The sequence below is a fragment of the Homarus americanus genome, unplaced genomic scaffold (assembly GCF_018991925.1).
Source record: "Homarus americanus isolate GMGI-L3 unplaced genomic scaffold, GMGI_Hamer_2.0 scaffold48220, whole genome shotgun sequence".
Lineage (NCBI taxonomy): Eukaryota > Metazoa > Arthropoda > Malacostraca > Decapoda > Nephropidae > Homarus > Homarus americanus.
The window spans coordinates 3,276,468-3,348,556 of record NW_024755060.1 but is presented as its reverse complement, the minus strand read 5'-3'; the positions used below and the strand labels follow the sequence as shown (position 1 = coordinate 3,348,556).

Here is a 72,089-nt window from a genome sequence, read left to right as displayed (position 1 = left end):
GTCTTGTTGGTGTTAGTGTGTCTTAGTGTTAGTGTGTCTTGTTGGTGCGGTGTTCTAGTGTTAGTGTGTCTTGTTGGTGTTAGTGTGTCTTGTTAGTGTGTCTTAGTGTTAGTGTGTCTTGTTGGTGTTAGTGTGTCTTAGTGTTAGTGTGTCTTGTTGGTGTTAGTGTGTCTTAGTGTTAGTGTGTCTTGTTGGTGTTAGTGTGTCTTGTTAGTGTGTCTTATGTTAGTGTGTCTTGTTGTTAGTGTGTCTTAGTGTTAGTGTGTCTTGTTGGTGTTAGTGTTCTTAGTGTTAGTGTGTCTTTGTTGGTGTTAGGTGTCGTAGTGTTAGTGTTTCTTAGTGTTAGTGTGTTTTGTTGCGTTAGTGTGTCTTAGTGTTGCGTCTTGTTGGTGTTAGTGTGTCTTGTTGGTGTTAGTGTGTCTTAGTGTTAGTGTCTTGTTGGTGTTAGTGTGTCTTAGTGTTAGGTGTGTCTTGTTGGTGTTAGTGTGTCTTGTTGGTGTTAGTGTGTCTTAGCGTTAGTGTGTCTTGTTGGTGTTAGTGTCCTAGTGTTAGTGTGTCTTGTTAGTGTTAGTGTGTCGGTTGGTGTTAGTGTGTCTTGTTGGTGTTAGTGTGTCTTAGTGTTAGTGTGTCTTGTTGGTGTTAGTGTGTCTTGTTGGTGTTAGTGTGTCTTAGTGTTAGTGTGTCTTGTTGGTGTTAGTGTGTCTTAGTGTTAGTGCGTCTGTGTTAGTGTGTCTTAGTGTTAGTGTCTTGTTGGTGTTAGTGCGTCTAGGAGTGTGTCTTGTTGGTGTTAGTGTCTTGTTGGTGTTAGTGTGTGTCTTAGTGTTAGTGTGTCTTGTTGGTGTTAGTGTGTCTTAGTGTTAGTGTGTCTTGTTAGTGTGTCTAGTGTTAGTGTGTCTTGTTGGGTTAGTGTGTCTTAGTGTTGGTGTGTCTTGTTGGTATTAGTGTGTCTTAGTGTTAGTGTGTCTTGTTAGTGTGTCTTAGTGTTAGTGTGTGTCTTGTTGGTATTAGTGTGTCTTGTTAGTGTGTCTTAGTGTTAGTGTGTCTTAGTGTTAGTGTGTCTTGTTGGTGTTAGTGTGTCTTGTTAGTGTGGCTTAGTGTTAGTGTGTCTTAGTGTTAGTGTGTCTTGTTGGTTTAGTGTTTGGTTAGGTGTCTTAGTGTTAGTGTGTCTTGTTGGTGTTAGTGTGTCTTGTTGGTGTTAGTGTGTCTTAGTGTTAGTGTGTCTTGGTTGGTGTTAGTGTGTCTTAGTGTTAGTGTGTCTTGTTGGTATTAGTGTGTCTTGTTAGTGTGTCTTAGTGTTAGTGTCTTAGTGTTAGTGTGTCTTGTTGGTATTAGTGTGTCTTGTTAGTGTGTCTTAGTGTTAGTGTGTCTTGTTGGTGTTAGTGTGTCTTAGTGTTAGTGTGTCTTAGTGTTAGTGTGTCTTGTTGGTATTGGTGTGTCTTAGTGTTGGGTGTCTTGTTAGTGTGTCTTGTTGGTGTTAGTGTCTTAGTGTTAGTGTGTCTTGTTGGTGTTAGTGTCTTAGTGTTAGTGTGTCTTGTTGGTGTTAGTGTGTCTTGTTAGTGTGTCTTAGTGTTAGTGTGTCTTGTTGGTGTTAGTGTGTCTTAGTGTTAGTGTGTCTTAGTGTTAGTGTGTCTTGTTGGTATTAGTGTGTCTTAGTGTTAGTGTGTCTTGTTAGTGTGTCTTGTTGGTGTTAGTGTGTCTTAGTGTTAGTGTGTCTTGTTAGTGTGTCTTGTTGGTGTTAGTGTCTTGTTAGTGTGTCTTAGTGTTAGTGTGTCTTGTTGGTATTAGTGTGTCTTGTTGGTGTTAGTGTGTCTTGTTGGTGTTAGTGTGTCTGTTAGTGTTAGTGTGTCTTAGTGTTAGTGTGTCTTGTTGGTGTTAGTGTGTCTTATTAGTGTGTCTTGTTGGTGTTAGTGTGTCTTAGTGTTAGTGTGTCTTGTAGTGTTAGTGTGTCTTGTTGGTGTTAGTGTGTCTAGTGTTAGTGTCTTGTTGGGTTAGTGTGTCTGTTAGTGTGTCTTAGTGTTAGTGTGTCTTGTTGGTATTAGTGTGTCTTGTTGGTATTAGTGTGTCTTGTTAGTGTGTCTTGTTGGTATTAGTGTGTCTTAGTGTTAGTGTGTCTTGTTGGTATTAGTGTGTCTTAGTGTTAGTGTGTCTTGTTGGTATTAGTGTGTCTTAGTGTTAGTGTGTCTTGTTAGTGTTAGTGTGTCTTGTTAGTGTGTCTTAGTGTTAGTGTCTTGTTAGTGTTAGTGTGTCTTGTTAGTGTGTCTTGTTAGTGTGTCTTGTTAGTGTGTCTTAGTGTTAGTGTGTCTTGTTGGTATTAGTGTGTCTTAGTGTTAGTGTGTCTTGTTAGTGTGTGCTTGTTGGTATTAGTGTGTCTTAGTGTTAGTGTGTCTTGTTGTGTAGTGTGTGTCTTGTTAGTGTGTCTTAGTGTTAGTGTGTCTTGTTGGTATTAGTGTGTCTTAGTGTTAGTGTGTCTTGTTAGTGTGTCTGTTGGTGTTAGTGTGTCTTAGTGTTAGTGTGTCTTGTTGGTATTAGTGTGTATTAGTGTTAGTGTGTCTTGTTAGTGTGTCTTGTTGGTATTAGTGTGTCTTAGTGTTAGTGTGTCTTGTTGGTGTTAGTGTGTCTTAGTGTTAGGTGTGTCTTGTAGTGTCTTGTTGGTGTTAGTGTGTCTTAGTGTTAGTGTGTCTTGTTGGTGTTAGTGTGTCTTAGTGTTAGTGTCTTGTTGGTGTTAGTGTGTCTTAGTGTTAGTGTGTCTTAGTGTTATGTCTTGTTAGTGTTAGTGTGTGTCTTGTTGGTGTTATGTGTCTTGTTGGTGTTAGTGTGTCTTGTTGGTATTAGTGTGTCTTAGTGTTAGTGTGTTTTGTTAGTGTTAGTGTGTCTTGTTAGTGTTAGTGTGTCTTGTTAGTGTTAGTGTGTCTTGTTAGTGTTAGTGTGTCTTGTTAGTGTTAGTGTGTCTTGTTAGTGTTAGTGTGTCTTGTTGGTGTTAGTGTGTCTTAGTGTTAGTGTGTCTTAGTGTTAGTGTGTCTTGTTAGTGTTAGTGTGTCTTGTTGGTGTTAGTGTGTCTTGTTGGTGTTAGTGTGTCTTGTTGGTATTAGTGTGTCTTAGTGTTAGTGTGTTTTGTTAGTGTTAGTGTGTCTTGTTATGTTAGTGTGTCTTGTTAGTGTGTCTTGTTAGTGTGTCTTGTTAGTGTGTCTTGTTAGTGTGTCCAGTGTTAGTGTGTCTTGTTGGTGTTAGTGTGTCTTAGTGTTAGTGTGTTTGTTAGTGTTAGTGTGTTCTGTTGGTGTTAGTGTGTCTTAGTGTTAGTGTGTTTGTTAGGTGTTAGTGTGTCTTGTTAGTGTTAGTGTGTCTGTTAGTGTGTCTTGTTGGTATTAGTGTGTCTTAGTGTTAGTGTGTTTGTTAGTGTTAGTGTGTCTTGTTAGTGTTAGTGTGTCTTAGTGTTAGTGTGTTTTGTTAGTGTTAGTGTGTCTTGTTAGTGTTAGTGTGTTCTGTTAGTGTGTCTTGTTAGTGTGTCTTGTTAGTGTGTCTTGTTAGTGTGTCTTGTTAGTGTTAGTGTGTCTTGTTAGTGTGTCTTGTTGGTATTAGTGTGTCTTAGTGTTAGTGTTTTGTTAGTGTCAGTGTGTCTTGTTAGTGTTAGTGTGTCTTAGTGTTAGTGTGTTTTGTTAGTGTTAGTGTGTCTTGTTAGTGTGTTAGTGTGTCTTGTTAGTGTGTCTTGTTAGTGTGTCTTGTTAGTGTTAGTGTGTCTTGTTGGTATTAGTGTGTCTTGTTAGTGTTAGTGTGTCTAGTGTTAGTGTGTCTTGTTAGTGTTAGTGTGTCTTAGTGTTAGTGTGTTTTGTTAGTGTTAGTGTGTCTTGTTAGTGTTAGTGTGTCTTGTTAGTGTGTCTTAGTGTTAGTGTGTCTTGTTGGTATTAGTGTGTCTTAGTGTTAGTGTGTTTTGTTAGTGTTAGTGTGTTTGTTAGTGTGTCTTGTTAGTGTGTGTCTTAGTGTTAGTGTGTCTTGTTGGTAATAGTTTGTCTTAGTGTTAGTGTGTTTTGTTAGTGTTAGTGTGTCTTAGTGTTAGTGTGTTTTGTTAGTGTTAGTGTGTCTGTTAGTGTTAGTGTGTCTTGTTAGTGTGTCTTAGTGTTAGTGTGTCTTAGTGTTAGTGTGTCTTGTTATGTTAGTGTGTCTTGTTAGTGTTAGTGTGTCTTGTTAGTGTGTCTTAGTGTTAGTGTGTCTTAGTGTTAGTGTGTCTTGTTGGTGTTAGTGTGTCTTGTTAGTGTTAGTGTGTCTTAGTGTTAGTGTGTCTTGTTAGTGTTAGTGTGTCTTAGTGTTAGTGTGTTTTGTTAGTGTTAGTGTGTCTTAGTGTTAGTGTCTTGTTATGTTAGTGTGTCTTGTTAGTGTTAGTGTGTCTTGTTGGTGTTAGTGTGTCTTGTTGGTGTTAGTGTGTCTTGTTAGTGTTAGTGTGTTCTTAGTGTTAGTGTGTGTCTTGTTAGTGTTAGTGTCTTAGTGTTAGTGTTTTGTTAGTTAGTGTCTTAGTGTTAGTGTGTCTTGTTAGTGTTAGTGTGTCTTGTTAGTGTTAGTGTGTCTGTTATGTTATGTCTTGTTAGCGTTATGTGTCTTAGTGTTAGTGTGTCTTGTTATGTTAGTGTGTCTTGTTAGTGTTAATGTGTGTCTTGTTAGTGTGTCTTGGTGTGTTAGTGTGTCTTGTTGGTATTAGTGTGTCTTAGTGTTAGTGTGTCTTGTTAGTGTGTCTTTAGTGTTAGTGTGTCTTGTTGGTAAGTTTGTCTTAGTGTTAGTGTGTGTTTTGTTAGTGTTAGTGTGTCTTAGTGTTAGTGTGTTTGTTAGTGTTAGTGTGTTCTTGTTAGTGTTGGTGTGTCTTGTTAGTGTGTCTTAGTGTTAGTGTGTCTTAGTGTGTTAGTGTGTCTTGTTAGTGTGTCTTAGTGTTAGTGTGTCTTGTTAGTGTTAGTGTGTCTTGTTGGTATTAGTGTGTCTTAGTGTTAGTGTGTTTTGTTAGTGTTAGTGTGTCTTAGTGTTAGTGTGTTTTGTGTTAGTGTTAGTGTGTCTTGTTAGTGTTATGTGTCTTGTTAGTGTGTCTTAGTGTTGCGTGTTTAGTGTTAGTGTGTCTTGTTAGTGTGTCTTAGTGTTAGTGTGTCTTAGTGTTAGTGTGTCTTGTTAGTGTTAGTGTGTCTTGTTGGTATTAGTGTGTCTTGTTAGTGTTAGTGTGTCTTTAGTGTTAGTGTGTCTTGTTAGTGTTAGTATGTCTTGAGTGTTAGTGCGTTTTGTTAGTGTTAGTGTGTCTTGTTAGTGTTAGTGTGTCTTGTTAGTGTAGTGTCTTGTTGGTAGTGTGTCTTGTTATGTTAGTGTGTCTTAGTGTTAGTGTGTTTTGTTAGTGTTAGTGCGTCTTGTTAGTGTTAGTGTGTCTTGTTAGTGTTAGTGTGTCTTGTTGGTATTAGTGTGTCTTGTTAGTGTTAGTGTGTCTTAGTGTTAGTGTCTTGTTGTGTTAGTGTGTCTTAGTGTTAGTGTGTTTTGTTAGTGTTAGTGTGTCTTGTTAGTGTTAGTGTGTCTTGTTAGTGTGTCTTAGTGTTAGTGTGTCTTTAGTGTTAGTGTCTTATTGTTAGTGTGTTTTGTTAGTGTTAGTGTGTCTTGTTTGTGTTAGTGTTCTTGTTAGGTGTGTCTTAGTGTTAGTGTTAGTGTGTTTAGTGTTATGTCTTGTTGGTAATAGTTTGTCTTAGTGTTAGTGTGTTTTGTTATGTTAGTGTGTCTAGTGTTAGTGTGTTTGTTGTGTTAGTGTCTTGTTAGTGTTAGTGTGTCTTGTTGTGTGTCTTAGTGTTAGTGTGTGTCTTAGTATTAGTGTGTCTTGTTAGTGTTAGTGTGTCTTAGTGTTAGTGTGTCTTGTTAGTGTTAGTGTGTCTTGTTGGTATTAGTGTGTCTTAGTGTGTCTTGTTAGTGTTAGTGTGTCTTAGTGTTAGTGTGTCTTGTTAGTGTTAGTGTGTCTTAGTGTTAGTGTGTTTTGTTAGTGTTAGTGTGTCTTGTTAGTGTTAGTGTGTCTTGTTAGTGTTAGTGTGTCTTGTTGGTATTAGTGTGTCTTAGTGTAAGTGTGTCTTAGTGTTAGTGTGTCTTGTTAGTGTTAGTGTGTTGTTAGTGTTAGTGTGTCTTGTTAGTGTTAGTGTCTTGTTAGTGTTAGTGTGTCTTGTTAGTGTGTCTTGTTAGTGTTAGTGTATCTTGTTAGTGTTAGTGTGTTTTGTTAGTGTTAGTGTGTCTTGTTAGTGTTAGTGTGTCTTAGTGTTAGTGTGTCTTGTTGGTGTTAGTGTGTCTTGTTAGTGTTAGTGTGTCTTAGTGTTAGTGTGTCTTGTTAGTGTTAGTGTGTCTTGTTAGTGTTAGTGTGTCTTGTTAGTGTTAGTGTGTCTTAGTATTAGTGTGTCTTGTTAGTGTTAGTGTGTCTTGTTGGTGTTAGTGTGTCTTGTTAGTGTTAGTGTGTCTTGTTAGTGTTAGTGTGTCTTAGTGTTAATGTGTCAAGCTAATTGTTAAAATAATCCAGTGCCAAAATGCATGTCTGGCACAAACACTTATCTACGCATGCGCTAGTCTTGTGACCTCACGAATATATACCCGTGACGTCACTTGTAAACAAAGTATGACGTCACGATTATATACCCGTGACGTCACTTGTAAACAAAGTATGACGTCACACATTTGATTCTCGTACAAAAATGAAGATTGTATCGTATACGAGTCAGGTGATTCGTGCGTGTCTTGATGTAGTTACGATGTAGTACAGTGTAGTAGATCTGAAGGTACCGTAACCTGCATGAATGAATGTTATTAATAGCACGTCAGTCACGGCATCTCGCGGATGTGAAGTATACCGTGTTTGTTTACGTTTTAGACTGGACCATTGACATCACGTGAAGATTAGGCACCCCAGTTTGTTTTACCTGATTATTATCCATCCTAATGTTACCTAGGGGTTAAAGTAGGTGATTTTAGGGTAGGTTAGGTTAGATTAGGTATGGTTTGATAAGGTTAAGTTTGGTTAGGTTAGGTTAGGATAGGATAGGATAGGATAGGATAGAGGCGCGGTTTGGTGTGAGACGGTGCAGGGAAAGCCTTCATCATCCCCTTATGCTGCCTATAATAATAATAATAATGATGATGATGATGTAAGTTTTCATATAGATGGGTATTTTCACCAGACTACCACGGCTGTTTATTTTCACCAATGATGAACGATTTTGTATATTGAAATATGATTGTATTTTCTCCGTCAGTGAGTGAGTGAGTCAATCAGTCAGTCACTTGTTTATCGAGTCGTGTAAATATATAATGCTGAGTAACTATAATGTATGTGTGTGTGTGTGTGTGTGTGTGTGTGTGTGTGTGTGTGTGTGTGTGTGTGGAGTGAGTGATATACCTGTTAAGAAGGTAAGGTACATTCAACATCGTCTCTCATGACCTTCCCAGAAATTGAATTTAGACCAAAGTGAAGCCTGACTGGATGGATATTATTAATGATGGTCTATCAACCTGCCATCTTACCCTCTCCCTCTCCTCCCCTTCCCTCACCTAACCCTTCTCCTTCCCGTCCGCCATCTTGCTCCACTTTTCAGACTATTGATATACGTTTTCTTTGTTCGTATGACAGATGAGTCCATTGGTATTTGAAAGGCTATACTCCCTGCCGCCCCCCATCCCCTCTCTCTCCCCGCCATCTTGCCGCCTCCTCCTCTTCCTACTCCCCCTCTTACTCAAACACGTCGTCATTTTCCTTGCCTGACAGAGGAAATAGATTGATATTGGAAGCTATATACCTCACCGCCATATTGGAACACTTTTAAGCTATTGATACTAAGGTTTGTTACTTATGAAATGACAAAGAAATCTATGTTTTCATTTGCTATGTTTACCTAGCCGCCGTCTTGGAACACTTTTAATATATTGGTATGTTGGTTCTTATTTGTTTTTACTTGATACGATTTATAATGCTGTATATTACGCCATATTTTTCAACTTTAGAAATTAAGTTTTCCTCTAAATTGCAACTTTGTGTATCGCTTGACATGTGAATTAACTAATGGTTGGTAAGAAATAGTGTTTAAAAGTCTGGGAATGGTAACTGCATTGTGTTGGGGGGGAGGGTCCATGTTTGGCCTCTTTTGAACATGAGTGAAAAAAATGACGGGAAATGACTTGTGATTTACGTGTCTGAGTTTGAACGCACTCGACTATAATTTTCGAGACAAGATAAATGACTAATTAAACTCAGTACATTAAACCTTTTCCCTGTGGATAATTACTCTCGATATTAAAACAAAATCCACAAATCCACTTTTTCTTACCCAATAATAAACTTAGTACATTAAAGCCGGTTCTCCCGCACGAAGAAAATATTGAATCAAGGGCATTAAAGTTTCCCCGCTGTTCCAATACTTGAGTCACCCCCGTCTTCCATCTTTCGCGATCTCTAATATCCACAGTATTCTCCAAGCAACGCAAAAATTTAAACTTAACTTTTTTTAACTGCAGTTCGGAAATTGAAGTTGCCAAGTTTGCATAATTCGTTTCGATGAAGTGTAATTGTGGAAGGCTGGTGTAGCTGACAGTGGCGGATGCTTTATATTGGCTGGCAGTGAGGGATTGAGCACTACTGAAATAGAGTTTGTATGAACGTCGCTTCATCCATCAACTGTTATTTACCTCTGACATTACCGAGCTAAAATATTTTCGTGAATATTGATAATATGAAGGAGTAACAGAGATGTTTAAGTATTTATTATTTATTTTTATTGCTTAGTTGATTTGTTAATATATAGAAAGCGAAGACTGAATTTCACTTTGTTATTGTAAACAGAGGAAGCCATAGAAAATACGATTTGGTTTTATCTTATTTCTCAGTGAACGCCAGAAAAGCTCTCTCTCTCTCTCTCTCTCTCTCTCTCTCTCCTCACCCACCTGCGTACACTTCACTGAAATTAAGTCTAGCCTGAACACTTGTGGAGAGTGAGTCACACATACACACACACACACACACACACATACACGGTTCACAGCTGCGTCAATTTACCACTTCATCATCTCACTCCTTCCCCCTTTTTTCCTCCTTCCTCCCCACAAACCCCTTCCCCCCTTTCCTCCCCCCAACTAACCAAAGTTTAGACTCACACGCTGGTGCTAAATGAACGTATCTAAAGTCTTGGGGGAACCTTGACGCCATATTGAATGTTTTTTCGTGTGTGTGTGTGTAAAGACGTCATTTATGGAGTGTTTATGAGGCAAAAATACACATGTAATTTTGTATGAGGTGAAGTGCTAAGGAGTTTTAGACCCATAGAGATACACACACACACACACACCCACCCCAATATCGTGCTAACTTTAATCCTCCCCAATTTACCTCCGTACACCTGACCTGGATCCACACCTGTGACCATCCATCTATCAATATCAATCTATCTGTCTGTCTATCTATCTACCCATCCAGCCATCCATTTACCTATATCTCTATACTATCTACAGTATATATTCATCCAGCCATCTATTCATCCGTCCATCCATCCATCCATCCACCCATCCATATATCTATGTATATCCGTCTAGCTGTCCATCTGCATCTATCTATCTATCTATCTTCTATCTATCTATCCATTCATTTATCTATACATCCAACTATCAATCCATCCATATATCTATCTATCTATGACAGCCTTTTCAAGCACTACAACCTCCTGATAAACACTCATTCAATTTTTGTGTATAAATGTCTACACCACTTACTAATTACATTACTCCCTCATATATTATAAACTTTATATTCAATCTTTAGATAATTTCATATTAAAATCATTACTAGGCTTTTAAGTTTTCCATGTTTTTGTAATTTTTTTTTTATCTCCCAGTCAGTGTTTCATGTCAGTTCCATCATTATTGACTATTTGGTGGGATAAACACTTTAGGTGAACTTTTAAAGGGTTTCCATATTTTAGGGAAATTTTAAGTGTTCCATCTTTATTGACTATTTGGTGGGATAAACACTTTAGGTGAACTTTTAAAGGGTTTCCATATTTTAGGGAAATTTGATATGTTCCAATAACATTGACGGTTTAGCAGAATAAACACTCATTACGTATTAAAAGCCGCTGAGTTGACAGTCTCCCTCACATGCCAAACACTCACACAAGTTATTAGTTGCATTAACACTTTTATCAGCGCTCCTTGTCGGCAAGATTATAATTAATAATGGGTGTTTTATCATTAATGTTTTGTATATTATTAATTACGTTGATTACAATTGTGTTCAGATTCCTTGGACACTTGGCAATATCTGGCAATTGTGGGTCATAAATGTAATTACTGTATATATATATAAATCATAACAAAACTAGAAATGGTAAATTATCAAATACAAATATTTCCTCTACAAAATAATTCTTTCTTTAAGTGCTTCAAGATTCTCGAATGGATGACATGAATAAAAAAAATAAATGTAGATAGTTCATTATTGTATTTAAATCAAGTAATAAGTGATGTAAATAATACATTTCATGAAATTTTGTCCACCAATCATCCCTTAGGCGGACATTACCGTTGTAAATGAACTTAATGGCGCACATTTGTAAATTTTTCAATATACAGAGGTTGAGTGAGAGAATAAAGGCATAACGAAGATTTGTGAGTGAGAACTGAGAATGAGGGAACAAAGAGAGTGATAACGGGGGATAAGAAAACACAGGGATGAAGAACCGTCAGGTAGAAAGTAAAATTAATGGCAAGAGGAAGAAAAAAAAAAGCGGGAAAGTGTAATTAAACATGGAATTACCAACACGGGATAGCACTCGCCCCCTTCTGCAGTTTGAGATAGATGCCTGAAGAGACTAACACTAAAGCTGAAATAAAGATAAAAGCAGAAGACAAGAGAAGGGTGGATAATGGAAATATTTATTGTCGGCCATGAAGCGCTCGGGAAGGGCGGTAGACAAAGGAATGGATGACGGCGCGCGCCACCCTGAGTGCTGATATTAAATGGTGTCAATCCCTCCCTCCCTCCCTTTCCTTCCCTCCATGAAACCCGGCCTGAAGGTGGGGGAAATTATGAGCGTTATAGGGAAATAAATGGGTGAAAAAAATTATATAAATCTTGAAGGGCAGAGGTTAGCAGGACGAATTATGTGAAACGGGATTTTTTTTAATGAAAATTTTTTGGCACGATGCTTTTATTTTTCTATTTTTTTAATATTGATTCTTGTGGAAATTATATCTTTAATGAAGTGTTTAATTATCCTGGCAGTTGAAGTCCAAATTTAAATGAGTGTCAGTTACAACATCCCAATAAAACCAAAGAAATAATAAATATCAACAACCTGAATTTTTTTAATGGAATAAAATAAATAGAAAGATAAGAAAATTTTAAAGGAGATAAGGGAGGAGAGAAATTAACTCACACTATGAATGTATACGTTATAATAGGGTATCTGAATTTCTATCTTGCCGTAACTTAATTTTTACCTCAAACTATCCTGTGTTGTACTTCTTGTGTGGTATTTTCCTAACAACATCTAGAGTTGCACATTTTTTTACATTTAATTAAATTTATTCATTAAATATCATAGCTGTCAGAAATCAATCAAGGAATATTGTATAACGCTCAGCTAACAAACCAATACGTAATATACATTCATTAACATTCTGTAGCGTTTTTTGTGTATAATTCTCTACTTCCATTTGACGGATTGAGGAAGAAGAGGTGGAGGAAGAAGGGGGGGGGGTATTCACAGCGTCCCCTCAGTCGGGGTTTGAAAGCGATTTTTTTGTGACAGTTCCATTAATTATAAAATCTGAAATATCAAAATCCGTCTTGCCTGGTGCTCAAACGTCCTCTGAAACGCTCATTAAAGTCATTGTTTCCGAGTCTGGGCCATTAACAAGCTCAATACTAAGTGCAATGTGAGTGCATCATACGCTGAACGTTTTTAAAGGTAAAATTATATTGTATAATGTGTTTTAAAAAATCAAACTCGATCTTCTCTCAGTATAATTTTTACCAATACCATATAAGCTTTCGGATCACCTAAAGATTAACCACCCTACCTTATTTTTACCTAAGTTTATACACCCTTTTTCTACCGGGGGGTTAGATTAGATTAGATTGGTGAAGGTTAGGTTGGGTTTAGTTACGGTTAGGTTAAATTAAGTTAGGTTAGCTATAGAATGGGGTGTCTAATCTTCAGGTGAGGCAAACTTTACGGTGGAGTTTTAACCAAGATAGGCTACACCGCACGTGGTTTTGCCTCCCGAGGTCATTAATCAGCTGTGGAGAGTCAGGGGGGTGTAGTGTCAGTGACTAGTGGTGACTGTAGATTAGACTGAAGCTACAGACTGTGATACTGTCATAAAATAGTCCTGCATGACTCATAAAATAGCCCTGCATGACTCATAAAATAGTCCTGCATGACTCATAAAATAGCCCTGCATGACTCATAAAATAGTCCTGCATTACCTGTAACATAGCCCTGTACGATTCTTAAAATAGCCCTGCATTACATATAAGTACCCCTGCATGACTCATAAAATAGCCCTGCATGACTGTCATAAAATTGCCATGCATGACAGACTGAACATGTTGCAATGGTAAATCACAATACATATAGAGCATTAGAGCTGTATCTGTATATCCTGGGTGTATTTGTACAGTATAAACCAATTTTACCATATGGGAAAACTCATCAGAATACACAATACAATGGTAACTGCAAGGAATTAATTTTGTTCTTAATCCAATAAGAATTATACCTATCTTGTCTTATCAGGTCAGAAGTCGGAATTATGTGTAAAGTTGTATCGTTTATGCGTATCCTCAAGAATTCGGTATTTTCAACCATTTTTTGTCAATTTCTACTGCGCCAATTTAGGATTTTATAGTTTTGTTGTAATTTTGACTTTTCTTTCTCTATCAGCCTCTCGAATAATTTTCCTTTGCATACTAGAAATTGTGATATACTGTTATGTGTGTGTGTGTGTGTGTGTGTGTGTGTGTGTGGAAGTATTTCATAGTTATTATTTGAACAGTTTTCCCTCACTTTCTACACTTCTCTTGCACCCTTCCTCCCCGGAGCACCCTTCACAAAACTGGGAGAAAAGTAAAAATATTAAATTGGTTTAGAAATCAGATGTACAAAGCTGACAACATATTACTAGTGCAGTGGTGGCACGGGGGCAATTTCCTCCACTCCCAGAAAACTTGGATTTTTAGATACAGTTAATGCATTTTCGTAGCATTTAGGAGAGCATTTACCATTATGTCAAGATGTAAATGCACGTTAATGGCAGCATTTTTGAGACCACCACATTTTGTTTTTATGTTATGAAGGAATGTGAACTTGTCTACTGAAAGCCATGCAGTTTAGTGTTTTTTTTTTAATCTAAAATTGAAATTCATATGGAAGGATCATTAATGTGTTAGTGTGAGATATGTGTTACATTACAAGTGGGAATTATGTGCTCCTAGTCGCAGGTCTCATTAGAAAATCACAAGCAGACATTTGTTACCCCAAAATGTATGCTAGACCAGGCACGTTGTTGTCGGTTTCATCATTATTTCCTCATTTTGTAATTCACTGATATAATTTACATGAACTCAATTTTGTCTTCCTTCATTGTTTTTTCAAGATGTCACCATGTACTGTCACTGAATAACCTTTCTCTTTACAATATTACTATAACATATTAGTCATGTTTACCGTTTATATATTGTCACTGAGACTAATTACTTGGCGTTTTACAAATATCAACATTTCTTCTGTCAATTCTTATCATATTGAATTTATAGTCAAAATATTGTTTCAGCCATGATATTGGGTATAATCTTTCCTCTCTGTTAGTATGTAAGATTAGACCAAAGATGATGTGCCCACAACATTCTGCTATGCATGAACCAACATTGAAAGTGTCATTTTCTTCCACAGGGCCAGACTGGGCTAGGCATCATGATCATTGAGGGTAAACATGCAGAGTATGGCAATGGTATTTTCATCTCCGACCTACAGGAAGGATCTGTTGCTGCAGAGGTAAGGTCCATCTCAAGTTTTCTTGGCTTTTCTGACCTAGGAAATCAATAATTTTTAAGCAACTACTTGGTAAAGATGTAAAAAAGGGGTACCGTTCTCTCATAAATATTTTTACTTGATTTCTCTTCAGATTTTCATTTATTGATAGAATGTAAATGTAGCAAGTGGGGAGCAAGGAAAAAAAATATTTAATTTTCCACGAAGGGATGTGATAGTGTTTCAATAGAACCCTCTCAGGGAGACAAGGAGCTACGGTATATTAGTTCTGACAGAAGACATTACAAACCAGTACAGTACAGTACAGTACAGTAATCTATGATCAATAGGTTACGTTTGGTTGGTTCATGTCAAATGCTTTCAGTGGTGAGTGAGCTTTGTAGGCAAGAGTTTTTTCTCTCACAAATTTGCATCTTTTTTTTGGCCTTTGCTCCCCATCAGAAATGTGTTCATTGCAGTAAGAGAAACAAATTGGTAAAGGTCCCATAAAACATCCCCCAGTAATGCAATGATGTGCCTTTGTACACCATTCTCCTGAACAACAGTGGTAAGTTAAGCAGACTCTTAAATTTCAGCCAATATGTACAGTACCGTATTAGTTGTTCCTTGTGGCAGTTTTAATTTTTGTCTCATTATGAAATGACATAAAGGCCTCACATATCACCCAGTTGTCTTACAAAAGTGTAGATGTAAATCTTGCAGAAACACTATACTGTTTGAAATTGCTTTCAGTGAAATTTGTTAGGATTTTCATAAGGGAGGAAAGGTCTCACTTGAGTATTTGTATGAACAGTGAGTTGTTTTATGTGATCATACTAACAACATGACTTCATCTATGACAAGTTATGGTTGTACTGTAGTAAGTTAACATTGACTTCTACTGCATCTGATACAGGTATCTGTACAATTGGAATGTTATAGGGATGAGCTGCAATTTTATTTTTATTTTTATTTTATTTATTGTACGGGGATTAACCCACTCGGGCACAGGTCACTGACCCACATCAGGGACTGGGGGCGAAAATATAATAATAATAATAACAATAATATTAATAATTCATAATAAATCAAATGTATAATAAAATAAAAATAGTGAAATAATAATGATAATAATAACAATAATAATAATAATAATAATAATAATAATAATAATAATAATAATAATAATAATAATAAAGACATACTGTACAACAATGAAAAAAAAAAGATCAGGAGTGAGAAACAATATACACGTACCTGTATGTATGTTGTGTTGTAAAAGTAAGAGAAACAATTGAAACCCTGCAATTGTGTGTAAATGAGGCAGAAAGTCAGATCAGCAACCTGAGACTTGGTCACAATTTTTGTGATGCCATATGGCAGCAGGGTCTACCATTGCACAACACATTATACTTCCAATATGTCAGAGATAATGCTGAATGAGCCTCTTTGGTGATATACAGGTACAGTACTAATATTATACTGTACATGTACGTTTACTATAGTTACAGTACTGTGATAAACAATTGATGGACAGAATATATGGGATACCCGGGAGGTGGTGCCAGCTCAGCCTACCGGACAGGAGGAAGCGAGCGCCGTGTAAACAATGACATTGTAGGGGTATCGAGATATTAAAGTTGTCTAGCACTCAGGATGGAAGGAAACTCTAATGTGGTTTTCTTGTATAATATATAAGTTATATGATAGACAGTCTGGTGCTGGAGATGCCCTGTGGTGGGGAGCTGCTCCGTAGAAGACGTTCGGTGAGTATCGTGTTGAAGGAGGTAGATGTGCAGGAGCTTCGTTAGAGAAGGTGTTGCCTGTTGCTGGCCTCCTGGTTGAATGAAATGTTAACAGCGTGGAGCTTGCTGGAGATGTTGCTAGTTCAGGAAAATGGGCAGAATGAGAGTTGGTTGGTGAGGAAGCTCAGAGAAGGACATGCTCGCTGGCGGGAGCGAGGACCGCCAGGCAGGCGGAGGAGAGGCGAGGGTCGCCAGGCAGCGGCAGAGGAGGAGGTGTTGCTTGTTCAAGAAGATTGGTCAGACTGAATCTCAAGGGAGAGACAGAGCTTATATACCCCGCAGCAGCCGCTATGAGTCATGGTGGGAAAACCCGAGAAGTAGCCGGTGAATAGTTTCGTTGCTAAGATACGGTAACATCTGGTTGGTTGCTAGGGAAGGCGGCACATTGGAATGCGATAGCAGGTGGTGAGCTGCTACGCAGTTGTAGGCAGTTGTAGGGGAGAAGTCCACTACAACATATAACACCCTGCAAAATACAGTGTACTTAGCAAATGCTGCAGCTTCTGAGAATGTGGGGGGAGCGGGTTTATCACTAAGAGCAGAGACGTTACCGAGAACAAATTCTGGCTTGAATGTCGTGTACACTAATACTGACACGTTCCTTGATAAGAGAGAGGAGTTTGAAACACTTCTAAGAGTACACCAACCAGATATTGTAGGTGTTGTAGAACTGTTGTACAAGAACAGGAGAATCGACCCAGAGGAATGTGAGTTCAGTATTGCTGGATATGACTCATTTACGAACCTTTCTCAAGAAACTTGCAAGAGGGGTGTGGTTATCTATGCTAGGCAAGACCTTAGAGCCAGCCAGGCGAGGGTACAGGGAGAGGATGTTTTTGAAGAGTCCAAGTGGTGTAAAATTAAATTAAAGGGAGGGGACTTACTTATCGTCGGGCGTATCTACAGATCCCCAAACTGTGGCCCACTAAATCAAAGGAACTTAAGAACCTTAATAAACAACGCGGCGATGCTCAACCCTAGCCACCTCCTTATCATGGGGGATTTTAACTATGGCGACATCGACTGGAGAAACGAGTCCACCCCGAATGACTTGAATAACCCTGCTACTCTTTTTGTAGAAACTCTGAGAGATAATTTTCTGTTCCAACATGTTAGAGACCCGACACATTACAGAGGGGAGCAAACACCCAAGCCACTTGACCTCATCATAACAAACGAGGAGGGTATGGTGGCCAAACTGGAACACCTTGCCGCAGTTGGCACCAGTCACCATACAGTGTTGTCATTCAGATTTAACTGTTACCTAGTTCAGGATAAGGCCAGGCCAAGGTGCAATTATTACAAGGGAAATTACAATGGGATGAGGGAAGAGATGAGGGGTTCAACTGGCCTGACTTATTAAAGTACAAGAACGCAGACACTACTCTGAATATCATAACTAGTAAAATGACCCATTTGATCGATAAATATATACCCAAGACCAAACCCAGTGCTTCTATGAATACGAGGGGATCCCAACACATGAACCATGCGGCTGTCGACAAAATTAAGAAGAAAACCCAGAAATTCAAGACGTGGGTTAGGTCAAACGATGAGCAAGACAGGAGGATGTATGCAAGAGCCAGAAACCAAGCAAAGATAGAGTGTAGGAGGGCTGAAAAGGAGTTCCAGAGGCTGGTTGCAAGCGAGGTCAAGTCAAACCCTAAAGCGTTTTACCGCCATGCAAAGTCGAAATTGAAAACACGAGTAGGAGTATCGGACCTGAGGTTGGTGGATGGTAGTTACGCAGATATAAAGCTGAGGCATTGAACAACTTCTTTTCCTCGGTGTTAACAAGAGAGGATGCAACTAACCTTCCTGCGTTTGAGGACAGACGGTTCGACACAGCACTGACCCACATTGTGTTCACAGAAGAAGGTATTAGAAATAAACTGTCCAGGCTAAAGGTCCATAAGAGTCCCGGCCCTGACATGGTGCATCCTCGAGTGCTAAGAGAGTTGTGCAACGAGCTTGCAGAGCCCCTGAAGATCCTGTTTTGTAAATGCCTGGATGAACAAATGGTCCCCAGTGAATGGAAAGTGGCTTATGTGAGTCCTATCTTCAAGAAGGGCGATCGTCACTCCATGAACAACTATAGACCGGTGAGCCTGACCAGCATAATATGTAAAGTACTTGAGAGTATTATCAGAGATGCCGTAATGGAACATCTAATACGAAACAACCTTGTAAATGATTGCCAACATGGTTTTATGCCGGGGCACTCCTGCTTAAGACAATTGCTCAAGGTGTTGGGTATTTGGACCCATATTCTGGAACGGGGTGGTAATATTGACAATATTTACCTAGATTTTGCCAAGGCTTTCGACAATGTACCCCACGAAAGGCTGAAAATCAAACTGGAAAGGTACGGAATTCGGGGAAATGTCCTAGCGTGGATAGAAGACTTTCTACATGACTGCAAGCAGTGTGTGGTGATTAATGGCACGAAATCATCATCTGTACCTGTCACAAGTGGGGTACCACAGGGCAGTGTATTGGGCCCGCTGTTGTTTGTTTGTTTCATAAATGACATGCCTGACGTTGTACACTCCTCCATACAAATGTTTGCCGATGACGCCAAGTTATTTCGGGAAATTAAGAACCAAGCGGACTGTGAAGAGCTGCAGAAGGACCTCTGTGGGCTCCAGGAATGGTCGAAGAAATGGCTGCTGAGATTCAATGTCACGAAGTGTAAGAGGATGCACCTGGGGCATACCAACGGTAAAGAGGCGTATCATATGTCCCAATGGGATGAAGAAACTGCACTAGTTGAGACTGTGTGTGAGAAGGACCTAGGTGTGTATGTTGACAATGAGCTGAAGTTCTCGGGCCATTGTGAGAAGAAGGTGTTACGAGTTGGGGATTTAGAATATAGTTATACGTCTACCCAGATCCCAACAGGTAACAACAATAAAAAAAAAACAAAGACAATCGGACTATAAAAGGGTAGACAAAGGATGCGAGTTTTCGTTGTATATAATAGAGTACCATAAATCCCTTAACAAAATATTCAGCTTATAAATTACCCTTAACCAAACTTAACCTAAACATTAACAGTATATACATATTAATACAACATAAACAATCTTGAAGCAAGTGGACGTGGGGGAGTTAATACAAAATACAAGTACTTAAGTGAGGAGCTGAGATGGCTGACGAGTAAGGCTGAGTATTGTAGAAGACGGTAGGTAGTCACTGTCCGTAGGTTTAGAGGATAGATGATCCTGTGGTCACTTCCCAGAGCCAAGTCCTCTCTCCTCGAATTGGAGCTCACAAAGAAGACTTGGAGGAAGTGACGCAACAACCAGGATATGGAGAAGGGAAACCCCGGAGTGGTAACTAAGACGAGTCATACTCGTGTCTCGTCCCTAGATGGCGTTGCTCGTGGTGCTGGGTAGGTAGATCAAGACAATAGATGGCGTGGTTCGTAGTGCTGGGTGGAGGGGTTCGTAACAAAGGTAAATCAGGCAAATAAATTATTGGGTCTTATAAGAAGGTCGTTCAGATATCTAGACAGTCCGTCCCTCGTAACGATCTTCAGGAGTGAAGTGCTTCCCCATCTGGAGTACTGTCACCCCATCTGGTCCCCGAGATATGCTAGGGACTGTCAGTTGGTTGAAAGTGTTCAAAGGAGGGCCACCAGACTGGTGTCTGCACTTCGGCACCTCAGCTACCCAGAGAGATTGGAGCGCCTAAACTTGCCTAGCTTATACTACAGATGGGCAAGGGGGGACCTAGTTGAGGTGTATAAGCATCTCAGGGGGCACTACTCAGTTAAGTGTCCTTACTTGGAGCTGGCGGACGCTCGCCCCACAAGGGGTCACAGCTCAAGATTGAAGAAGCCGCAAGTCCAGAAAACCATGAGGGCAAACTTTTTTGGAGTGAGGGTTGTAAACTCTTGGAACAATCTACCAGAGAGTGTTGTGACGGCACCGAGTGTGAGCTCTTTCAAGACAAGACTTGACCAACACTGGAGCGGGTTCAGGTACATTCAGGAGCCGGTGCATGCCCAGTATTTGCCAACAGTGCGTGACAGAGACGTGACCGATCGCCCAGGCGGCTAGCGAGCCGATCAGTGGCGAAGAGGATAAAAGAAAAAAAGAAAAAATAACATAAATATTTTGTAATAAGTAAAAGATATTGTAAATTACAATACTAAACAGTATACAGCTGCTCCTTGACTTACGACGGGGTTAGGGACCCAAGTCCAGGTCGTAAGTCGAATTGGTCGTAAGTCGAAAATGCTTAAATAATGCATAGAAAATCTAAAATGGGTGTCTCTTTTTCTTCTCAGCACCACAAAACTCTCAATTTTAAGCTTGCCAGCCATTTTAACGTGAATTACAAACGAAAATTTTGTCAGTACACAGTGCAATCACTAACGTTCGGACTCGAAAATACGTAATTTGACAAAATTTTGGTACGACTGAGGCGGTCGTATGTCCGGGTGGTCGAAGGTCGAGTATGAGGTAAGTCAAGGAGTAGCTGTATATATGCAGGTATGTTTCACCACTTGAAGCTTAGAATATGTTTTAAAATAGAGGTACAGTGCTGTACAGTGATATAAGGCAGTGGGGATTTGCATTTATTTATTTTTTATCTTGGCAGAAAACATCAAATCAGTTTTTTTTATTTGATATTACTATCAAATTTTCATCTTTCAATTTGGTACTCAACTGCTAAAGGCATGAGACATCACAACTGACAATAAATTAGCCACAGTCAGACATAAGAGTACAGGAATGACCTTACACAGTATTGATTCTTTTTGACATTTATAGGCTGGACTTCTTGTGGGAGACATGATCCTGTGCGTCAACAAGGAGGAGATGGTTGGTGTGGACTATGACCAAGCTACCAATATCCTCAAGAAAACTGAGGGAGTCATCAACATGTGGGTGGCCAATGCCTCCAGAGGAAAGGATGGCAAGGTACCAGCAGCAGCAGCTGCAACAGAGAAAAAGAAGCCAGGTACGTACTGCACTGTGTTTACTAACTTCTGCCGTACAGTCGTTTCTTGTATTTTGTTTACAAAAGGAAGATATACAAGTTTGTCTTTCTCTATCATATGGAGTGATGGACAGTTGGGGAGAAAATTGCCTCGATGTCTTTGGCAATTCTGTATTTATCATGAGAGAGTCAAGTTGATATCAAGAAGTGGGATTTTAATGTACGGTCAACCCTCGTTAATTCGGACCCCTTTAATCCGGATTTTGGATAAATCGGATGAAATCTGAGCTAAGCGAGGGACTGTCCGTATCAAATTTCTGGTTCTGGAATTATCCGATAGATGGCGCGCGTGCGCCAGACCGCCAGTCATTGTTGACTTAGCGCCATATTCGAGTATCAGTGTTGTGTTGCCCTGCAATTTTCGTTGATATTTCAGTGATTAGGCATCTTTCAGCCTTATATTTTACATCATGTCTTCAAGGGGGAGTAATACACCGAAGAGGAAGTATGTGACCCTTTCTGTGAACCAGAAACTGGAACTTATAAGGAAGTTAGAGGCTGGTGCTTCGGTGGCTAGAGTTTGTGACGAGTATGGTGTTAGAAAGCAAACGGTTTCGGACATACTCAAGGCTAAGGACAAACTCACTGCATTTTCTTTGAAATATAATGCAATATTATGCAATATTAACCCCTAAATCCGTTAATTTGGACAATCGGCTAAAACGGACACCCTTCCCCCCCCTATTAGTCCGTTTTAACAAGGGTCGGCTGTATATTTACTCACATACTATTCTTTGTATCATAAAGTGTTTTTCATGATAGTTGCATATACTTCATGAAGGCAAAGCAGCATTTAATAGCTGTAAACTATTCACATATATGACCCAAGCTAGATGGTCGATATTGCTAAGTGATGGAGGAACTTTTTCTACAACTGTAATTTATTTTATTTTTTATTTATTTATTTTTTTGACCTGAAAGAAATTAATATTAGGTTATTATGTAGTATGAACAAGGATGTGTGAATGGTATCTGAGGTTAATTTTAGAACTACAGAGACCATCGTTGGCCTCTGCTGGTACTACTGATGTGTATGACTGATCAGAATTCGTATCATATGGTTGATCAATAGTAATGTTCTTATCATAATATATTTCTTTCTAGCCCCCAATCACAGAGAATGAGTTGTGTTATTTCATTTGAGCTCTAAAGACACTAATTATCAAGTACAATGATAATTACATATGATAATAGATTTAGCAGAGTTATAACTATATTTTATTGAGGTATGTTAGAAATTCTTGTTTATCATGGGTAAAATATCAAGCTTTGGAAATATTCTTATATTGCCATAATAGCCAAGAGGGTAAGACAAAAACTCAGCTAATCTAACCTTGTCAAACCTGACCAAACTAAACCTAACACTAACCTAAGTTAATCTAATACTAACCAAACCTAATCTAAACTGTTTTAACTTAACCTACCCTAAGTTAATCTCATACTAACCAAACCTAACCCAAACTGTTTTAACTTAACCTAATATAAGTAAACAAAACCTAAGCCAACTTGATCTAAGCTAAGTTGATCTAACACTAAGCTAATCTAATCCAACCCAACGTCAACCAGTGAGTTTTTGTCCATACACCAATATTCAATGGGGCAAATAGTAGTTCACCTTAAAAGCTTAAGGGGCTGAATTAGATTATTTATTAAATGCTACATTGACAGGTATGTTATGTGTGTGTATTTCTGTGTTGCTGATGTATCTTGTATACCTGTTAGTGTATTAAGAGGTGTATTGTATAGATCTTTTAGTTGTGTTGTAAACTAATGAAACTAGATGGTAAAATTTTCTGGTCTTCATCTCACTTAATGGTTTCTGTCTGCAGGTAGAAATGGATAAATGAATGAAAGAGTCAGTCAGGCCTTGTTAATTCTAGCTGTGATGTTTGAGGTTATTTAGATTTGTTAATTAAGTAGAATGATAATTGTTTATGTCCAGAGTGTAATTATAGTTTATTTAATTGTTCTTTCGGTTCTGTTGATTAGTTTTTGTCTGGGTGCATGTTGTAAATTCACAGATCAGTTATAGATTCCAGGAATGTAATGTGATGAATTTAGTTAAAGATTTAATTACTTGTCATGGTACACTTGCCCCTGAGTATATAATGGAGTTTTAATCCTTATAAAGTCAACTGGCTAGAGTTAATGGGGTCTGGCTGTCGATGTGTTTGTGTGTATACGTGCCATTGTGTGACGGTGGCTGGGATACTAACATGGTGTTGTGCCTCACTCTCTGTGCTTTTGGCCGTCTGGTGCCGCTGCGTCGTGAACCTGGTGATCATTGTGGGCTGGTGCATGGCCCTGTGAGTATGATATGTCAATATGTAATCCCCCTCCTCCATCCCCGACCCCTTCCCCACTATTCCCAACCCCCTCCCTACCATTCCCTACCCCTCCCTACCATTCCCAACCCTCCCTACCATTCCCAACCCCTTCCCCACAATTCCCAACCCCTCCCTACCATTCCCAACCCTCCCTACCATTCCCACCCTCCCACCATTCCCTACCCTCCCCTGACCATTCCCAATCCCTGACCCCAACCCCTCCTGACCATTCCCAACCCCCTCCTGACCATTCCCAACCCTCCCTATCATTCCCAACCCTCCCTATCATTCCCAACCCCTCCCTATCATTCCCAACCCCCACCATCCCAACCCTTCCCCCAAACCCCAACCCCTCCCCACCATCTTCGACCCCCTACCCTATGCATACCTACGTGCCCCCTGTGATGACCCAGTATAATGGTAGTGTACATGCCAGATTCTGCCCTGTGTTGCTCCGTAAAAATTATCGTTTTGTGTTTTAACCAACCTACCAGTTCAGTTTCCCATTTACATTCTCATTAGTTATCAAGTATTTCATGCTAGTCGATGCCTTATGGATTTTTGCTTTATATTATTATTATATAGTACAGTACCATATATATTTTTCCATTCATTTGTATGCAGACAACATACCAATTATGTATCACCTGGTTTTCCTCATACTGTCCTCTTGAAATGTCTGTTCCTAGGCATCTTGTAGTGTATTATTTAGTGATATATTGGGGGGTATTTTTTCCCCAATATTGCTCGATAGATATAAAGGTGTAATTCTCAGGACATTATACCAACACATCAACTGATTATCTCTCAACACATGTCTTAGTTGTACCAGTTCTCTGTATATCTTGAATTTAGTCACACATATCCAGTGTTTACAGTTGTCTTATGTTCAAAGGTATTTAACATAAAATTCGTCAAAAAATCTAATAATTTTCATATTTGTTGGACACTATTAACACTTAATTTGTCTTTATTTTTAATTTTGCTCAAACCCACCATTAACCTATGACCTCACAAGAAGGTCATTTTTTTTTTTTTTTTATTATTATTGCATGAACTGTATTATTTAACACTAAGCTAGCTAATATTTTCTAAACATTAGGTTGAAAATTATCCTTATAAGTATGTGATTTTGGTTGACACATGAAGCTTCCTCACCAAACACCATCACACCATCACCTGACTTACACCATCACACCATCACCTGACTTACACCATCACCCCATCACCTGACTTCCATTATAAACTGTACTGTACCTTGTGTTTTGGAGAGAAGATGGAGGTACTGTACTTCTCAAGAATGTTTAAAAGTTTGAAGTGGAAAATTTTTAATATTTGACTCAGGTGGTGTAATTCAGCTATGATGTTAATTATATTGAGAGGTACAGTCACCTGGTACAGTGTCTGGGGCATTTTGTAAGATGTGGCAACTCTGTGGAATGCTTATCTAGTCTCCTTAGTCAGGCTACTTTCCCAATGTTCCTTTGGGCCATTCTGGGAGTTTCAGTGCAATGTCAATAAACACAGAGCTGCCACATCTCACAGGACACGCCAGCTGCTTTGCCAGGTATTAAGATTGGTTAGAGATTTGTGGGTTGAGATATTCACATTTCACCCAACACCTCTCACAAGACTGGTCAGGTAAAAGTTTTGATAATCCATCTCAGGTGAATAAATCAATACACTTTTACTCAGAACATACGTTAAACATATACACTTTACTGATTTATACACATTACTAATTTATTTTCCACATTAATGAATTGGTCGCCATCTGACTCATTTGTACACATTACTCTCCGAGATGTTAGGTTTTATTCTTATCAGTTGAACAGTTGTGTAGGATTGGGTATGCACTTGGCAATACCTTCACAATCACCAAGAAGAACTATTTGATATCAGTTAAATTATATTCTTTAGATACAAATAATATAAGGAAATTTTGTTTTTTGATCTGTCTCTGTTCATATTTTTCAAGTTTTCTTTAATGAATATGAATTACAGTAATAAGAAAGGTGTTAGTAATTGTAGAGAAAATATATAAAGTAATGACAAGTTCAGTAGTTTTGTGCGGTGAACACAGACAGTCACTCCAACATAATCACTCCCACACTCAACCAACTCCAACACACAATCGCTCGCACACACAATCACTCCAACACACATCCAACTCCAACACACAACCAACTCCAACACACAATCGCTCGCACACACAATCACTCCAACACACATCCAACTCCAACACACAATCAACTCCAACACACAACCAACTCCAACACACATAATTTTGTTGGATTCACTGCTATGTGTTCAGACAGGTCACAGAAGAATCACGTGAACTACTGTATGTAGAAGGTGATAACTGGAGTGAAAAAAAAAAAAACAGAATATAATTGTCCTTAGTTACATCTCCGAGGGATTGGAGGCAAAAAAGTGCTTGTCTCTGTTTCCCGGAAGATGCCATTACTCAAAAATTCTTTAGATGTACAATTACCTCCATTTAAACCTGGTACAGTATCTGGTTCATTTTGTAAGATGTGGCAACTCTGTGGAATGTCCAGTTAGTATCTTTCGAGTGGTTGCTATTGCAAGGTTCCTTAGGCCCATTCCCCTAGTTTTAATTCGATGTAACCAAACACAGTTGCCACATCTCACAAAACACACCAGCCACTGTACGAGGAATAAGTGTAAGGTGACTATACATGTTTCTTTATTCTCTGTTTTAACCTGCAAACTTATTTTACTGTGTGTGTAAATTGTTAGTTTCATTTAGTCATTATGAGCCTTTGATTTTTATTAAGCATGTAGTTCAATTAGGTACTGTAATTATTGAGAGATTTATAATGTAATTTTTGTATTTACGATTGTAATTGTAGAGTTGAATCGAGTGAAATGCATTATAGAATTTTGTTATTGTATTTTTTTTGTGTAAATCAAACTATAGTAGTATTGTATAGTCTGTTGGGAATAAGTTGGCATTATTCTCTCTCTTTTATTGGCTGTGTAGAACTGATATGGCTTAACTGCAGAGATTGTCATGTGATGTAGTAGACCATATCATCGTTATACAGGAGTACATATAACTCCTAATAATTGTATTATATTTCTGTAGTTCATGTTTTCTTGTAGTTGTTGTATATATTTTGTATCAGTACAGTAATATATATATAATTTTCCTAAAATATTTCTCTTTAGACTGTTAGTGAAATAAATCTTTCTTTTTTTATTATTAGTTTATAGATTGTAATGATTGTCTGTGTGATTTCAATGGCTGTATATTTTCACAGACGTGCCACCAAAACCGACGCTGGCCCCCAAACCCGTCCTGCCTGCCAAACCTCCCTCGCTCTCCTCCATGTTGCCACCACCGGCACCTGTGTCATCGTCATCATTGGACGAACCCACCATACCTTCCTCTCCCCCATTACTTCCTGCTCGTCCGGCGCCCATGGAACGGTTACCATCACATGGCCTTTCCTCCATAACATCGACCGCGTCATCAACCTCAACGACGTCGTCTCCATCCTCACTCCCACCAACAGACGAGAAGCCTCAGGTTAGTTTAATGTTTTCACATTTTATTTACTCTTTTATTGACAGTGCTCATTTAATCTGCCTGCTGGCCAAAGTGACTCATTTAACAGATGTCTGAATCTTTTTTCATTATTCCTGGAACAGAAAGTTTAATTTATCTATTAATGATTTTTTTCTCTCTACTTTATTTAATCTCAAAACATATCTGTGTGCCTTTCATCACTCAGACTATGTAACTGTAATTTGGTACCATAATCCTATACAGTATTGAGCTTCCTATTTAAATATTCATCAAGAACTCAGTATTTTCTACACAGTGTTGACTGGAGACAAGATGGGTGTAATCAGAGTTGCGTTGATATCCTGGGGGTGTTTGCCTCACTTGGGTGAATAACTAGAATTAAAAACTCTAACATTTTCATTAACATTCGGAAGTTTATAACTCATCAAGGCAGGGCAGGTGTAGTGGTGGTGACATAAACAAGAGGAGATAGTCAGGAGAAGATTTATTTTTTCTACATTAGTCCAAGAGATGATAAGCATTATTTCCAATTTTGATTAACAAATGTTTGAGAATTGTAATAGTAGTAAAATAGTGTGTAGAATAAAAACATGTCTTACAGAGCTCTTGAATGACAAAAGAGCAGCTGTGGCCTATTTTGAGTCCAGAAATTGAGATTCGGCTGGTGTGTGTGTGTGTGTGTGTGTGTGTGTGTGTGTGTGTGTGTGTGTGTGTGTGTGTGTGTGTGTGTCACTAAGTTTAGATTATATTCTTTGTGTTATGTATTATTTAATAAAAATATGATAAAAATGGATAAATTGCAAAGAAAATGCTATACAGTGGTCCCTCCAAACGAGCGGTTCAATTTACGAGATTTTGGTTAACGAATCAGCTCCCATAAGGATTTTCAGTTCCATTAACGAGTACAACTTCTATTAACGACAGCCTTACGAGAAACACACACTTTGGTGCATGCATCAGCTGACCGGCTAGCCTAGTCCGCCAATACTGTAATGTAATGCAGGTGATTAATTTTTATCTCTTGTGCAAAATATTCTGTCTTTCAAGGATTCCTGCAATGCAAATTATATTCTCTTAACTTTAGTCTGTGATATTATATAAGATAAAAACTTTAAGCCTAAAACCCTGGCTGGGAAGATAGGGGAAAGGGAGGGAGGGAGGGAGCTGATCGAATCACCCGCCAATGCTTCTCAGTTTAACTTTGTTTACGGTGGAGTACACATTGAATTTGTTGGTCTCTTGAATATTTTTGCATTTTGTACATTAAATTTATTGGTCATTCAGAAATTTAATTAACATATTGACAATATAATGCAGAAATTATTAAGAAATACAAAGTACAGTACTGTACTTAGTTTATATTTAAAATTTGTATGTACTTTTTCTGTGAGTTGAAACCAATTACCCAATATCCCATTGAAATACAAGTAATAGATTCAGTTAACGACTGACTCTGTGGAAGCAATTGTGCTCGTTAATAGAGGGACCACTGTACTTGCATTAAAAGTAAACTTGGACTGAGATAACTGCTGTTACTTAATACAAGAATAATGGTACAAGATATAATACAATACAGTGCTATAAATATTGTTAACATCCTTTATTGTAGAAGAATTACTGTGAGGTTTGGCTACAGGTCACCATGTTCTCTTAAGTCACTGCCCCTGTCTGGTCGTTCTTGGCCAGTACACTCATGGTCATTGTCTTCTATGCCAGCACTTGATATACTCTGACATAAGTCAATAGGCATCTGCTCACATTCATACTATACTGGGTAATAGTTGCCATAGTTTTTTGGTGAATCTACTTGATGGTCTTTTTTTGTGGCTGTCTTTCACATTTTTTGTGACATTATTTGCTCTTTTAAATTTTTTGTACAAAGTGCTTTCATGCTGGCATCAGTTCCTTTTATTCTGTCAAGTGGAAAGTCAGTGTGTACTTAGCCAAAGATATTTTCAGCCTGGCTTTGTCAGCTAAATCTAAACTTTGACTGTACAGGGCATAAAAAATTTTTTCCATGCAGGCATTCGAGTCTTCATAGTTGAATGACTCACCTAGACGATTCCAGCCTTCAAGAAAGGCTGGAGTTTTGTTGGCAATTTCATATGGTGTGACTTCCCCTACTTCACAAAACGATGTATAATTATATAATTAATCAATTATAATTATCATAATCAGAACCTATCAAACAACTATATATAGACACAACGATCAACTTCATATGACACTTACTTTAGGAGATTGATCATTTTGACAAAATGTCCTAAATGTGGCTATGTACGGGTAGAGTTTTTGCTACAATGGGCCCTATGGGTATCGTACACAGCTCCGAGGTATCAATATGAAAACTAGATTGCTCAGAGCACTTATTGAGGAAACTTTCACAGTGAAAGTGATTTTGGGCTAATGGTAAGTAAAATATGGCCATTTTGTACTGCAAATCAAGGAATAGGGATGAATCATGCTAAAAAGTTGTTATTAGTACTCAAACAATCAGAATACAGTAAATGAAAATGAATAATTTATGTGTGCCTAATCACAGCCTATTATTGATTTGTTTGGTGAAACTCCAAAACCATCATTTTAGCCGCTTGGCACCCAACCGAAAAACCCAGATCAGCTCCGCAGAGAAAACGTACTTGACCTGCAGGAGTTACCTAAACTTTTTCTGAAGGTCTCAGCATATAGAAAAAGAAAATTTAAACTCCCACTCTAAAAGAGTCGTATACACAAACTACCCCCTTGAGCCAATATTAGTTTTGATATTTAGAAATGTTAAACCTCAGTTATTGTTGATGTTTTGTGTGTGTTTATGTGGTGGTGGGGTGATGTAGAGGCTCCTTGATCATAGCCTCCCCCAACACCACCACTTAAGAGAGTAAGGTGTCGTAGATAAGTATATACCGAGCAGTTTTTTACCCTCAGGATCCAGCAACAGCAGAGATCCTGCCCGGCAAAGAAACCACCATTGAAATTGTCAAAGAAAAGATGGGACTTGGCCTCTCCATTGTAGGCGGCTCAGATACACTCCTGGTGAGTTGATGGTCTTGTACTGAGACCTGACTGTAGAGACCATGCAAATAAATCACTGTAGGTGCACGTGATAACCACATTCTTCCTCTTCCTCCCCCTCCTCCACCTCCACCTCCTCTTTTTCCTCCTCCCTCGCCTTCCTCCCTCCTCTCCTCCTCACTAATAAGTCAAATTTAACCTGAATGGAAGCAATATTATCCCTTTCTTTATATGATTTAGCCAGTTTTCAGAATATAATGAAATAATTCAAATGGGTCAGTGGATTTTATGATCTTTTGAATGTGACCTGACCTGTGATTCTTCTATTGAGATTTGTACCCTGAATTTCCCCCTCTGGCTGATTATTGTTAAAATTGATCCTTGTTGGTGACTTAAAATCTCTCGGTCTGGCTCTAGCTTAAGGGGGTCATGTTTGGGGAATAAAAGTTAATACGGTATACTTTTTGGAGCTTGTGTATGTTTGTGTGTGTGGGTGACCTGTGATGTAATGGTCAGTATGTTCGCCTCACAAGCGAGTGGACTCGGGTTCGATCCCTGGGCAAGTTTCTTTACACCATTTGCCTCTGTCTACCCATCAGTAATTGGGAACCTGGATGTGTTTAATCAATTTGGGGATCATGTTCCGGGGTAATGGTTAGCCAGTGCAGTTGGCGAGTTGTCCGGACTTCTCGGACTATTCCTTGACACTGGGTCGTGCCACTCGTTAACTTAGGGTGTGGTTGTTGTGATGGCGACAGTTTCTACACCATAAACAAATTCATGCCTGGGTGGCTGTAGGGCCGACCATCCTCGAACACGAGGGGCAGCCATTATTATTATTAGTGTGTGTGTGTGTGTGTGTGTGTGTTTCAAATAACTTCATTATCAATTAGTTTAGAAAAATACCACAATGTCTATTTCTTTGAGTCATTTCCTGATTTCAATTACCCAGTGAAATGATTTATTCTTGTCTAGCATTTGTCTTCCCATCAAAAATATGTTCATCTGCCAGGAAAAGAGAGGATCCCATGAAGTAATCCCCCTGCTTACTTCACCTGATGCTTAAACACCCTTATACCCTCTGGTGGGTTAAGCTAGGTTAGGTTAAATTAAATTAAGTTTGGTTAGGTTAGGATAGATTAAGTTAGTTTTGGTTAGGTTGGGTTAGTCTCAAGTTAGCTTAGGTTAGGATAGATTAACCCTTTCATGGTCTTGCATTGCTAAGCGCTCCCGTGCTGGTGCGACCCCTCCCCCTCAGCTGTATCTCACACTGAGAGCAGCACCCTTCCCATACATCTCCTGAAGACTGGCGGATACATCCAAGTGCACAATTTGGGCCTAGATCACTACCCAATATTTACTAAAATGGAAAAACCATTCCTGTTATCGACAAAACCTGTGTCAAAAGACTGCAAGGGAGTGAGATTTCCGACCGTGACCAAGAGTAACAGGGTTAAGTTAGTTTAGGTTATGTTAGCATTAGTGTGGTAATATTCCACTATTTATGGACAGTTGTGGTTAGTATAAGAACAGGAATTATTAAGTGATATATGGAACAGGTGAAGAAAACTTTTACAGTACAGGTGTGATATTTTAATGTCTTCTGTCACAAGTCTTTGTGTAGATGGTAATATATAGTCACATGGTTAGGGGCACTATTATGTTTGGATGATGAGATGCAGAATATTGATCAGGAATCATGCATAAGTACATGTACTGCAAAGGGAAATGAAAAATAAAAGGTTAAAAATTGGTGGTCAGAAAATGGTTTTATTTTATTATTATTTTTTGGGGAGGGGAGTTCAAGCATTGGTGTCTGAGAAGATTGGCATGTAAGTGATTAGAAAGGTGAGTCAGAGGTCAGTATTTATAATGACTAGAAACAAGGTCAAGAACGGAAATTATGATACAAATATTGAAAGGGCAACAGGAGTATGACTTTTAGCCAATGTTGAAAAGTTAGTTTGAAAAGATTAAAAAAAAAAAATATTATTAAAAGTTTGGGTTTGTGTATAGTAGCAAAATACTAAAGACTAAATCATAGGTAAAGTCATAACAGTTTTAGAATGGAACTTAACTTTACATGATCTATTATACTTTGGATTCTGGGAAGCAGTTTTACCTTAGATAATGCCAAGAACAGGAGGAATATATTCTATACTTCATATCAATAGACTTTTAATATAGCTCCCCCATGATATATATTATTTACTGAATATTGTTATACTTTACTGTAGTCACCCGATGATTATGTGAGTTGATATGTTAAGTACTTTTAAGTGTAATTTACTGTACTTATCGCTGTTTTCTCTTCTCTTTACCCCTGCGAACGTCAACAAACTAGAGAGTAAGTACAGTATGTGTGTGTTTAATGCCAATGGTTGTCTGTTGCTTCGGAAATTGTTTTGTGAATGGTAAGAGGTGATTGCCGGAGCTTCTTGTTATTTGTGGTTTTGTTAATGTCTAAATTGCATTAATGGTGCTTGTATGAAGGGACTGATGCTTATTTGCTTCTTTTTTTCTTCTGAAGATTGGATATTAATGCTACAAGTTGCCTTCTGCTGTGTTAAAGGTTCTGTAGTGTGGGTTGGCTGCCTTGTTTATGTTATGGGTGGGTTGGCTGCCTTGTTTAAGTTACATTGTTTATGTTATGGGTGGGTTGGCTGCCTTGTTTAAGTTACATTGTTTATGTTATGGGTGGGTTGGCTGCCTTGTTTAAGTTACATTGTTTATGTTATGGGTGGGTTGGCTGCCTTGTTTAAGTGCCACAGTGTTTATTCTCAGCAGGTCAATTGAGTGTGTAGTGTTCATGATTGTATTTTAAACAGAGGGTATTTTTTTGTATGTGTTTTGTTATTTCCAGTAAAGTTCTAGACTTGGGGTATCTTGCAGGTATTGAAGCTAATATTTACTAGAATTCACAGGTGTATACTTAGAGTAAAAACTTCCATTTAACGGACATCATTCTAATGGGTATAGTCCATTATATGTGAAACCTCTATAGTCCATTACATAGAGGTTTCACATATAATGGACTACACTTTCCCCTATGGTACATTAAATAAAGGTCTCACTGTAATGCATTAATTAAAATATAACAGTATTGTGAATAAGAGAGATAGTTTCCTTTTTTCCAAATAAACTAAATGAAATATGTTATTGTACGCTCCTCTACTTGTTCCTATAGACTGAGGTGTTATTAGTGTTGAGGACTTTCCCCCTTGGCAATTTCTTATGGACAGGAATATCTCTTATTAATGGGAAAGGAGTCAATGTTAATGGGATAATGTTAGATATTTATACAGTATAGTACAGTACATTTAACAGTAGCATACACCATTTTACAGAGTTTTATAAATGGGGATGAGTTGTTGTCAAGGTTTTGGCTGGTATACAGTATTAGTTTAACATGAGCTGGTTGAAGTCTTCCCTGTAGATATGAGGACAGGCAGGGAGGCATCAGGTTAGTATGTTTAGTTGTTAGTTACAGGAATAAATGAGATTCTGGTGGTATAATCTGAAGCTGTGTTTGGGGAAATTATATTTTAGCAAGTGGTTAGGTAAATAAAGTTGATATTGAAGCTTCAGTAGTGTTCAGTCACTGTTGTACTTGTTGTGACCTGATGAAGAGTAGATCTGTTTTACTGTGTTGTTACTTTACTTTAATGTACTGAATCTTCCTGGTCACTGATCAACCTGTTAGCTACTAGACTTTTTGTGGGAAAATGTCAAAATGGGTTTGTCTGTCAGTTCTTTTGCACGTGTAATTTACTTTTAAATGCAATTAGTTTCACAACAAATGTGTCCATAAAACAACAAATACATGTATGTTGAGATCCAAACACTGGGTAGTCTTGGGGTGACTCCTTGAAATACCTTATAGAAAAGATGATAGCTTGGTGGTTATTTATTATTGAAATCTTTAAAGCATGCAACAAAAAATGACATGGCTATTTTTAGTATGAATATCAGGATTTGTTGATGATTACATTTACCAAACGGGACACACCATAAAACAGCATCATTGGTCCCCTGGTGGAATTTTGTGAATGTGGTAACTTAAACAAATAGGAATTGATATACTGTATACATTAAGTTTGTATATATTTATCACAACAGGAAATGAGATGAGTTAAAATATTCTTATCATAATTGTTTGTATATTTGGCCTGTTGGACTTTTCTGCATTAGTGGCCTTGATTACCTATAAAGGCAAACAAGTACAGTATTTAAATTCATTTAGTTATGTAGTGTTGTACTGTTAACTAGACTCTCTTATCATTCCTGTTTGGAATCCACGAGTTCATGAAGTTTATTTGTCATGTGATTTGGTGTTGCTGTGTGTAAAATGTTTGGCATATTTGCTTTATTATAAGGAAAAGATGTCAGTTTATATTGAGTATAAGAAAATTTTTTATTACTAATCATTATTACTAGTATCAGTATATTAAAGGCTTGTATTTTGATTGGTGTTAATTAATACATATTGTAAATGTTTTGTTAAAGACTAAATTTTGGGGTTATTATAGTAACTTGTGTGTGATCTTGATAAGGTAACCATGAGATATAAAATTTGGCCAAAAGTTTAAATAAAGTTGTGTTTTTTGTGAGATACTGTACAGGTCTATATTAAACTTCCAAATGTTCACACTCTCGTTATTTACAGGGTGCTATAATCATCCATGAAGTGTATCCTGACGGTGCCGCTGCCAAGGACGGTCGACTCAAACCCGGCGACCAGATTCTTAACGTAAACAATGAGAACTTTAGAGAAATTACCCACCAGAAGGCTCTCAGTGTTCTAAGGCAGACTCCCTCAAAGGTGAGTAAGTTATGGGCATGGATGATGGAAATGTTAATTATACTCAGTACTGTATAGAGAACTTACTGTCAATATTTTATACAAGTTTAGTTTAATTTAAGTTAGTGATTTAGGTTTTATTGGTGTGTGAAGGACTAGAACAAGACATGCAAGTATTTATGGTGAGTTAAAGTCAATGTAAATAAGTTATGACATGTTACTCTTACAAACTGTCACCAAGACAGTTCTTTTAGAGACAGGCAGGCAAGGCAGTGCATAGTGTGGTGTAAGCTCCTTGTAATGTTGATAAAATATATTTCTCTCAACATAAAACTCCCGTTGTAAGAATCGATTTAACTGGTTCATCTTATCCTGCCTCTGTCATCATGATAATAAGTTGAGGCCTTTTGTTCTCAACAGACCAATTTCATCTTCATTCCTGGTAAAGATAGAATTCTGTCCTGACAGTGATATGTGTGCATACTGTAGTTGATGTGTGTGTGTGTAGCTTCCTCTAAGTCACTTACCAGTGGGAGTATAAGTTGCATATTCAAATAGGAAATTTCAAATACTTATTGGCCTCCACAGATGTTTTTATTCTGGGTTTAATATACAGTTTTATATACAGTTTAAATTCAAAACTACCAGTTTACATTAAGATCTGTGGCCAGCTTCACCTCAGCTATGATGCCTCTCCAGATACACTGACTCATAGAAGTACTGTATATCCTAAATCATGCAGCTGTATAGAAGAACACATCATTACAGTGGCAAGAAGGAATGAATGACTGCCACTGGGAAATTCTGTATTACTCTTGATGGCAGCCACTTTGTGTTTATTCATTAGTGCAATATATCAAACAATTAATAGCACATGAGTATAGTGTGGGTGGAGGGATGCCCACACTCTCTTTACATTGTGTCACACACTCTATGAAAAAGATCTTGTGGCAATTTTGAGTTCATACAGGACCATTTGTTCTTGTAAGTTCCAATGAAAATATGAAATCTGGACAAGGTTTCTACTCTTGTTTTTCATTCCTCTTCCCAGTTCAATGCAGGATGTTTGGAGTGAAGAGCAAACACAGACTCTCTATTTATTTAGTCATCCTCACACTCATAATGCTTAGTTATAATGTACAGTCACTCAAAAATATATCTCTACTTGGGGCGGATGGGGGTCGGTGAATTCCATAATGAACACTATGACTCCTGTTGTCTCGGTTGGGTTGTCAAAATCCTTCGTCTGTTGTGTCATATTTTGTATAGATAATTTGTTGAGTGACTGTACATATTCTGGTAAATGTGTTCTGTTGTGATACATTATAGAAACAAAACATGATGAAAAATCTTAGAAAATGTGTTTAAATGATTGAGTAGATGTGTATAGAAATTTCATATTTTGTGAACATGGTAAGTAAGTTATCAGTGTCGGTGATGGCTCCCTCAACTTAGCTCGGTGATTTTTGTTTCAATTATTTTATGTTTACTTGTTTACTATATAATTAGGTTATTCACATTTTGTATATTACATTAATCCTCTATTTAGTTTATATTGTTTTTGGTCTTTATAAATTTTGGATTATTTTTATCTGTTGATTTATTTATTTTTTTTCTATTTTCTCTTTTTCTTTTGTGGTTAAGGATAAAAACAAGGTAAGAGATGCAATGTAACCAGGTACAGTGACCCCTCGGTTAACGAACTCAATCCGTTCCAGAAGGTCGTTCGTTAACCGAAAAGTTCGTTAACCGAAACCATTGTTTCAATGGGTTTTTGGGTAATTGGTTCCAGCTCACCGAAAATTTCCTAAATTCAACAAAAATGGTAGAAAAGTTCACTTACTTTGAGGTGTGTATGTAGAAGGCTCCTGATGATGATGATGATGGGATTTAGAATGGGGGTGGAGGAGAAGGAAGAAGAGAAGGCATTGGGGTGGAAGAGAAGTCACCCCATGGCGCCATTTCACCCATAAAATTTTAGCTCTCTGGTGTAATTCAAGATTATTTTCTTTAAATCAACACTGCACTGCATTATATATTGTCAATATGTAAAATATATTTCAAAATGACCAATAATTTGCTTGGAAACACAGAAAAAAAGCGTTTAGTTGAAGAGAGTCTCAAGCAAGATGTTACCTCCAGTGAAAACAGAGAGAGAGACTAACGCCTGTTTGCTGTGTTAAGAGGCTGGATGCTGCGCATTAAACTAGTCACTTTACCTTCAATTATGTTCAATAATTATTAAAATGACTAAAAAATTAAATATTAAACTTTTAAAATTTTTGAATAGTATAAATTTCTTGATATTTACTAAAATAGTAGGAATTTAAGCCCTAGAACCGATTAATGTATTGGCGGACTGATACTAAAGCTGGTGCCCAGTCAGTGCAAGCGAAAACATGTTGAGGTCGGTTCGTAAGAAATTCGTTAACCGAATTTTTGTTCGTTAACCGAATTGAAGATCCTTATGGAAGGCAGTTCGTTAACCGAAATTTCGTTAACCGAGGCGTTCGTTAAACGAGGGGTCACTGTATATAATTAACATGTAAAGTGTAATATATCTGGAAATACAAGTTAACTTATGATCATGATTCTGAATTCTTGTTGCATGATGGAAAGTGATCTGAGAATGGCTGCCCTTACATGCTACCAAAGACTCAGGGTAGGAATGGTAGTGTTTAGGATTTTAAGCTGCCTATGTGATATATTCCTCCATTGGAAGATGAATTACAATTGTTTTTTTTTTATGCATTGAGTATTGTATGTGTTGTTATATTTAAGGGAACAGGCAGTTGTATTGTGAGTAAAGATTTAATAGTCAAGGGAGTTTAAGTTATCTCACAAGGGGTCAAGTTATCTCACAAAGGGTCAAGTTATCTCACACAAGGGGTCAAGTTATTTCTCACAAGGGGTCAAGTTATATCTCACAAGGGGTCAAGTTATCTCACAAAGGGTCAAGTTATCTCACACAAGGGGTCAAGTTATTTCTCACAAGGGGTCAAGTTATATCTCACAAGGGGTCAAGTTATCTCACACAAGGGGTCAAGGTACCTCATACACTGTACATAGGGGTTTGATTTAATAAGCAAGAGATTATGTACGAGAGCTGCATAACCTAAAATTACTCTCCATTTGCAAAGAAGTATTATGTAGTCGCTAGTATGTGTGTGTGTGTGTGTGTGTGTGTGTGTGTGTGCGTGCGTGCGTGCGTGCCTAAATTGCTAAAAATAAATTGAAACTTATGGAAAGTTTATGCTAGACAGTTAGTTGAGTTTCCAGTAAAGTTGGGTGTAGTAAGCACTCACAATTATAATTTGTGAAGATATTTATGCTTATTTAGGGAGCTTTAATTGTCATGTAAGTTGTTTGTTGTGTACTAATAAGTGAAATAATAAGTCACGTGTAAGTATTCCTTGTGAGTTGTACTGTACTTGCTGGGTCTGTAGTGTGCATCATCCACAATAGTACGGTACATGCAGGGTTTACATGTAGTGGGCCACCAGCTATGTTGACTGCCTCAGTTAATCTCTTAATATACTGTGGTTGTGTCTGTGTTGTTGGATTAATGATTTGCTCTAGGTGAGCCACTGCCATCTTCTCCTCCATTCCTCAGCCTCTTCATATCTGTTTGGGTCTAATACTAAAACATTTCTTTTATAAATAAGGTAATAAATTATTTTTGGCACGGTAGGTGAAGATGGTGGTGTACCGTGAGGAGGGGACGCAGAAGGAGGAGGACCTCTACGACACCATCACCGTTCAGCTCACCAAGAAGTCTGGCAAGGGTCTTGGACTTTCAATAGTTGGGCGCAAGAATGGCCCGGGAGTTTTTATATCTGATGTGGTAAGAAAAACACCTTTAACCCTTAAATGGTGGCCATCACCAGTAGAGTTACCTGTAGGGACAGTGGCCATCACCAGTAGAGTTACCTGTAGGGACAGTGGCCATCACCAGTAGAGTTACCTGTAAGGACAGTGGCCATCACCAGTAGAGTTACCTGCAGGGACAGTGGCCGTCACCAGTAGAGTTACCTGTAGGGACAGTGGCCGTCACCAGTAGAGTTACCTGTAGGGATAGTGGCCATCACCAGTAGAGTTACCTGTAGGGACAGTGGCCGTCACCAGGAGTTACAGTGGCCGTCACCAGTAGAGTTACCTGTAGGGACAGTGGCCATCACCAGTAGAGTTACCTGTAGGGACAGTGGCCGTCACCAGTAGAGTTACCTGTAGGGACAGTGGCTGCCACCAGTAGAGATACCTGTAGGACAGTCACCAGTAGAGTTACCTGTAGGGACAGTGGCCGTCACCAGTAGTAGAGTTACCTTAGGACAGTGGCCATCACCAGTAGTTACCTGTAGGCAGTGGCCATCACCAGTAGAGTTAACTGTAGGACAGTGGCCATCACCAGTAGAGTTACCTGCAAGGACAGTGGCCATCACCACAGCAGGAGTACCTGCAGGGACAGTGGCCATCACCAGTAGAGTTACCTGTAGGGACAGTGGCCGTCACCAGTAGGTTACCTGTAGGGACAGTGGCCATCACCAGTAGAGTTACCTGTAGGGACAGTGGCCATCACCAGTAGAGTTACCTGTAGGACAGTGGCCATCACCAGTAGAGTTACCTGTAGGGACAGTGGCCATCACCAGTAGAGTTACCTGTAGGGACAGTGGCCGTCACCAGTAGAGTTACCTGTAGGGACAGTGGCTGTCACCAGTAGAGTTACCTGCAGGGATGGTGGCCATCACCAGTAGAGTTACCTGTAGGGACAGTGGCCGTCACCAGTAGAGTTACCTGCAGGGATGGTGGCCATCACCAGTAGAGTTACCTGTAGGGACAGTGGCCATCACCAGTAGAGTTACCTGCAGGGACAGACCTGCAGGGATGGTGGCCATCACCAGTAGAGTTACCTGTAGGGACAGTGGCCATCACCAGTAGAGTTACCTGCAGGGACAGTGGCCATCACCGGTGGGGTTACCTGTAGGGACGAGGCCATCCAACAGTGGAATTTACCTGTAAGGGACAGTGTGGCCATCCTCACCAGTAGAGTTACCTGCTTGGGGACAGAGGCCATCAACAGTGGAGTTACACCTGTGTAGGGACAGTGGCCATCACCAGTAAAGATTTTTGTAAGGACATCACCGGTGGGTTTCTCAGCAGGATATCCTCGTGGGGTACTACTGAGACAGTGGCCATGCCAGTAGGATTACCTGTGGGGCAGAGGCCATCAACAGTGGAGTTACTGGCAGGGACGTGTGTCACCAGTGGGATTACCTGTGGGGACAGTGGCCATCACCAGTGGAGTTCCTGTAGGGACAGTGGCCATCACCAGTGGAGTTTCCTGTAGGGACAGTGGCCATCACCAGTGGGTTACCTGTGAGACCAGTGGCCATCACCAGTGGAATTTCACTGTGGGGACAGTGGCCATCTCAGTGGAGTTACCTGTAGGGACAGTGAGCCATGATCAGTGGGTTACCTGTAGGGACAGTGGCCGCGATCAGTGGATTACCTGTAGGGACAGTGTGCATGATCAGTGGGTTACCTGTAGGGACAGTGGCCATCACCAGTAGAGTTTCCTGTAGGGACAGTGGCCTTCACCAGTGGAGTTACCTGTGAGGGACAGTGGCCATGATCAGTGGAGTTGCCTGTAGGGACAGTGGCCATCACCAGTGGAGTTTCCTGTGGGGACAGTGGCCATCACCAGTGGAGTTTCCTGTGGGGATGGTGGCCATCACCAGTGGAGTTACCTGTAGGGACAGTGGCCACCAGTAGAGAGTTACCTGTAGGGACTGTGGCCATCACCAGTGGAGTTACCTGTAGGGACAGTGGCCTTCACCAGTGGAGTTACCTATAGGGACAGTGGCCATCATCAGTGGAGTTTCCTGTAGGGACAGTGGCCATTATCAGTGGAGTTTCCTGTAGGGACAGTGGCCATCACCAGTGGAGTTACCTATAGGGACAGTGGCCATTATCAGTGGAGTTTCCTGTAGGGACAGTGGCTATCACCAGTGGAGTTTCCTTTAGGGACAGTGGCCGTCATCAGTGGAGTTACCTGTAGGGACAGTGGCCATCATTAGTGGAATTTACCTGTAGAGATGGTGGCCATCGTCAATGGACGCTAACAGTAGGTACAGTGGCCATCGTCAGTGGAGTTACCTGTAAGAATGGTGGCCATCATCAGTGGGCGTTTCATGTTCCTTGTGTTCCATTTTTGAGTGTACAGCATATTGAAGCCGAGCATGGAATCCTTAGCGGCTGGTTAAGTCGGTTGATTTTTTTTAGAAAGGATCATTTATACTCAGGATATGTGTGTTCTTTTAACACTATTGGAAATGTCTATGCAACCATTGATCAGTTTAAAACATATTCCATACCTTAATGCCTACATTATGTGTTATAATACAGTATCATTGTAATATTACCGTATCTATTATTTGCCTTATTATGATTCAGGTTCCTGGCGGTGTAGCAGAAAGTGATGGTCGACTCATGCAGGGAGATCAGATTTTGGAAGTCAATGATAAGGATCTTCGGCAAGCAACTCAAGAGCAAGCCGCTGCCATTCTGAAGTGTGCACCGGGCTCTGTGTCGATGAAGCTTGGACGACTGAAGGCCGGCAAGAAAGCCAATGCCAACAACAACGCGTGAGTGACAGCCACCACTCACTTAAAATTTTTACAATTGACAAAACAAACTACCATATTAAAAAATAATCTTATGTGTTTATATATATTAGCTCTTTAATCTGATACCTTTCTATTTTTTTTATGCATACACAGGAAGTAGAGGTTTGTACATTGTATAAGGTGGGATGAAAAATTGACTTCATAAAAAACACTGATATATTATTGTTTAGATAAAGCTACATCAGACATGCATTATCTCAGTCAGAAATGGTAGGAGTGGGGCAGATATTGTTTACATTAATATCTATTTCAGGAACAGCACATGGCCAGTGACAATAAGTGACAGTACCCCGGACAGCTCCAGCAGTCCATCCACAGAGCCCCCCGTTCCCATCCCCCGCACACACCTCCCCTCCCTCCACCAGTCACACCTCCCCTCCCTTCACCAGCCACACCTCCTCCCTCCACCACAACAACATGCACCACAGGAGACTCAGGAACCATTGGGCATCAGGACAATCTTGTTAGAACGACGTGATGATGGCTTGGGATTCTCCATCGTGGGAGGCTTCGGCTCCAACTTGGGAGATCTGCCCATATACGTCAAGAGCGTGTTCGAACGCGGAGCCGCGGCCCGCGAAGGGTCCCTAAGACGTGGCGATCAGATTCTGGAAGTGAATGGACAGTCGCTCGCCGGTTTGACACATGCTGACGCCGTGGCCATTTTGAAAGAAGCGAGGGGTTCAGTTGCACTCACTATTTTGCCGTCTAAGTGAAATATAGAAACATTCACGCTTTTGTTTTCAATTTTGGTGTTTTTTTTAATTGTTGCAAATGAAGGATAGTTCTATAAGATGATACAGTTTAACATGATCCTTGTTAATAAGACTTTGATGGTTTTCTGCATAAGGTCTCTTATCATTAATGAGTCTGCTATTCTTTGGCTTATTCACAATGTCATGTTAATAGTAATGCTTATTATGGTCAGTTATTATGTTAATGCTCACATGATGGGACTCCAATTACTCATAGTCATACATATTGCCAGAGGCATCCTCCCAACTACAAATTGTTTATACCTGTGTAATTCTAGGACACTCTGTACTACACCAATGTGTGGCCTTTAGAGATTGTGGTAGTTTCACATCAGCTTTGTTTCCTTAAGAATATTTTTGTTTACGTTTTGTTCTACCGACCAGTTCTGCAACCCTTCTGTTAATGCGGACACGCGAACGAAACTCGTATGCCCTAAGGGAGCCTATTTAGTGAACAAGGGAATCTGAATAAAGGAATTTATAACAGGCCATTAACCACAAGAATTAAAAGGGACAAATGCCTCGGGTTACGAGAGCCGTTTTAGCGACCCTAACGCAAGCCTTCAGCCACGGCAAAACAGGTAGCAATATAATTGAGACAAAAAGTTGTTAACCCTAAAATGACTTTTATCAAATGCTGTATACAGTTCTAGGGACATGCTGCAAACTTTTCATTACAGTAAGTCATAAAAGCATTTTTGACATGATTTATAAGATAAAATGTGTTTAGATTATGTATACATGCATTTTCTTAAGCAAAATGTCAGTTCTACTGCAGTGTGTATATATAATCATTTGCAGTTTTAAAGTTTAAATAAATGTAATAGTATGCATATGATTAATAAATTAGTTGGCTAGATTCTTTGCAAAGTCTATACAGCATATCAGATTCCTATTGGTATTATGTACAGGCTTTTAAGCCATTTGTTTTCAATAGAACACTATTCATAGAGTCTACCATTCATGTTGTTGATTGCTTGATTACAGAAAACCTGGTTGATCCAAACTGTAATATCAATGTAACTGTTAAAATGAAGGTTTTTTAAGATGGTTTATACTATTTAATTGTTTTGTACATGTATAACCGACCAATTAAGCCGATCAACTTGATGGACACCGCTCGTTGGGATGAACCAGGTTTCCGCGCATCTGTTATCTCTTGTTATGGATTTTACCTCTTGATTCTGAACAATAATTTCGTAGGGTTGTATTATTCATTATAGAATTTAGGAGAGCAATTTTAAAGCATTATCAGGTTATGCTGATGATGCTCACCTTAGGTTAAGCATAATTAGGGCATTATTTTGTAATTAATCCTTACTTTCCAAGATGAATTCAGTACTGTGCAATATGGGACTTGAGCCTTATTTGTTTATTATAGTCCCAGAGGGTATTGCAGTTCTGAAACATTCTAAAGAAGTGTTTGGATATTGCCAACAGAGACTATGTTGAGACTTGGTGTTTACTGCCATAGTGTATCTTTCCTCGATCACGGGGATTAGTCTTGCTATCTTCCCACACCCCGACATGGAGGCCTCAACAATAGCGTGCCCGACACTCGGAATGACGAGGGGCCGCCGATCCCAGCGCGACGTTTGGCCGCGGTTCGTTGACAGATCAAACATCTACTCGAATCCGTATTCCGAAAGGTATAGCCAAGCTGCTACACATGCACCAAAGAACCACGAGCAAGCAATAGCACAGCTTGGTTGCAGCATTAGAAAAGCGTTTGCCTCAGACAGGCCAACCCAGAAGAACAGTCTGATCCCAAGCTCATATATTGACATCTTTTTATCATCTATGCAATAAGGCAGTAATATGAAATAAACATTTCTCATTACTTGATTTTTTCTTTTCCTAACATATTTTGTAGTTATTTTTTTAAGTATTTTCGTCATTTCCTTTGAATTTTAACCCTTTTATTTCTGTGTGCTTGAGAACATGATATTTTATAAATGTTGCTCATCTCCTTTACTAAAAAATATTTCCTTTTCCAAGTTGGTTGCCAGCTGTCTCAACCACATTTGTACAAAGATGCTCCTAAAGGCTCTGCCCACTATACTAACTGCCCACCACCTTCCATTACCCTGCCCTCCTAACCACTACTTTACTCCCACCTCCTGCATCCTTTTCCCTTAATTATCACATTTATTTCCTATATTTTAACTGTGATGATGGTAAGTTTAGTGTGTGTGAAATATAGACAGAAGACATAGTCTTATGCATCCTTGAGACATTTTCCTCACCTAAATGGGATCCCTTCTCTCTCATCCTTCTGTAGGTTGATTGGTAATCTTAAGGGTCTGTACTTGATTGAAGTAATGAATTAATTATTATCATTGATGATAGGCTGTAATAGTCATAATGGATTAATATTTTCAGGGCATGACATGATGAACCTCCTGACTTATGACCTACTCGACCTACGACCACCTGCACTTATGACCTGCCTCAGTCGTACCAAAATTTTGTCAAATTACGTATTTTCGAGTCCCAACTTCAGTACACAGACTAAATTTTCGTTTGTTATTCACTTTAAAATGGCTGGCAAGCTTAAAAGTGAGAGTTTTGTGGTGCTGAGAAGAAAAAGAGACACCCATTTTAGATTTTCTATGTATTATTTAAGCATTTTCGACTTACGACCTGGATTTGGGTCTCTAACCCTGTCGTAAGTCAACCCCGTCGTAAGTCGGGGAGGAGCTGCACAGTAATATCTCCATTAGCCGGAATCTCTCACACCCGGAACTCTCCAATAACCGGAATTGAAATTTTTTTGTGGGGCACATTTCCCGGAAATTTCCGAAAAAATTTTCCCGATACAGTAGAACGTCGATTTAACGCGAATCGATTTAAGATTATTTCTTTAAAGCGACACCCACAACTAAGGACAATGTTTCAATTTAAAGCGAATCTTTCCTGATTTGCGCGAGTCAATCAAGGTGCATCAAATTTTAAATTTCGCGCCTAATGTTTCCCACCAGACACGTCTCTGGCCACGCTACACGGCTGTCCGCCACCCTCCCACACCCTCACTCATCCTCAGTTCTTGTACTGATGCATTAGTGAATGGACATACTGTGTGACACTATCTCTTCTACCACGTGTATCAACCATCACCATTATGTCCAAGAGGACAGCTACTACAGTATTAACTACCCCACAGGCAATCGATTATTCTGGAGCAGAAAATCAAGGTGCTGGAAGCATTGCAACGAGGAAATGGTGCTACAAGTGTGGGGCGCCAATTTGGACAGTGATGTGGATAATGAGCTGGTCGAGTTCGGCTCTGCTTCCTGTAGCCTTCCCAGTCTGCTTTTTGCATTTGGAAACGTGGGGTTGTTGGTACTTGGATTGGGCTTGTAGATAGTTTTATTATCATTGGAATGTGGTCACTGGTAGTCAGTGGTCCTTGTTTTATATGGTAATTCAGGAATGCCTTGTTATTGGTGAAGACTTTGTCTGGGGTTGTTGTTTTGTTGATGCCAATAAATGTGGTGAAGTGTGGTCCTAGGTGGATCAGCTTCCCTGTGTTCATTATGGTATGCAGTGCAGTGCCCACCCTGTTCCTGTTTCCGTGGCCGAATATTGGATGTCTTGGGTTCAGATCTTCTATTACATATGTTGGGCAGTTGTAGTTCAATAGTTTTATCAAGTCTGGGGCCGGTAGGTAGTTCCTTCTTGGCGGTAAATATGCTGTGGCTATTGCTATTTCTCCTAGTGTGGTAGTTATTTTGATTCCCAGGAATTCATCCTGGAAATCGTCGATGATTTGATGTTTGAGCAATGGCCACGCCATCATTTAATTCTTCTGTTTTATTTCTTTGGTAGGCTGTATATCCAAATATTTTTATTTTCTTGGAATTTGAATTGCCGAGACTATTTATTAAAATTATGTCCAGATCAATGCTGAGGTATGTGTTTGCAAGGTTGTTTTTATTTGTTTCCCAGTTGCGGACGTTGTGTTGTATGATGGTAAGTGTTCTGTGTTTGTCGTTATTCATTGTGTTTTGATTTTTTGTTTCTTGTTTGTTGCGCGGGTGGCGATCTCTTGTCCGGAACCAGTCCGTTACGGATTCTTTGGAATTTCCAGTGTTCTTCTTTTTTGAAATTGTGTCTCCTTATTTTAATTCTTTGGTTTATCAGATAAGCTTCCACTAGTGCTTCTGAGTATTTTTCGTTAGAGTAGGTCCATTTTAGTTCTTGTTTCGTTATGGCTTGTATAATGTCTGGCATCGTTTTGCATTCCCTAGGGACTAATATTTTGTCACACCAGTGAATCTGTAGTTCACAGTCGTCTGCATAGTCTAAAGTCAGGAGCGTTTCCTCGCCCTGAGTATCCATGGTTGCTGTTGTGACTTTTTTCCTTACGGCTCCTGTCTCTCTTTGGATGGTATTTTGAAGGTCCTGCTTCTCTACTGTACTTTGAGTGGATGTTTCAATCATTTGTGACTTTGCCTTGTCAGCTTCGTTTGTTTCGTGTACTGTTGCGGCTGGTGTTTGCTCTGCTGCTCCTTTTTCTTCTGCGTTGACTGTCTCCTGTGGTGCATCTGGGTTGGTTAAGCTGGACGCTTGTAGCACAGATCCGGAAGCTGGGTTCGCTGGGAAACTCATTGTTGAGAGATTGTTTCTTCCAATCATTTTGTTCATTTCTATTTCGGTTGTGCCTGGGTTCCCTATGTTCATTATGTGAGAGTATAATAGGCAGATGAGCACTTTGTAGTCTCGTATTTCGCTCAGTACAATTTTGGTGGTATTCTGTGGTTGTGTTGTTTCTTCAACTACTTTCTTTGCAATAGCAGCATATGTTGTATTCTCCTTCTGTTCTTGTTGTCGTTTTTCCGTTGCTACTTTTTCATTAATTATTTTCTTTTTGTATGAACAGGCCATTGCTAGGGTTCTGTGGGTCTTATATCCTGGCTCCTTCCGATTTTTACAGTTTATACATGCTTTGGCTTGATTCTTGCAGTCCCGGAAAGTATGGCCTTCTTCTGCGCATTCAGAGCATATTTTAAGTTCCTTCTGAGGACAGTCTTTTTTTGTATGCGATTCATGTGTATAGCAGATAAAGCAGGTGAGAATATTAACGTATTTCTCCCTTCCTAGTTGCTTAGGGAGTACTGACAGGTTGAACCCTAAGATTCCAGATTCCAGGGCCTTGTCTGCTATTCAAGAATCAGTGAATCTCAACTTTAAGCAATGTGTGTATTGCTTTATTTTTACCACTTCTTCGACTTTTAACCAGTTGTTTTTTATTTCTAGTTCTTTTATTTCTTGTGCCGAGTGCTTTCCAAATTCGTAGTCAAGTCCGCGTACAAATACTGATCGTTTTGCTTTAACCTCTGGTGGCATGATGACCTGGAGTCCTATGCCTCCAAAGGCTTGCATTCCCTCAGGGCTCAGAATGGTATCTGCGTCCCTGTAGTCCCTGCATATTGCAGTGTATCCATCGTTGGATGAGAAAATCCTTGTGAATGGTACATTGAGTGTACCATACGCTGTTTCAGTTATCTGAGAACGTGAAGGGGCTGTTCTCTTGTCTATGATCTTGAGCCTAACCTTGGTAGCCATGGTTTCTTTGTTTGTGTCTTCCTAGCATGTATTAATTGTGGGTGATAAAGAAGGTTATTCAAGACCCTTCTTAGTGTACCTATAGGCGACCTTCGGACAGTGGTGTAACTGCACTATCACTGTTTTTCCATTGCCGGATTGGCCTGTGTTCCCCCGACCTCCAACGGACACACACAATCCCACCTACTGTGAGGTGTGCTCCACTGGAGGGGCTCTAGCACGAATACTTAAATATAAGCAGGTGCCTCGGCCAGGGTAAGTAAGGAAGGATTTCAGCAAGAGAGAAAGACCTCAAACCTCGTCAGTACTGCCAATCAATAGCTGCCTTCCAACAGGAGTGTGGGTCACTCACTCTACCCGTGGGGAGGGGTAACTAGGGTTGACAATCCTGAACGTTCGTGAGGTAGTCCGGTGGCAGTCGTGGTCGTTTTCCAAAGGCGGAGGCCCCCAAGGGGCGTTGCCCCAAACAGGATTTCTGGGAAGTCCAGTGGTAGACAGAGTGGTCGAGTTGTAGTCCGGTCGTCAACAGTAGAAAGAAGGCTGGCTGCAAAAGAATAATACAATACACACACCCAACAAAATCTATAATCAAAATAGATCTATTCGGCACTATCTCAAAGGAAACAGGAAACAACCCCGACACGAACCTCGCACATTCCCCCCTCCCCCCCAACTCCCCCACACACAGTCATGTTATCGCCCTTCCCCCACCTACATATACCACACACAGATCACGTTCACAGTCACTCGACAACTTAGATATCATCGCTGCACCCCCAAATTTCAATCTCATATAAGTAACCCAGAACAAACCAAATACATCCACACTAACATGATCACCATTATGCAATTCAATTGTAGAGCAAATCATTCAAACAGACACGTAACTTCCCCGTAACCATATCCAACAACTTCCCTCGAAATTAAACCAAACACCTCTCCTAACTAACACCCAACCACTCCCCTCTAACCTAACCTAACCTAGCCTTACCTGACTTACCCAACCTTTGTAACCTGACCCTGCCCCAGCTATACAGATCAACCACCTCCCTCCTCGCCCCGCTCAATCAAAACCCCACTCCCCCCAAACTCACACCCAAACACCATTCCTGAGTAAAGCCCTACTCAACAATGTTAAAAAAAAAAAAAAAACTATTTTACTCAACCTGCACTAACACACCCCCCCTCCCCAAAAAAAAAGAGGAAAAGAAAAAACCCTAACAATCCCCCCAAAATAAAAACCTAACATACCCAGCCTTTACTAGCAAGCCCACCCAAAATAAAAAATAACCATTCAACCATTCACTAACCACACCCTACCATTCTTCCCAAATCAAATACCAAACTTACCCATCCAATACTAACACAGATGACGTGTACGTCTCCCTTAGCCAATAAGGTCGGGGAGAGGTGCACAGTACCTGTACACAAGCCCTCTCCCTTAAAGAATGTTACCAACACTGTTGACATGGGCGCCTCCCTTAGCCAATAAGGTCGGGGAGAGGTGCATAGTACCTGTACACAAGCCCTCTCCCTTAAAGAATGTTACCAACACTGTTGACATGGGCGCCTCCCTTAGCCAATAAGGTCGGGGAGGTGTGCCTCACAAAGATTGGTACCAACATACAGATGTCGTGGACGCCTCCCTTAGCCAATAAGGTCGGGGAGGGGTGCACAGTACCTGTACACAAACCCTCTCCCTCAAGAATGGGACCAGGAACGCACAATACCTGCAAAAGCCCTCCACGCAAATTGCAGAAGACCTTTACAAGCCAAAAGGAAAAAGAAAGAAAGCAATAATTACCCAACTCTGCCAACCACTAATAAAACCTACAATCCTCCCAAAACAAAAACTTAACCCACCCAATCTTACTTACAATCCACCCCCCCCCAAAAAAAAAAAATATTAACTCAACTTATCCAACCACTAATCAACTCCTACAATCCTCCCAAAACAAAAACTTAATATACGAGACCTTTCTAACAACCCCTTCGATTTTAAAAAAAAAAAAATACATTTGCAGAACTCAATACAACTATCATATCACCCCTAAGAAACCCTACCATACTATACATTAACCTAACAACCTCCAAAGCCCCCCTCTCCTCCCCCCTCCTCCCAACAACTCACCATACCTGACCTTACTAACAATTATCCTCCCCTTCCCCCTCCCCTTACTATATTGACACACACACACACACATACACTCACACAACAACCCCTTAAGCAATTCTAATTCAGCTCAAATCAACATACCACCACCCCCAACCAATCCCCTAATACAAACTCCCCCCCACACCAATCTCCAAACACAACCCCACCGCCAGACAAAGCCTCTCATAATACTACAACTCTCCAGAACCAAATCAAACATACCCAACCTCTGTGACATCCAATCTCAATAAAATCGACCTAACTCAAGGCTGAAACCAATCAACCTATATCTCATTCTCGTCTCCGTTCATAATTTGACAAAAAAGCTCAAATCTGTCTCCTGCTATTACTAAAAACTCTCCTACGATACGCGCATCCTTCCTTACTATGAATACTTTGACATTTCAAGCTCAAAGATTCAAAACCCTTCCTCCAACTCGCTCCGTTCCTCTTTGACATAGCTCAAAGACTTTACCTTCATCTTTCTCCAAACAACCCTACGACTAGCTAAATTTCCATTTTTTCACCTTCTCTGTTACTTTGATCGTGTGTTGCCTGTGCGTCCGTCCACCTGTGCTTCTCGGCTTGCGTCGCCGCCGTGGCGGGGCGGCTCTTCCTCCGCTTTGCCAACACTGCCTAAGCTGAGACGACAACCAGAGCACCTGCGTTGGCCGTTTGCTTGCCCGGTCCTGCTCCAGCCCTCCCTCTGCCTCGTCCTGATTGTGATTGTTACACCTACCGGGCACATTGCCTACCCCCTCACGCAAGCGGTGTTTAGCCACTGCACCTATTCTCTCCTTCTAAAATTCACTTCCCCTGAACCTCTTTCCCCCCTGTCACTAGCTTTTATGCATGTATGTATGCTGTACGCTGATTGGCTGGTAGGCGCGCGGGAGCTCAGTCGTCACTTGTAGGGGATGGGGTCCACTACACGTCCGTCCACCTGCTCTTCTTTGCTTGCGCCGCTGCCGTGGCGGGGCGGTTCTTCCTCAGCTTCACCAACACAGCCTGAGCTCATACGACAACCAGACCACCCACGCTTGGCCCTATAGCCCGATCCTGCTCCCGCCCCTCCCTCTGCCTTGTCCTGATTGTGATTGTGTGTTGCAGCACCAACCACCCATCTGAGCACATTGCCTACCCTTCACGTAAGCGGTGTTTAGCCACTTCACCTTTTCTCTCCTAAAATTCACTTCAATCCTCCCTTTATCCTGTACTGCGCACATCATTGTCATTCCTAAAAACCCCATTTAATTCATATTACGCTATATAACATTCAAATCCACCGCGCTTGTAGAATCTCAGAAAACGGGAAACACTGTTAAAGGATAACCCACCTACTCAATGTTACTAGACCATGTGTTGTATTGTACCCAGGTACAGTTATATAATGTTAATTGTATGTATTCATAGCATTAAGGAGAATTCAGGGTATCCATAAGATGATTGGGAAAGTCCAGTTGAACCGGGCTAGTGTACTGTAGGACTAGGTGTGGATCAGGGTTTGAAGGTCATACTATTTACGTCTGTGAACGTGTAGCGAACATAACTTCCACAGATATCATATGAAAATACATGACAACAATGATCTGGAAAAAGGATAAATGTATCAGAACTATGTGAGGTGTTGGAAGTGATCCAGAAACTATACTTGAAAGGAAATATCTTCTATGCGTCGGTATGAACTTAATACACCTCGTATCCTCACGTGACATATACCCACGACAGGTACAGTGATCAGAGAATCTTATGTCTGTGTTCAAATAGTGCAATGTGTGAGAGGAGGATCCCTCCTTACAGTTTTAAGTGAAGTTGATACACCCCCGCCATGAACATTCAGCCTTTGTTTTGAGGCGTGTCATGTACCCGCTTCGGGGGTGCGCGTGGATATTATAACCCAATGAATTTACCCACGAACTAGCAAACCAAGACCTTACCTTAGAGTGTAGTTTGGGATTAAAATATGTGTTTATACGGCATGAGTGACAATATGCCGAAAAGTGTTCAGGTGAGAACCGTAAGAAATAAAAGTAAAAATTAAAGATTGGAAACTGTAGGCCTCCGCGGTGAGGAGCGGCGGGGCACTGCCCTCAGTACCCTCCGTTCTACCGTCACCTCAGGTCAGTGTCCTATCGGGCTATATCCCGCCCTATAATTAAGGTTTATATAGAAGTTGTTACAGTTTAAAGCTTTGCCTGATATATAAGTGTGATAGTAATGTGTTAGGGGGCGTGATAACCGCCCGTCAGGCATTATTTCTCAGTACCCTCCGTTCTACCGTCACCTTAGGTTCCATGAGGTCGGAGTGCCTTGCTGCCCGGCAGCCATTATCCCTATGAGCGTCCCAACAGGTGGTGACTACTCCCAGCTATGCCAATCCACTGTGAACCTGTGGATTTCCAGCACACCACTCCAAATGAGTAGTCACAAATAAGGAGACCGTGAGAAACTCTGCGGTCGAAACTTGGAACGACCTATAATACCAGGCGTAGAAATAGTACTGGTATGTCTCTGGGTGAAGCCCTCGTCTCTACCCACCGAGGGCGGTGTGCGAACCAGGTGCCTGTTGTGTATACCTAAAAGTTACAAGGAGTCCCATACCTGCAGGGGGGGAGTGTAACATATGTGTTGAGATGGTGCTACTATGTATGATAACCGACGGTGCTATATTCCATACAGGTGGAGCAGTCTGATGTGTTAAGGGATAGTGTAAGAAGGAATGACCGAGGTAAGGAAGTCACAGATTGTTATGTTATAAGTATGTGGATGACCCGCCATTAATGTAAGACGTCTGGTGCCCATCTGGGTAACCAACATTTTCGTTGTTCTTCTGAGGAAGACCAGTTCATTTGTATGTTTTTACCAGTATGCTTTATAAGGAATAAATTAATTAAGACATGTTATGGTTTCACCCTTCTTCCCCCTTATCGATCTAGTCAATGGAAAACCTAATCCAATGCCTAGTCCACTCTGCACGCTACCGAACGAGTTACATACTGTCCAGAGGGGTCTGGTGGCAGCGACCCTTAGAAATTAAGATTAGAGTTAAGTATTTCCCTTTAGAATTAGTGACCCCCAGTCTGGCAGTATAATCCTTCCCCTGAACCTCTTTCCCCCCTTCATTCATTCATTCGGCTGGAAGCTAATTGGCTGGTAAGCGAACGGCAGGTGATCAGTCGGCAGTTGTAGGGAAATATTACTTATAGTGACGCCAGATGGTACGGTTGCTTAGCAACGAAACTAGTCACCGGCAACTTTCTGGGTTTTCCCAACATGATTCATAGAGGACTGGCGGCTGCTGCTGGGTATATAAGCTCTGTCTCTCCATTGAGATTCATTCTGCCCATCTTCCTGAACAAGCAACACCTCCTCCAGCAAGCTCCACGCTGTTAGCATTCATTCAATCAGGAGGCCAGCAACAGGCAACATCTTCTCTAACGAAACTCCTGCACATCTACCTCCTTCAACACGCTACTCACCGAACGTCTTCTACTGAGCAGCTCCTCACCACACGGCACCTCCAGCACCAGACTGTCTATCATATAACTTATATTATATAAGAAAACCACATTAGACCTCCAGCACCAGACTGTCTATCATATAACTTATATTATATAAGAAAACCACATTAGAGTTTCCTTCCATCCTGAGTGCTAGACAACATGAATATCTCGATACCCCTACAGTATCCACTACACCCTCAAAGTTTTCTGGACTTGCGGCTTATTCAATCTTGAGCTTTGACCCCTTGTGGGGCGAGCATTCGCCAGCTCCAAGAAAGGATACTCGACTCAGTAGTATCCCTTGAGATGCTTATACACCTCAATTAGGTCACCCCTTGCCCGTCTGTAGTATAAGCTAGGCAAGTTGAGGCGCTCCAATCTCTCAGGGTAGCTGAGGTGCCGAAGTGCAGGCACCAGTCTGGTGGCCCTCCTTTGAACATTTTCAACCAACTGACAGTGAGATGATTGTAGGCGTATTAACAATGTTTTTAGTTTTTATTTATGTTTGTGATTATTTTCTATCCCATGCAAGTTATTTTCGTGTATATAATGATGGGAATGAACCCGGTAACAAAGCGGGCAGACCCCATTTATATGTATTATGTAGAAAAACGTAAAAAAAGAAATAGCACTGTGTAATACAAACACTCCTATCCAAGAATACGTAGGGCAAAATACTCTATTAACCTGGCAAACAACAGTCTTACAGCAACAACCAGAACCTCCACATACATAGGATCACCCGGTGCACCTCAGATAGAAGCAAGAAGGAAAACACCCTGAACAACTACTTCAAGTGAGAGCTGAGAGTAGAGAGAAGCCCCGGGCGTCAACCTCACAACTAAATAACATTGATATTACCAACACGTGTCCTTACAATCAGTAATATCATCCTAGATATAACAACATACTTTATCACCCAATATAAGTGTGCATAAAACAATAAAATAATACACAGATCAAGTTATGAAATAATAAAAGAATATTTACTTTTATCCTCTTGGCAGTACAGCTCAAACACGGATTCTATTGTAAAATTTAATCTTCGTAAATTAATGTAAACCCTTAGCACTAATTTTTATAGCCGAGATGTACCGTAACAGAGACTAATGAATAGATATGTAAAATTATCGCCCAAGGAAAGTATATAAAGTACTTTCCTCGGTGCCGGGGGGTGGATGGTGAGCTGATTAGTGTTATAATATTACTACGAACTAGTTTATTTAATGCTTAACCTCAACTAATTAAGTTTTATCAAACTATAATTACCTGATGATAATTTATTATTACTTAGTGTTACTATAACTACCTGATGATAGTATATTTTTACTTAGTGTTCAGTCTTTAATACAATAATAAGTAGATGTAATACAATTATAAAAAAGGGTATCTAGTAGAGGAAAGTTTGTTTTTCAGATAATATTAAATAAAAAATAATTGTTAAAACTATGTGGGATTAGTTTATAATTATTATAATAGATAAAGTTGAGTTACTAGTGGTGTTGTTCGTGGTAAATTATTAACAGTGTTCATCGCCTCACTCGTAAACAAGTCGACCAAACACAATTATAATACAAACTTGGAAGGTTTAATACTTCACTACGTCATTATCACTGTGAGTTGTTTACTGTTTCTTAAATTATTTATGACTTATATATACAGTTTATGGTAAAGGTGTAGATAACGGCTACCATCAGAAGGAGTTTGTTGAAGTGGTTGAAATTTAGTCTACAATAATATCATGATATTAAACCTGACTTAACATACCCGTAGGTTGGGTATACCCATAGGTTGGGTATGTTAGGGCAGGTTTTATTAGGATCTGCACACTAATATCATGATATTAAATACAAAAATGGAAATTACAATGCATAGAACCTAATAGAACCTGACCTAATATACCCAGGCTTTGTTAGGTCAGGTTCTATGCAAAATTTTCAAATGTATTTTTGTTTAATATAATACTAATAATATTATATTAAACCCAGAAATGGAAACCTTAAACAACTGACTTTAATATTGAGGTTTATATACATCAGGCGTCTGTGGACACAATTGTAGGATCGTGTATTACATTGAAAGTTGATGTTTTTTGTAATATGTAAGTCTCTTCCGCATTTGGAACATTTGCAAGTGTTCTTAATTAAGCCATGGTCACAAGTGAAAGATATCAAGCTAGATTCATCAAGAACCAGGTTTGATAAATCACGATATGAATAATCACAAACTTTGCAACTCGCCATTGTTATGCCATAACTTATCTACTTGAATTACGTTAAAGATTAATATATTAATGAGGCCACATATGGCACAACAACAACAACAAAAATTGGCAACTCATCACACCTTAGTCATGGGTTCAATCACAGCCCTCTCTTTACCCCAACAGTTCAGGAGTGAAGCTTTGGAATTATACGTATTACGAAAGATTTAATTAAAATTTAATTAAAAAAGTTTACCATAATTAGTGTGTAGGTTCCATAAGATAAATTAAATCAAGAGAATAAAGAATAAACATGATCCTTAATAAATAACTACTATTGGCACCGTGTATAAACAATAATCCACCTTACATCACAATAATTGACTGCACTTTACACACCATGAATAATAATAGAGCAGCACTGACTTTAATACTCAACTAAACCCTATTTGAAAAGGTATCCACCACTGACAAACTCAAACGTCATTCCACCTCCAAAGCCAATGACCGACAAAGCCCCATACTCCAGGGAACTACAAACCTAACACTAATATTAAACAACTCCCACATTAAGCTGCAAAAAACATTATGTATCAAGTACTAGTCCTGCTCACACATAATTATACAAACTATTATATTTACATAAGTTGAGGGTCACATGACAAAAGATATTTCACTATGCACAGTGCAACACACCACTGTACATTATGCATGGTAGCACCACTATGTTCAAAAGATGCAGTTTTACATGAAGTACCTCCTCCCCTCCTGGAGTTACGTATAAATGTGAGGAGAGACAATTAATAGAGAATTGTGATGACTGTTAACTGTATTCAAAACAATTAAAAGAGACTGGAATCAGTCTGTAAGATCCTGTAAGAGTAAAAATATGACAAACTTACATCATTTATTGGTTATATATAGATGACATGAAAAGAAGGCTCAATGCATTTAATAACTAAACAAAAGAACAATAGACCGGTATTTACGTAATGTAAATTTAATAAAGTTGTGTAATTATTGTATTTAAAGGATCAGGTTTAATGGTGCTGAATTTATACAGGTTGACAACAACGAACAATGGCGGAACTAAAGAAAATGTGCTGCAAGACTCTTGAAAGGTAAGAAAATGATTTGTGGCGTCACAAATGCACCTAGAGACGTAATTTTAATGCCATAACATCAGTGTTTGCTGCATTTTTACCCCGTAATTTCCCTCGTCCTTCGTGCCCTGCCCACTAACAAGGAATTTATGATCGTAGGGATAAGCATAGTATTACCCCGCTTAACGCGCTTTCACTTAACGCGTTTTCGCATATACGCGGTGCCTTGCCAAAGCTGAACTTTCACTTAACGCGGATTTTTCCACAGCAACGTGAGTCTTAGCTCATAAAATTCATACAAATTACCCAGCCAGAATATAGTTTACATTGCTGAATTTATAATTTGGTGATCATTTTGAATATAAACAACATATTTTTTGCATTAAACATACAATTTTAGATAAAATGTTTAATCTTGAGTAAGTATGTTATCTTTTGTCCAAAATATGACATTTATATTCAAAATATTCCTGGTCTTACATGAATCCAGCAATGTCATTATATTATCCTAATCTTTAGTTTGAGGTATTATTTATTAAAATTTAGTGGTTATCCCACACATCTCCTTGGGACGGTTGGTGGGGGGTGGGGAGGGAGGGACCAACCGACCGACCATCTGTTACCTGGTGAAGAATTATTTTTTTTAACTGAAGTTTTATAGTTCATACAATTTCAGAATTTCTTTTTGCATTAAATTTTAGATAAAATGTAAAGTATGTTTTGTCTGTATATGACATTTATATTTCTTGTTCTACAAGGAATCCAGCAATGTCAATTATATTATCCTAACTTTAATCTGAGGTATTATTTAATACTGAATGGAGGATTGGTGGGGTGGGGAGGGGGATGACAAGGGGGGGTTGATTGGCAGTGTTTTTTTTTTAATTATTTTTAGTCTAATTTTATTTTATATAACAATATTTTTTGATTAAACATACAATTTTTAGATAAAATGTTAATTTGAGGAGTATCTTTCAGAAAATATGACATTTATATTCAAATATTCTTGAGTCTATATGAATCCAGCAATGTCAATTATATTTTCCAACTTTAGTTTGAGGTTATCCCACACATCTCCTTGGGACGTTGGTGTGGGGGGAGGGAGGGACTGACTGACCATCTGTTAGTTGGTTGTATATTTGAATGGACATTAACTTGGCATATTTTTGAGTATTAAGTATGTATATCATAATTAAGATAAAGAGTTTACTACAACATAGTTATTTGTCGTCAAAAAGTGGAGTTTGGGGGTCGGGCTGGGTTCTATTGGAATTAATCCCATATGTTCTGTTATTCACTTAACGTGGTTTTCACTTAACGCTGGACCCTCTGGGTTCAATTGACCGCGTTAAGGGTACCACTGTAAATGAAAAAAATCTTAAAAAATACTTAAAATCATAATAGAAAGCTATCGTTTATTTTAATATACTTAAAATCATTAAAAAAATAAGTACAGTTAGACCCCACTTAACGCGGTCAATTGAACCCAGAGGGTCCCGCGTTAAGTGAACAACAGAACATATGGGATTAATTCCAATAGAAACCGGCCCGACCCCCAAACTCCACTTTTTGAAGGCACATACCTATGTTGTAGTAAAAATAACATCTTAATTTTATGATGGTACATGCACACAATTAATACTTAAGAGAAATAGAGAAATACAGTCGCCAAGTTAATGTCCATTCAAATAATGGACTCAACTCCCTCCCCCTCTCTCACACTACACTCCTGGCTCTTCCCTCTCAGAGAAATTTTTGGGGGAAAACCACTAAATTTTAATAAATAATACCTCAAACTAAAGTTAGGATAATACAATTGACATTGCTGGATTCCTTGTAAGACCAGGAATATTTTGAATATAAATGTCATATATTTTGCACAAAAGATAACATAGTTACCTAGAGAAAATTTTTTATCTAAAATTTGTATGTTTAATGCAAAATATATGATGTTTATATTCAAAATGATCACCAAATTATAAGAATTCCAGCAATGTAAATTATATTCTGACCGGGTAATTTGTATGAATTTTATGAGCTAAAACAAATATCTTCAGTTAATAAAAAAAAAAATAATCTTCACGACACTATCTGTCAATCAAAGTACCCCACCTTGCCTCCCCCCCTCTTCCAACCGCGCGGTCAGTCCCAACCCTCCCCCCCACCCCCCACCAATCCTCCCTTCCAGAGTTTTTAACATTTAGTATTAAATAATACCTCAGATTAAAGTTAGGATAATATAATTGACATTGCTGGATTCCTTGTAAGACCAGGAATATTTTGAATATAAATGTCATATATTTTGCACAAAAGATAACATAGTTAATTTGAGAAAAATTTTTATCTAAAATTTGTATGTCTAATGCAAAATATATGATGTTTATATTCAAAATGATCATCAAATTATAAGAATTCCAGCAATGTAAATTATATTCAGACCGGGTAATTTGTATGAATTTTATGAGCTAAAACAAATATCTTCAGTTAATAAAAAAAAAAATAATTCTTCACGGGGTAACAGATGGTCGGTCGGTCCCTCCCTCCCCCCCACCCCCCACCAACCGTCCCAAGGAGATGTGTGGGATAACCACTAAATTTTAATAAATAATACCTCAAACTAAAGTTAGGATAATATAATTGACATTGCTGGATTCCTTGTAAGACCAGGAATATTTTGAATATAAATGTCATATATTTTGCACAAAAGATAACATAGTTACTCTGAGAAAATTTTTATCTAAAATTTGTATGTCTAATGCAAAATATATGATGTTTATATTCAAAATGATCACCAAATTATAAGAATTCCAGCAATGTAAATTATATTCTGGCCGGGTAATTTGTATGAATTTTATGAGCTAAAACAGGCAGTCAGGCAGGGTGGCGGGTGGGGCAAATCTAAAAATAGTGTCTCAAGCCGGACACTCACCGCGTATATGTGGAAAAAATCCGTGTTAAGTGAAAGTTCAGCTCTGGCGAGGCACCGCGTATATGATAAAACGCGTTAAGTGAAACCGCGTTAGGCGGGGTAATACTGTACCCTGTATAGGAAAAATAAAGAAATATACCATCTCCTTCTGGTGGTAGCCATTGTCTACACCTTTACCGTATTCTTGGATAGGAGTGTTTGTATTACACAGTGTTATTTCTTTTTGGCGTTCTTGTACGTAATACATATAAATGGGGTCTGCCCGTTTCGTCACTGCGTTCATTCCCATCATTATATACACGAAAATAACTGTTGGTTGGGATAGAAATCATAAAAAAATAATAAGTCAATTTACTAAGATGAAAATATAAAATAAAAACATTGTTAATACGCCTGCAATCACCTCACTTAAACAATATGTGAAAGTGCAACAGGTTATGTGGCCCGGTAATATACCAATGTTTAATCAAAACACCTACAGTATTATGAAATTATGCCTCGGCATAAAAATACATTGGATCATGCAAGCATCTCACTCAGACAATTTATTAGAGATGAAAGTAAGGAAATAAAATGTTATTACTCATAATAACATAAGAATGGAGGAAACTGATGCAAGCTTATTGGCCCATACTGGGCAGTCCCATTTACACCCAACCCCTATCGCTCATATATTCATCCAACCCATGTTTGAAGCTATCCAGCGTCATCGAGGTAATGACGATGTTTGGTAACCCTTTCCGCTCGTCTACTACTCTATTTCCAAAGCAATGTTTACCTATTTCACGCTTAAATCTGATTTTGTCTAATTTATAACCATTGTTATGAGTTCGCTCCTGGTTGCATAGTTTGAGTACCTTTATAATGTCTCCGTTGTTTAACCCTGACTTCTATTTATACACCTCGATCATATCGCCCCTCACTTAACGTCTCGAGGGAGTGCAAATTAAGATGCTTTAACCTGTCTCTGTACTCAAGGTTCCTAATGCCAGGATTAATCTTGTCATTCTCCTCTGAATTCTTTCCAAGGATTCTATATCCATTCTGTAATACGGTGACCAGAATTGAACTGCGTAAGAGGGAAGGGATTGTAACACTGTCTCTGTGTATTATTTAAACATGAATATTGAGGTTAATTAAGACTTGCTCACTCTTTATGTTTTTTATCACATTTAATTGTTTTTATATTAAAGGAGAACTTGGTTCCTGCTGGGGTTTGTACTGTCTCACTTAAATCTCAACTTATTTAATTGTGGATCAAGCTTTATTTTATCTCATGGTTGAGGACGAGACTTTGATAAGTTTGTGAAGTTTGTTGTAAAATTTGCTTCGTGTTACTAAATCTCAAGAGGTTATTTCCTCCTCTGAATATTGATGTGGTAGATTTTTCTTGCTTATGTTAGAGATGTTTTTATATTGAGTCAACTAACTTCCTCTAGAGAGGATTTACTTTATCATCCAAAGTTTCAGTGCTAGGAGAGTTGTTCCTCACATGATGACATCTTCTGTTTAGGGGGAGGGATGAGCTCAGGTGTCTGGAAAGAAAGTCACAATTTGGGTTAGAAAAAGTCGGGGGGTATAAACACATCTTTTAACTAGCCTAAGTAATGTTAAGTTAGGTTAAGGTTTGTGACTTTTTTCCTACATTGTGGGATGAAGACACATCATGGGGAACCAGATCATTGTGTTCACTCAGTAAAGGTTTATTGATTCATCCCAGGTCCACACTGACACTTCCCTGGCCTAACCTTCATTTAATGTATGAACATTTACAAGGTGAAAACAGTACGTTGAAGTATGTGGGTGATGTGTAATAGTATTTTAACTGATATGTTTGTTTTAATACAAAGTACAAATCTGTTGTTCATGGGCGTTAGGTTCTCAAAATGGGCGTGAATCACCAAATCCTTGAATAACATTTGCTGACTGTGGTGGGGGGGGGGGGTTACATTTTTACTTGTGTACAAAGAAATGTATTATCCCTCTATGTGTTTGTCCTTAGTACAATTATTTCGTTTACCTATGTTGTATATATATATGTGTGTGTGTGTAGACTCATACAAATAAATAATATGAGAAGATCCTCTCACAAATAATAAAAAAAACAAATGCCTGTATATTAAAAATGTTAAATCTACCATCAAGTTTACTCCCTGTTTTATTAGCTACAAAGAACGGAGTGGACTTGAGGGTAGACCCAACATTTTGAATACATTTGTTTTTTATTATTTGTGAGAAGATTTTCCCATTAGTATTATTTATTTGTATGTGTTTTGTGTGTCTACACACTACCAGTACAACTACTACTATGTGTGTGTTTACATGCACACACATATAAACAATACTGTACAGGTAAAGGATATTACTGTGTCTAGAGTCTAGAACGAATGGCTCCCTGTTATGCCGGCAACTTTAAAACTTCCCGCAGACATTCTTGGGTACATCCAGGGTGTCATCCGTGAATATTAGAGGACCGGGAATTATTCGGGTGTACTGTACATGGAACGGATCTTGTAAACCATTCAAACCTGTCCTAACCCTTTGTTGAACGTCGATTTAAAGCGAATGGATTTAAAATGATTGATTTAAAGCGACATCCACAATTAAGGACACCGTATCAATTTAAAGCGAATCATTCCTATTTTACGCGAGTCAAATCTGGTGCGGAATACCCCGGGGGTTAATTTACAATTTCAAGCTGAAAATTTTTAAAATGAGTCATAAGTGCCCCAAATGCTAGCCTGCCAAAGCTCCACTCCTTGCCATCCCACCTCCCTGTCTTCAGTTGCCACGTGGGTATTGTCGGAGTAACACCTGCCTCTCGTGTGTGTCAATTTAGTGCTCTTAAACCTCTCTCATCCTCGTTCATAATGCCCAAACACAAGCCAACTCTGTTCTGTACTGTACTCAAATGTACTAAATAATTACTAAAAATTTTATTTCTAGTGTAAACTATAGCGTGTCTACAGTATTTTCAAATTAATCACTATCTTACAAGAATTCAACAATGTAAATTATATTCCCCCAGGTCAGTTCAGTGACATTTTATAAACGAAAAACTTAAACTCCTCCATATGACAGATAAGACGCACAGGATTAATGTCCCCGCCGGCTGGTGAATACCTCGCCTCACCCCCAACTTCTCCCCCCTGCTTGGCTGTCAACACAGCACCTCCACTTCCCAAGGGTGAAGGTAGTTTTAGGCTTAAAATTTTTATCTTATAAAATGTCACAGACTGAAGTTAGGAGAATATAATTTGCATTGCTGTAATCCTTGCAAGACAGCAAATAATTTGAATGGAGACATTGCACACCTCAAATAAAGGATAGGGGAGTGTTGACCTGTATTACAGTACATTACAGTAGTGATTTATGAGTTCTAGTGTATATGGGTAGACTCTCAGTCAGGGCAGGGGGAGATGCCAGCATAAAGTAATGAAACACTAAGTTGAGAGGAAAGTGAAAGTGCATGGTGAGTGGAAGGGATGGAGTGAGGCAGACGAGAGGCAGGCTGTGTGAGGTACCAGTGCGACCACCTTAGACCATATATTTTTCTCATATTTATTAGTTAATAAAAGTATTTTTAGTATTTTGTGTTTTTCTTAAGTATCAAACTAAATTATTCCCTTGAAACAATACACCCCTGTACTTAGATTTAGTGCGAATTCGATTTAAACCGATCTCTCTTGGAACGTATCTCGAGTATTGGTTATTAATAAGGACTGAGTCACATAGGTAATGTAGTTTATGTATTTATCTTTAAGTAAGAACAATTTATTTGCTTCATTGTACAGAACTTGATAACAATCTGATGTTATGACTTCACTCTCCCTTCACTTGCTGAACAGTTCTGTGGGATTCATTGTTCTTTGTGGATAGTAAGATGAACATACCGGTAATAAATTTTTTTTCCACAGTCTGATGAAAAGGTGAAGCAGCTGAGAGGATACAGGGTATACCTTCATTCTTAAGTTTTGGTCGTTAGTACCCAGAATATCCCCAGTCAATCCTGCAGTTAATGAGTACTGTAGTGATGCCAGTTAGGGAAATAAGGCTATTTGAGTACAGTACAGAGCTAGCCAAGTTGTCTCCTTGGGTAAGTATCTACCAGTAAGTCTTCTATCAACTATGGAATTCTGAAAACTTCAACATTGTAATGCAGTTCACTTTATTTCAGACATAATGGTGTGACTGGTCGGATGTAAGAAAGAAATATTATAGTAGCATCAGGAGGCCATCCCACACAAACTTCTTCCACCACAACCTAGTATTAAAGCTCTATAAAACAGGAGGCAGAACAATTCCTCACAACTGTACAATAAGTCAGTACAGTATGAGGGTTAGTGAACATCTTCAGGAGAACATTGTAAGCAAGAGTAAGGTAAATTGTCAACTCGCCAAGCCTTAAGTAACAAATATTAAAGTCAAGTTGGTGTTCTATTAAACAGCAAGAATAAAAAGAAGGTTCACACAAGTGAATCTTTCTCCTGAAAATACCAGTTAAGTGGTGCACTGTGTTATATATTGTCTAATTACAGTATGATGAGTGTTGCAATGTTTCTACCTAAACAACTACCTTGTGACTCTTGTGCTTGTGTACACTGCTGATAAAAGTTCCAATATATAAATGTGACAAGTGGTTGTCTGCTGTGCTTGTGTACTGGTGAGAAAAGTTCACTTGTGGTAAATATTTCTCATACAATAGTTAGTACAAGAACCACATACATGTGCAGAATTATTATAGCAAATTTAACTGTGAAGAGTGGATAACTTTTTTATACAGTACAAAAATTACCCAAACGTCTGTACACTGAAGGAAATATTTTCTTATATGGAGTGTTGTAAAGTGTTTAAAAGATGGCCCAGTTTATAAATCAAGTAGCTGGACATGGTGGCCAATATAATTATGAATGTGAACAGTGTGGTGAATTATTTTACAGTAATGATTCTTTGAAGATGCATACCTGTATGGCTGAACACATTGATGAGATAAATATTAAGTGTGAAGAAGTTGACAAAAGTTTTAACAGTAACTATGATGTAACACAACATGTGACTGTTGATGAGAAAGATATTAAGTGTGAAGAGTTTGATGAAAGTTTTAACAGTAACTATGATGTAACACAACATGTGACTGTTGATGAGAAAGATATTAAGTGTGAAGAGTTTGATGAAAGTTTTAACAGTAACTATGATGTAACACAACATGTGACTGTTGATGAGAAAGATATTAAGTGTGAAGAGTTTGATGAAAGTCTTAACTGTAACTATGATGTAACACAACATGTGACTGTTGATGAGAAAGATATTAAGTGTGAAGAGTTTGATGAAAGTTTTAACAGTAACTATGATGTAACACAACATGTGACTGTTGATGAGAAAGATATTAAGTGTGCAGAGTTTGATGAAAGTTTTAACAGTAACTATGAGGTAACACAACATGTGACTGTTGATGAGAAAATTCATAAATGTCTAGATAGTGGTAAAAGTTATAACAAAAAGGAACAAATAGTTGTACACACTGGTGAGAAGAATTATAAGTGTGAAGAGTGTGGTAAATGTTATTCCAGAAAGAGCTATCTGAAGAAACATATGGTTGTACACACTGGTGAGAAGAATTTTAAGTGTGAAGAGTGTGGTAAATGTTATTCCAGAAAGGACAGTCTAAAGATGCATATGGTTGTACACACTGGTGAGAAGAATTTTAAGTGTGAAGAGTGTGGTCAAAGTTATTACATAAAGAGCGATCTGAAGAGACATATGGTTGTACACACTGGAGTGAAGAATTTTAAGTGTGAAGAGTGTGGTAAAAGTTTTCACGGAAAGAGCTATCTGGAAAAGCATATGGTTGTACACACTGGTGAGAAGAATTTTAAGTGTGAAGAGTGTGGTAAAAGTTATTCCACAAAGAGCTATCTGAAAAAGCATATGGTTGTACACACTGGTGAGAAGAATTTTAAGTGTGAAGAGTGTGGTAAAAGTTATTCCACAAAGAGCAATCTGAAAATGCATGTGGTTGTACACACTGGTGAGAAGAATTTTAAGTGTGGAGAGTGTGGTCAAAGTTATTACATAAAGAGCAATCTGAAGAGACATATGGTTGTACACACTGGTGAGAAGAATTTTAAGTGTGAAGAGTGTGGTCAAAATTATTCCACAAAGGGCCATCTGAAGAGACATATGGTTGTACACACTGGTGAGAAGAATTTTAAGTGTGAAGAGTGTGGTCAAAGTTATTATATAAATTGCCATCTGAAGAGACATATGGTTGTACACACTGGTGAGAAGAATTTTAAGTGTGAAGAGTGTGGTCAAAGTTATTACATAGAGAGTGCTCTCAAGAGACATAAGGTTGTACACACTGGTGAGAAGAATTTTAAGTGTGAAGAGTGTGGGAAATGTTATTTCAGGATGAGCCATCTGAAAAGACATATGGTTGTACACACTGGTGAGAGGAATCGTACTTGAAAGTTGTAGGGAAAGATCTTACATAAAAATGATCTGGAGAACTGCATGGTCTTGCATGTTGGTAAGAATTATTTCAAGTATAAATAATGGATTACTTATTTCCAAAAAAGACCAACTGGAAATAATCATCTGACGGCTGTGTTGGTTATCCTTGGTCAAATATACTTACTGTTTATTATTGTTTGTATACCTATACAGTACTATATATTTGTAGTATACCTGTAAGTCTGTTCTTGACTTTCGCTGGGGTTCCGGACCGACGACCAGGTCATACCGTATATCACGGCCTATAAGGCGGCAGGGTGCATAAGACGCCCCCCCCAAATTTCCATTTAAAAAGTAGCTTTTGAGCTCTATTTGCTGTATAAGACCAGTACCCCAAATGTGACACTTACCCACTGACTCAGTAGTCCTTTACCAACCATCCTTGATTTTTTAAAATAAGGCCAATTCACTTCAAGTAATGTCATCAAATTATACCCGCTGGTGTAGTGTAAACACTAGTGACGTCACTGAAGCGTGTTGGGAGTGTTCCCTCGTCTCGGTGGTGTGACTATTTATACAACATGTGATTCAACAGCAACCACCGTATTCTAATTGTGGTGTTTCATTAGGATTTGAGTGAAAAAGGTTACCAGTATGTACTTACTACATACATTTATTACACAAATATATATATATATATATATATATATATATATATATATATATATATATATATATATATATATATATATATATATATATATATATATATATATATATATATATATATATATATATATATATATACTAAAAAATGAATGTTCAATGAATTATTTATGGTGCATTAGGGTACTGGTCACTTCTGATGGGCTATAAATAGCCTTCTTTATCTCCCCTACATCTCACCCTGAGCCAGACGGAAGGGTCTTGGTAAATAACATGTTTGCTTATTTTCCATTTACTTTAAATAGATTTACCGAATTATTTGTTTTATTTATTTATTTATAATATACTGTAATATATTAAACACACTGTAATTATTTTCTTTAATTTATAAACTGTTTTGCGACAAAGGAATGTTCTCCAGTAGTGTTTCATTAGGATTTGAGTGAAAAAATATTACGTACTTACACAATTGTTCCTCTTACTTTGACAACACAACATACATACAGTATATTATTTCTCAGTTTTGATCTTTTTTTTTAATTTTTGTATTTATTTATAGTTAGTTACTTAAAATAAGGCCAATTCACTTCAAGTAATGGCATCAAATATTACCAGCTGGTGTAGTGTAAACACTAGTGACGTCACTTGAGCGTCTGTAATTAACCGTCGATAGTTTCAAGAATTAATGCACTCATTTACTGAATATTCTTTGGAAAAAAATAAAATTTAAATCAATTATTTATAGGAGATAAATATTATTATGAGTAAATATACCGATACCGGTATGCATTACTGACCACCTCCACGGCTCCTCACTGGCAAATGGGGGGGGGGCGTGGGGAGGGGTGTGTGATGATAGCTGTGTTTATTATAGGGGTATAAATCTCTTTTACGGTATGTTAGACAGGTTTATAATACATTTTTATTATTTTAATATACCGGTAATCTTAATTTGAATCCAGCTTGCCAAACGTAAGTTTCAGTATAAAATAATTAGTGGTAAGACCTTGTGAGTGGCTTACGATGTTTTCATCACCACTCTTGACACACTAAACCACAATATTTAAGAGGTAAGAATTTTAAACTTGGTGGTTTAGACGACCCCCTAACTTTGGGCAGATTTTTTTAATGTTCAAATTTCGTCTTATAGGCCGTGATATACGGTAAGTCGAAAATGCGAAAATAATACATAGAAATTCTAAAATGAAATACGGTACAGTAAAAGTAATCAATAATGAAAAATGAATAAAGTGTTACCCTGCACTTACCTTTAATGTAATCAGCTGAATGCACACGTGGCTTCAATAACTTTTTAATTGTTGATATCGTCGAGTGAGAGAAGCCGAGGTTGCGTGAAATGGTTGATAACGTTTTTTTCATTTTCATATTGCATTATAATTTTCATTTTCATCTCAAAAGTAATTGACTGTCTCTTTTTCTTCTGAGCACCACCAGAACTCTCACTTACACGCTTGCCAGTCATTTTAAAGGGAATTAGAAATGAAAATTTTGTCAATATACAGCGCAATCACTAACACCAACGACACCACAAGGCGGCCCAGCCCACACTGCCGTACGGGAAAGAAACGTTTTGGTACTAGAAAATACGTAGTTCGAAAAATATTTTATATGACTGTGGCTGTCATACGTCCGGGTGGTCGTAAATCGAAGAGTACCTGTACTGTATATTTGTTTGATACCTGTACTGTATTTTTGTTGTATACCTGTACTGTATATTTGTTGTACAGTCAGCCCTAAACATACACGGTGTATAATATGGACACCTAAGTATTACCTTAAGCTGTGTATTCTTATATTACTCTATTAATTATGTATAGTAAAGTATTACAGAACATGTATTAATCCTATGTAATATTTCCATTTATTATGCACCATGTTATGTATGTGAATTATCATATTTATATATTATATATTCAGCTCGTGAATGCTGGCATCTGTACATGCCAGCGCGGAGTGATACAGAGAGTTGAGATCACTAGTCCGTATGGTGTGGAAGCCAGTTTCTTTGTTCCTCTGTATTTATCTCCCGTACGAGAATAAGAACCTATTTTCAAGATAACAAGTGTTTGCGTATACCCTCCGTAGTGTAGAACATTTTAGGGGTATCAAAGACAAACATAGACGCTGGTTTAACTTAACGGATTTGCAAATACGCAGATTGCCGCTGGAGGAATATACATTCAAAGGGATATACATTATTCAAATCGCGCGCGAAACCACACACACATCGCCCGTGCCACCCCGCGTTCCCGCGCTCCCTCAGTCAGTCAGTCTCGCTGTAACCACGCTTGTGTTGACATCAGCATTGTAGTTGCAAAAATATTACATTTCCGTGAATGTATTATATCAAGCACATTATGAATAGAATATCACTAATATAACAGTATTTTAACTGAAAACTATTAAAAACGAAGGTTAAGTAAAGTCTTTTGTTTTCATGTAGTTTATCCTAATTTACATTGAAATACATTACGTTTCAGCTAAACTACTCTGTACTATTTATTTCTGAGAATATGGAATTAAAATATTTTTGCTGAAATGACGTACGTATTTCAGTGGAATTTGACGAAAGCAATGACTTTCGCTTTCTTTCATTCAAAAGATGTTACCGTAATCACTTTTCGAATGGTTTTCAGTTAAAAAACTGTTGTATTACAATAATATTCTATCCAAATTCACTTGTGATGCAACAGTTTTTTAACTGTAAACGATTCGAAAAACACGTGTACCGTCTAGCTGATATGGCAGAGCCTTGGTCACAATCAGACCAGAAATTGTGGTGAAATCTTTTAAGAAATGTGGGATTTCGAATGCTCTTGATGGAACAGAAGACTACTTGTTGTGGGATTATGAGGCTAATGAGAGCGTGAATGAGGATGAAGATATTGATGATCCTATGGCTGATGATGGTGTTGATCCATGTGACGATACTGTTCAAGGAGAGGACTGGGAGTAACTGTTTGGTGCTGATGACAAGGAAAATGATTTTCATGGATTTTAATGAAAATATTCAGAAATATAGTATCATAGTATTTATTCAAATGAATTAGGATAGAATATTATTGTAATACAGTGGGGGTATGCTATAACGAATCTAATTGGTTCTAGAACCTTGTTCATTATAGCATTCGTTCGTTATAGGATTAATCCGTTGCAGGCCCCCAAATACAACCACTTAACACTGAAATATATAATATAAAATTGCAAAAATTGTAAAAAAGTGCATAAATATGCATCTAAACCCCTGAAATAAAGAATATCATTAATACTTGTAATAAAAAAACAATAAATTAGTAAAAAAAAAAAAAAAAAAATTTTTTAAATAATGTTCATTGTAGGAGTTTCGTTCGTTATAGCATTCTCAATTTTATAGGTAAAACCGTTCGTTATAGGAATATTCGTAGTAGGATCCGTTCATTATAGCATACCCCACTGTACAACAGTTTTTTAACTGAAAACCATTCGAAAAGCGATTACGGTAAAATCTTTTGAACAACGAAAGAAAGCGAAAGTCATTGTTTTCGTCATGATTTTATCCCACTTTCCACTGTTATATGTACGTCATTTCAGCAAAAATATTACATTTCCATATTTATTTCTGAGAATATATTCATTCAGTCACAGTTAAGGTAAAATATACGTGTGATGTAATATTTTAATGAAAATACCCGGTATTTAGAAATACGGTATCGTAGTTTTCTTTTGTTTTAAATTTAATTAACAAAGATTGATGTTTCAAATGTAATGAACAAAAATTTATGTATCTATAAATAACTTAAAAAAATGAATACTTTATGTTTTACATAGTCCTGTGCTACCATACCATGCATTTGGCTACTTTGGGCTTGCTACGATGACGCAAGAGATCTTCCCTGGCAACTGTACCGACACTCACAGCTGGTGGTGCGTGTTTCCATTGTTTACTGGTAGTGACTGGTAAATATTTTTCAACCTAACGAAACTATTACCTGTTTAGAGGTACTGGTACCTCATTTCCCAGAGTCGATTCAACAACACCTCAAAAGGCTGCAGTACAGACGTCTCCATCTCTGATGTCTGACGCTTCCTATCAGATATTTCGGGAATGGCGTCGACGTTGGCAAGACTATGCAACAATGGTTGACTTGTCAAGTTTATCACAGCCTAAACAGATGATACAGCTTCGTATGTGCTTGTCCTTAGAGACACAACGTACTCTCGAGCACACACTTCAAGTGCCTCCTACAACAACTCTGACAGTAGAGGCCGTGCTCGACAAGTTACAGGAACACGTTAAGGGACAGCGCAACGAAGCACTCAGAAGAAGAGAACTACTCCAATGTAAGCAGCTTGATGGAGAATCTTTTGACGCATTTTTTGTAAGGCTCAAAAGGTGTTCAGAGGAAGTTGATGTTTGTCCCGGACATTCTCAAGTCTGTGAAGAGACACAACTGAAGACAATTATCTTAACGGGTGTCCGAGATGAAGAGCTAGTTCAGCGTCTCATTTCCCTTGACCCCACTTCCTCCCTTCAAGATGTTGTTACAAAATGTCGAGCGTACGAGCTTTACGCTCACAACCTGACCAGGTGAGGGCGGTGTCTTCCTACAGAAAGGGTAAGAAGCAGCAAGGTAACCCCACCCCTCACCCTCCAGCTACACCTTCAGCAGCAGCTTTGTGTAACAGCTGTGCGAGACAGCATAATGCCTCCCAGTGCCCAGCTGCTCAAAGCGTGTGCAGAAGTTGCGACCGCCAGGGTCACTGGGCTTATACAGTCAAGTGCCCTGCTAGCAAAGCTCAGTGCAGACTTTGTGGTCGTGTGGGCCATTATGACAAATGTTGTCGTAAGAAGACACAGAGAGGACACCACCAAGGATCCAAGAAGTCATCCTCAGGTAGTGCTGGCGCGCCCCATCCTTCTGGCAAGCATCAAGACGCTGTGTCCAGTCGTTCCTGCCGTCATGTGCATTGTTCCACAGACACGACGCCCCAGCACATTAGTGTCGTCATTTCTTACGGTAACTCGTCATCCAGTCTCCAGATGTTACCTGACACCGGTGCTGACGTCTCAGTAATTGGTCCACAACACTTAGCAAGTTTGGGAATACCCCGGAGCAACCTACAGCCCTCTCCTCAGACAACGAAACTGACAGCTGATGGTTCCAAGATGGCTCCAGCTTTGGGATCTTTCTGGGCTACTCTTACCTTTGGTAAGCAGTCTTGCTCAGCCCGAATTGATGTTCATGATGGTATCCCGACTCCGCTTTTATCATATGGCCATTGTCAAGAGTTGGCCATTATTTCCAAGGAATTCCCTAAACTTATTTTAAAGGTCACCCATGTGAACAGGTTGAAAGAATTCCCTATTTCTACTAACACGTCCCCTTCTGATGCAAGAGCTTACCTTCTCAAGGAGTTTGCTGACGTGTTGGTTACGAAGAAATCTTTAGGATCCACACCACTCAAGCCGATGGTGGGTCCACCTATGAAGATTCATCTTAAGGATGGTGCTACACTTTTTGCCATCCACACCCCTCGTTTGATTCCTCACGCCTAC

At 38.9% G+C, this 72,089-nt stretch overlaps 2 protein-coding genes across 6 annotated transcripts; both read left to right on the top strand.

Moving 5' to 3' along the window:
• Nucleotides 1–13,901: 13,901 nt before the first annotated feature.
• Nucleotides 13,902–43,792, top strand: LOC121856293 (multiple PDZ domain protein-like). 4 transcript variants are annotated; one of them, XM_042351745.1, is made up of 10 exons: nucleotides 13,902–14,027; nucleotides 20,590–20,779; nucleotides 26,433–26,701; nucleotides 29,627–29,734; nucleotides 32,058–32,060; nucleotides 34,380–34,535; nucleotides 38,206–38,358; nucleotides 40,965–41,155; nucleotides 41,291–41,299; nucleotides 41,451–41,578. In XM_042351745.1, the coding sequence occupies exons 1-9, from the start codon at nucleotides 13,947–13,949 to the stop codon at nucleotides 41,295–41,297; spliced, it is 1,158 nt and encodes a 385-aa protein (XP_042207679.1). In that variant the 5' UTR covers nucleotides 13,902–13,946; the 3' UTR covers nucleotides 41,298–41,299; nucleotides 41,451–41,578. The 4 variants fall into 4 exon arrangements, with proteins under 4 accessions (XP_042207679.1, XP_042207678.1, XP_042207676.1 ...); XM_042351744.1 differs by lacking the exon at nucleotides 41,291–41,299 and having other exon boundaries at nucleotides 26,688–26,701; nucleotides 41,451–43,792; XM_042351742.1 differs by lacking the exon at nucleotides 41,291–41,299 and having other exon boundaries at nucleotides 41,451–43,792.
• Nucleotides 43,793–54,711: 10,919 nt separating this feature from the next.
• On the top strand, nucleotides 54,712–66,219 carry LOC121856392 (gastrula zinc finger protein XlCGF57.1-like). Of its 2 annotated transcripts, XM_042351944.1 has the most exons (3): nucleotides 54,712–54,793; nucleotides 56,445–56,502; nucleotides 63,591–66,219. In XM_042351944.1, exon 3 carries the CDS (start codon nucleotides 64,271–64,273, stop codon nucleotides 65,879–65,881), a length of 1,611 nt encoding a protein of 536 aa, XP_042207878.1. In that variant the 5' UTR covers nucleotides 54,712–54,793; nucleotides 56,445–56,502; nucleotides 63,591–64,270; the 3' UTR covers nucleotides 65,882–66,219. The 2 variants fall into 2 exon arrangements, with proteins under 2 accessions (XP_042207878.1, XP_042207879.1); XM_042351945.1 differs by lacking the exon at nucleotides 56,445–56,502.
• Nucleotides 66,220–72,089: the final 5,870 nt, after the last annotated feature.

Coding starts and splice junctions, on each gene's coding strand:
- LOC121856293 (XM_042351742.1), top strand. CDS start 13,947: ATGATCATTGAGGGTAAACATGCAGAGTATGGCAATGGTATTTTCATC. Junction 34,536..38,205: donor TAAGGCAGACTCCCTCAAAG/GTGAGTAAGTTA, acceptor TTGGCACGGTAG/GTGAAGATGGTGGTGTACCG. Junction 41,156..41,450: donor GCCAATGCCAACAACAACGC/GTGAGTGACAGC, acceptor TATCTATTTCAG/GAACAGCACATGGCCAGTGA.
- LOC121856392 (XM_042351945.1), top strand. CDS start 64,271: ATGGCCCAGTTTATAAATCAAGTAGCTGGACATGGTGGCCAATATAAT.